The 71,356-nt window shown below is 42.9% G+C and overlaps 2 protein-coding genes and 1 long non-coding RNA gene across 4 annotated transcripts; 2 read left to right on the plus strand and 1 right to left on the minus strand.

The window, feature by feature from the left end:
• Positions 1-461: 461 nt before the first annotated feature.
• LOC128904211 (uncharacterized) lies at positions 462-11,059 on the plus strand. The gene is made up of 4 exons (XR_008464442.1): positions 462-513; positions 3,986-4,069; positions 8,780-8,935; positions 10,579-11,059. It is a non-coding gene; the product is annotated as an uncharacterized LOC128904211 (long non-coding RNA).
• A 7,841-nt stretch (positions 11,060-18,900) lies between these two features.
• On the plus strand, positions 18,901-29,826 carry BIRC2 (baculoviral IAP repeat containing 2). Of its 2 annotated transcripts, XM_054188208.1 has the most exons (9): positions 18,901-19,080; positions 20,877-22,966; positions 23,075-23,174; positions 24,394-24,472; positions 25,050-25,098; positions 26,122-26,364; positions 27,597-27,851; positions 28,007-28,048; positions 28,902-29,826. In XM_054188208.1, exons 2-9 carry the CDS (start codon positions 22,093-22,095, stop codon positions 29,093-29,095), a joined length of 1,836 nt encoding a protein of 611 aa, XP_054044183.1. In that variant the 5' UTR covers positions 18,901-19,080; positions 20,877-22,092; the 3' UTR covers positions 29,096-29,826. The 2 variants fall into 2 exon arrangements, with proteins under 2 accessions (XP_054044183.1, XP_054044184.1); XM_054188209.1 differs by lacking the exon at positions 27,597-27,851.
• A 7,473-nt stretch (positions 29,827-37,299) lies between these two features.
• Positions 37,300-55,423, minus strand: TMEM123 (transmembrane protein 123). The gene is made up of 6 exons (XM_054188221.1): positions 55,287-55,423; positions 50,132-50,191; positions 47,812-47,877; positions 43,032-43,223; positions 41,373-41,526; positions 37,300-39,234 (listed from the first exon to the last, which is right to left on the minus strand). Exons 1-6 carry the CDS (start codon positions 55,360-55,362, stop codon positions 39,210-39,212), a joined length of 573 nt encoding a protein of 190 aa, XP_054044196.1. The 5' UTR covers positions 55,363-55,423; the 3' UTR covers positions 37,300-39,209.
• Between the last annotated feature and the right edge of the window lie 15,933 nt (positions 55,424-71,356).

Consider the following 71,356-nt stretch of genomic DNA (forward strand, 5'->3'; position numbering starts at 1 on the left):
GCTGGGCTGCTGGTATTTACCTTTCCAGTTCCATATGTCATCAGAGTTTTATTCTCAGAGGTTTGTAATCAAGCGCCTTTTCACCTTGCTAACTCAGCCCCACTTCCCTGCTCCTACCCACCTTCATCCCGGATGCCCAGGGGCTGGCGCTGCTGCCTGCCGGGGACTGTCCTGCCAGGGCCGGGAAGCTGGCAGGAGACACGGCGTGCCCTGTGCTGACACAACCCTCTGCACATTCATCCGCCAAGCTGACGAGTCTCTGCCGAAGTACGTGAACTGAGACTTTTTAAAAACACATTTATAACTTGGCCACATCTTCTGGCATCGGAGTGACCTCCCCCTCTTTTGCCAAATTTCAAGCTCTTGCTCAAATGAACGGTTGCCTAATCTTGCCCTGAAAACCACAGAACCATTTTTACAGAAACTGCCCTCCCCTTTCCTCCTCCTAAAAGAAAATGGAGGGTGAAAGAATCAGCCTGAGGCCAAGCCTTGGCAGAAGACATTTCAGCCTGGGTGAGTAACATCTAACAAACTTACCAGCGACCAAGAGCAGGATCTTATAATGAGAACTGTCAGGCGGTGGTAATTACAAGCAGTGCTACCAACTCTATCTGCAATGTGCATCACCCAGAAAAGGGGGGAAGTGCATAAATGGTAAAGATAATTTTACGTAACCTGAAGAATTGGATGCGTGCCTCCGAGTGTCTGTTTCTCATCCGACTTCATCTATCGTTAGCTTCCCTTCGTTGCTTCTTGCTGCTCTTCCTCCTCTGCAGTTCCTGCCATCTGGAACAACGCTCTTGTATTCTTCTATCAACTCTCTAATGTCAATTTTCAGTGAAATACATATCTGGGATCCCTTGTCTCTTGCTCTTACTTTTCTCCTCGTTCTGCTAATATTCATCTCTGAAGTGGTTTACTAAGAATCTTTGGGATTTGTTTAAAAAAAGGATTATTAAAAGGACACAAATCTACAAATACATGTGATCCTGAATGCATTAACATTAACGATACTGACTTTCACTGGACAATTTATGTAAAGCTATTTCCTGACCATGAACCGTTATTTAAATTAGAAGAAGGCAAAAAATCAGTGTGCAAATGCCATGGACATCTTAGATTAACTCCATTTTAAAAAAACATCTTTAGTAAAATCTACTCTGTTCCCAAAATCAGAAATAGTAATAGATGCTTTGTTTCACTCAGTGCCTGTTTTAAAATGATTTTTTAAACTGCTGATGTTACAAAAAATCCCCATGTGAGAAGCAAGGAAGAAGTATTAACTTACAATTTAGCACAGGATTGAACTTCAGATAAAACCAGCTAAAAACCCTTATACTCTATAACCCCCATCTGTGGGCACTGTCTAAATCTTATTTACATAATCTCTAGATATAAGCCTAAAAATAAGCTAACACCACGAGTGGCATACTTAGGAGAGGATGCTGCTCACCAGCCACGCAGGATAAACTATCGACAGATCGACTTGCTCAGCCAGCTCTTGCTTGGATTCACAAGGGGTTAAAATTCTGCCCAGCCAGTTGCAGGAAGGATTCAGCCGTTTCCCAGCTGTAAATCCAGGAGACAGGTTTGTTATCTAATCTGATATCTTGCATAACGCAGGCTGTGGGGCTTCCCTGGATCGATGTTTACCCAATTAGACCATAATCTTCTTGGAAAAAGCCAAACCCAGGCACAATTTTATGGTAGCTCCAGGTACTTCACACACTGAGCCCCCGGGTTTTGCATCTGTAATGCTTTCAGGTTAACTATGGGCGTAACCTGTGAGCACCTAGAGTTACCTAAGCACTTGGCACCTTCTTAATGGTGACGAACAGGTAACACCAGCAGTTTAATCACGGTCATCCTAATGGGCATCTCTCTTACCCAACAGGAAAACTCTATCCTCCCTGGGATGACAACTGTTTCGCCAGCTGCAGATTTAAAAAGGAACATCTGTTTTGAAAATAGTCTATTAGATTTCAATAGCAGGCTCGTTTACATAATTTGCTGTTAAACTAATTTACAGTCTACTAATCAATGCAATTACCTGGGTTTTCTATTAGTGAAGATCTCTTTTCCCACTTACTCGGAGCAAAGGGAGCACTGAGGGGGCGTTCGCTTTCACACAGCTGTTGAATCCTGCTCCAGAGACATTTGCAGACGTCATCGGAAAGGCCACTGAGAATGATCAGAATTGCAGGAAATTCACTTTTTTCCTTATTTATGGGTTTTATGAATCAAAACTCTCTTTATCTTTCTGGTTTCTTCATTCACTGTCTTCTGGAGAAGGTGCATGTGATGGGGCGGTCTGGTAGGTGGTACTGTGGATTAGAGGGATGCGGTGTGGTGGGATGATGTGATCGATGCACGTGGGGTGTGGGGAGCTGTCAGCTGGGTCTCATCCTGTTTCCTTTCCATGTCTGTTTTCTGTTACCCAATTATTGGACGGTGCTTGTGGGAAACCAGCTCAGAAGGAGAATGGTTAATTGTTCATTGGTGCCTCCTGGGGAGGATCCGAGCCCAGAGAGGGTCAGGAGGAGACAAGGGTGACAAGTCGGTCCCCAGAGGCAGGGAAGGGGCAGGGAGACAATGGGTGCTGCTGAGCCAGCCAGGTTTAGCTCTCTAGGCTGTGTTTCCATCCAAGTTCAGCTGGGAAGTAAGACACATTGCTACATCTCTGGAAAGCACTACGGTTCGTAAGTCAGCCTGAGGGCTTGAGCCGGCCACGTGGCAAGAGGGGTAGGAGAGACCCAAATAATATATTGTGTCTGCACTTTTTAAAGTCTTCCTACTCCTAGTATGAAAATCAGAGCACAAACTCTTTGGTTTCCTCGATGTCACCACCACAGCTGGGCAAGCTGGAACAATATCTTCATTGTATTCAAATGCATACGTGCTCCTAGGTTTCTGTATCCCTTTGCCCATTCCTGTGAGGAACCAGGACAGCTGTGGGGTAGGACGAGCTCTCCTTTCATCAGCCTTGTTCCAGGGGAGGCCTGGGAATTGCAAGGTCACAGATGCCGGCTTGTGAAACTGCTGAATGAATCAGGCGGGAGCCGGTTTGTTTACACGGAAAGCTGGTACACAACCTGGGCAAGGCAGATCAGGAGAGGCGAAATACAGATGCTCTGCTCCAGCCAGAACGGAGATCAAGTATACTTTGTAAACAAGGTCAGTAATAGATCTCCCAGATGTCGAGAACCAGATGTAAAAATGACTGATGTGCTTACAAACTGAACATTGCAAATCTGGACTTTAAGGAGCTTCCCACGTGGAATGGAAGCTGCACCCCACATTAGACACCCACCTTCCCTGTATGCAACATTTAGGAGGACTCAGATGATCTCAAAGGGATCTAAAACGCGAACATGTAGAGCAAGAGCCACCTGATACTAAGCTGTTTTGTGGGAAGCTACTTGTAATGAACTAGCAAGAAGTACTGCGGACAAGCATAGATTAAAATTTTGCCTTTTGGGGTTTTTATTGCCTTGCTTTACCGAGGGTCCGTAGCTCAGAGGCTCCCCTTCAGCCCAGCTGTCTTTGCAATTCATTTGTTTCCTGGAAAAAAAGGCTCAAGCTTATTTTAGAAGAGAGAAGGTGGTTGATGTTATCATGATATGGCATATTGCACAGGCTCTAATATGGTCGTTCTGCATCCCTGCTGATTTTTAGTAATTTCTGTGTCCCCATGCGTTCGGATCTCTAGTCCCGTGAGTTGCACAGTGCCCATGAGCAAGTAAGAAGTTGTGCTCTTGTGACTGCAAATCGGTGCCATCAGCTGAAGAAGGTGACCCAGCCCTGGCACCTGGGCCGTCACGCTGGCCCACCTGCCCCAGTAGCCTGCTGCACAGCTCACATGCCCAGGATGTGGAGGACCTGTTGTGAATCCCCTCCTTACTCTGAAAGGCTAAATGAGTGCAACCAACACGTTTGGGTTACAGATAACTTGGAATAATGCCACTATTTGCCAATCTTCCTCTAGATGCTTGGACTATCAAGCAGCCAAGGATTATAGAGTGCTGGGGCTGAAGACACGAGTGCCTCCTCTGGTGCGGGAGAGTGGCAGGTAGGTAGGAGGTGGATTTTCCTCCCCCAAACCAGCTTAACAAGCGAAATAGCAGTCAGGCTCTGTCTGGCTTTCCTTAGACCCATGACTAGTTGTCTTCAGCTGCATTACTTTGTACTTGGATGCTCTGATGTCTTATAAATAGCTGAGAAATCAACCGCCAGACCTGTCCCTGAGCGCTCACTCAACCCTCAGAGGTGTTTGGGGGGGATGAAGGAGAAGCATGCGACAAAGGTTAGCAACAACTAGAATTTGTAGCCTTTGAATCTTTGAAGGGGTTTCTTTTTCTCCTTCATTCAAAGCTGAGAGGACCTGAGACGTCAGCTGCCTCTCAGGTGCTTCTATTTGAAGCAGGGTGTATGTGATAAGCAAGGAGAAAACATGCTGTTAAATGTGGAATTTGCAGAAAGCAGCCTGCCCTGCGCTGGTTCCAGGAGAGCTCTGTTGGCTGCAGAAGTGCAGTCAGGTATCCCAAAGGATACTCACCAGTCGCCCAAGTGTTAACTTTTTATAGGATGCACTTCAGGAATGTTGCCTCTCCTTGCCTTGGTCTCCTACACCAACATGCAGATCTCCTCTTAGATAGAAGCCATCTCTGCCCGCTTTCCACCAGCTCAGTATAGGAGGACACGGAGACCCTTTGCACGGTGCAGGCCATGGCAGTGGTCCTGCTGCGGAGCTGCTGCAAAAGCGGCCCGTGCTTCTGTTTTCTCCCTGGCTTATCTCGGCCGATGGTAAACGGTTCGGTACAGAGACGGCGTGTGCGTTTGTGGAGTAGCACAAAGGGCTCCCTAGGCTGTAGTGTAATCCAAATAACAGATCCATAACAGATAAGCCACAGGAGACAGAGCTGGCCAAAGCTTTAGGCAGAAGTATGCCAGTAAAGTATAGAGAATATAGGTGGGCGGTGAGCGCATTTTTATCTAATTCAACACGCTATCTTATCTGGTGCCAGGGGAAGGCAGTTCTTACATAGCTGCAGCTGCTACATGTCTACATACATCTTCTGTGAACAGCGTTAAAAGCTGTCCAAGTCCAGCCACCCATAAGAGTTACCGTTCAAAGCCCCACAGAACAGTTCAGGTATAAGAAACACTTTGAAACACTACATTAAGGTGTTTTTTTACCCCTCCCCCCCTCCGATTTAGGGAACAACCCGCTCATTTACCTAACGGGGCATTGATTTCAAGGGAGGCACAGAACTGGCAGAAAATACTGCGAAGCGTCTGAGCTATTTCTGAGGCAACCGAACTTCTGCATTACGAATTACAGAATTTGTTTGTTTTTATGTTACAGTTATATTTGTTACAGATATTTGGTTTATATTTACAGTTCTAATATTTTGTGGAGTGACTTTCCGGCGCCACACGCGGCACAACAAAACAGCCTGATTTGGCAACGAGGTGTGCAAAAGGTTCCCGAGATACTTGTCGATAAGAAGACGACCGTGGGTGAGGGTGGGCCCTGCTCGGGGCTCCAGCCCCACGATGGAGCCATCGCCTGCCCGGGGCCTGCCCAGGACACCCGCGCACCCAGTCTCAAAAATGAACTTTTTTTTCCATATTTGTCCACTCGGTGGTGCTAAAACAACACCAGCCCTTTTTTGGCTTTTTCTCACTGCCCGTGTCAGGCAGAGAGTGTCTGTGCTCTTTTGGGATGTTCAAGGCACTGCTTTAAAAAACTACCTCTGCAAATCAAATAGCCAGGAAACCTAAATAGCTCCCTGGGTCACTGCTTCGTACCCTGGTGCTTCCAATGGAATAGACATAAGCAACACAAAAGACTCGTCATGCCTAATTACATATGAAGAGACTAGCAAGCACACAATTTGATCTTTTTTCCTAATGTTGATTATAATTTAATTAATTTGAGATTCTGTGTTGTTTTTAGAGACAAAGTGAATGGGGTAATTTCACTACCAAAACTATTTTTGCTTTCAAAAGGAGCTGACTGAGAAGAGCTAGCACTGCTAGGCAAAATTTGTGGGAAAAATCAATTTTTTTCTGTTAATCAACTGATACGAAAAAGATGGGTGAAAAAAAAAAAGTTTAATCTGTGACACACAACTGTCTTCAGGTTCAATTACTTTTAAACCTGCGTGTATCACTAAAGGAGATGTTCTGCTGGGAAGGGCTGTGTGTATGGGATGCTATGGAAGTACCTCCAATGCCAGACTAACCGGCTGTTAGGAGGTCTCTCCCCTTCTCCAGGCAGAGGAACTGGCCAGGGGGCAGCTCGGAGAAGGGATGCGGGGATGCAGCGATGCTTCTTGGTCAGGACTCAGGCTCCCAGCAGGGAATTCAGCCTGCCCAAAATCTGAATTGACTTGTGTGCTGCCTCTGGGTATTTACAGGCAGGAGTGATGAACCCAAGCCTCAGCATCCAGCGCAGAGCCCATGTGGAGCTGCACAGCGTGAGAAGGATCAGGATTTGAGCAGCCAGAAATGTTTCCTAACCCTAATTCTCAGAGTCAACACTCACAAAATGGCAAGTGGCTCAGTATGTCTGAAGGGGAGGATTCTCTGAAGTTAAAATTGGTGAGAAAAACCTAAATAGCTCTGGTGGGTTGGCCCTGGCTGGATGCCAGGTGCCCACCAAAGCCACTCTGTCACTTCCCTCCTCACCTGGACAGCAGGGAGAAAATATAACAAAAGGCTGGTGGTTCGAGGTAACAACAGGAAAAGATAACTCACCAATTACTACCATGGGCAAAACAGACTCGACTTGGGGAATTAATTACCAATCAAATCAGAGTAGGATAATGAAAAATAAAAAACTTAAATCTTAAAGTACCTTTCCCCCTCCCCTCCCTTCTTCCTGGGCTCAACTTCACTCCCCATTTCTCTATCTCCTCCCCCCGAGCGGCACAGGGGAACGAGGAATGGGGGTTGTGGTCAGTTCATCACACGTTGTCTCTGCTGATCCTTCCTCCTCAAGGGGAGGACTCCTCACACTCTTCCCCTGCTCCAGCGTGGGGTCTCTCCCATGGGAGACAGTCCTCCACGAACTTCTCTAACGTCAGTCCTTCCACGGGCTGCAGTTCTTCACGAACTGCTCCAGTGTGTGTCCTTTCCATGGGTGCAGTCCTTCAGGAACAGACTGCTCTAGCGTAGATCCCCCAAGGAGTCACAAGTCCTGCCAGTAAACCTGCCCCAGCGTGGGCTCATCTCTCCATGGGGCCACAGGTCCTGCCAGGAGCCTGCTCCAGTGTGGGGTCACAGCCTCCTTTGGGCATCCACCTGCTCCGGCGTGGAGTCCACCACAGGCTGCAGGTGGATCTCTGCTCCACTGTGGACCCCATTGGCTGCAGGGGACAGCCTGCCTCACCATGGTCTTCACCACGGGCTGCAGGGGAATCTCTGCTCCAGTGCCTGGAGCACCTCCTCTCCCTCCTTCTTCACTGAACTTGATGTCTGCAGAGTTGTCTCTTTCACATATTCTCACTCCTCTCTCTGGCTGTGGTTGCCCAGCTGTGCAGCAACTTTTTCCCCTTCTTAACTATGTTATCCCAGAGGTGCTACCACCGTCGCTGATGGGCTCGGCCTTGGCCAGCAGCGGATCCATCTTGGAGACAGCTGGCATTGGATCGATCAGACATGGGGGAAGAAGCTTCTAGCAGCTTCTCATAGAAACCATCCCTGTAGCTCTCCTGCTACCAAATCCTTGCCATGCGAACCCAATACAATAGCATGTGATGTGATTACATTTATTATATTAATTCTTGTAATATAAGTCTGTGCAGAGAATTGCAATGGTACCTCTGAACTCCGGTTTTATGAAAAAACTCCAGGTAACCTCAGCACTCACCAGCACACGGGCAGTTAAGTCCTTGCAGACAATGCTGTACTTTGTTCTCCCTCTTCATACCAGTTTTTAGCTTATTAACTTCCTGTGACTAGAAGCAGTGTTGGGAGTTAATGAACTAATTTACCGTTTACAACCTGCTGATGCACATGGACGTTTTAACCATTTAAATTCTCTGTGAAGAGCCCAGCTCATGCTCCAGGAGCGTGGCCATGTGCCAGGGACGTGACCAGGTTGTCCTCTGCACGGAGCACCACGCCTGGTATGTGTGGGTGACGCTGGGTCAGGCAGTGCCTGTGCTCTGCCAGGGCTGGACCTCTTCCAGTTCACAGGCTGCCCAGGAAATACGGATTTACCTGAATCCTGGCTTCTCTTGTGCTGTGAGTCAAAAAGCCCCCATAACTTTCCCTACTCAATCCAGTTCTGTGGGAAAAGCAGATGTTCACCACCGAAACACTCTGGCTCTGCAGCAGTGGTGTGCCTCCCTCCTCTGAGACCTTGGCTCCACAGGCTGGGGAGATCCATCTTCCGTCCGCGAACTCTCACATCCCTTCAGCTTCAAAGACGATTCCCACAAACTCTGAGGGGAATCCTGCCAAATTTCCTGCCCCTCCCGCCCCCTGCGAAAGCTCGTTCCCCAAAAAGCAATCTGAAACCTCGCTGAGGATTCCACTGAAGCCTCTTTGGCAATAAAATCCCACTGTCACGCCCCGGGATAGATCATGCTCTGGAAACACAGCCCTTGGTGGGAACAGCCAGATCATTTTGATTAGCTTGACTACTTGTCTTGGGAAATTTGGCACTTTGTAAGTGTGTCAAAAGTTTCTACGTGTCTGAACCCACCCGTAGACTGCTCAGCCTTCCAAATCCCTGATGTGTGAAACACGCTGTTGTGCTCTTCTGCAGGACCACCCTCCCAGAGAGCAGTTTATCCCTGTGCTCTCTCGCCCTGTCTGGCCGCCTGAACAGCAGGCTCCTACTGCGTTTTACTTGTCGGACGTACAGAATGAGGACGAGATGTCAGAACTGCTGCTAACCCGTGAGATGCAGCTGTCATGACAGGTGGGTACCTGGATTTTCACACTCCGAAGTGACAGTGGGGACAGCGGTGCCCTGAGCCACAGGGAGGAACAGCCCAACCCAAGACAAGGTGAGAAGAGGCTCTTTGGGACCAGTGCCTGTGGCCACCCAGCCTGAGCCTTCTGGGCTGGTGTTTTATGAGCTCAGGCCTGCCAAATTGACATCTACAGATAGTTTTTAGCGTCCTACTAGGCATATGTTATTGTCATAGCTCATTCTGTGTCATTATTGCAGTAAAACAATGACCCTTTCCTGATTATCTTCTAAAAAAACCCACTCCAAAGCAGTGCATTTAAAAAAACAAACAACAAACAAGCTCATGAGTTCTGGTCCCCTGCCCCAGAAGGGAACGTTTCAGTTTCATTTCTCTGCAGTTCTACCAAATCCTGTCCTCAATGAAACAACAGTGAAAAGGGACAGAAACAAAAAGACAAACATATTTGAAGGTCTGCTGTGTTGACCCATAACTTCCTGCTGTAGGACTTCTTGTACCTTCTGCCGCTGCTAGGAACAGCCCCAGCCAGCCCACAGGTCCGGTTTGTGGGAACCGCTGTCGGGTTCCTGCCTTTGATACATAAACCACGCACTGAAAAGCATGTAGATCTGGAGAAACCATCGACTTATTTATCATTTTCCCTCGTCCACCGGTTTTAGTTACATTAGCCTCCTATGATGTTACAGAAACATAAGATTAAAACCAGATTTGTTTTCTGTTATCTGTCCTAATAGCCTCGGAACAGGCTCGCCAGCGACTTAACGCTCACCTCCTTAGCAATTAACAGAGAGAAAAAGGCACTTCAGGGTGGTGCATGCAATCCATTTTAAATGTCTGTTTCAGGATTTAATAAAAAACACATCCTAAAAGCACCTTTTTCTTTTCATTCGACTACGAAGACTAACCAGCTCAGATAAATATCTCTATCCTACAGCTCTTCTACATTTTACTAGATGATTCTCTCTTGCTAATTGCATCACTGTAACCTTTGTCCTTCTCTTGCCTGACATTCAAATTCTGCATCCTTTTTTTTTTGGTGTTTCCTAAGAGTTTTGCTGGTCAGCAGCTCTTTTTGTTTCCAGAGCTGCTGTATCATGCCTGTCTTCTATAGCCTTCTGTAGTGCCTGTCATAGTGTTATATTACAGAAGACAAACACACATGGCTTTGCGGAGGCTTGCCTTTTGTTCTACTATTTATTGAACAGAAGAAATTGGTTTACAATGATCTTTCTAGGAAAATGCCATAGTCTTTCTTGCTGGGGCTGGGCAAATATACTGTAATGTGGGCGGCCTGACAACCTGCAAACGATGTAGCTGACAACTTCTCCGCTGAGGAGTTACTTGTGTAATAGCTAAAGGGACAAAACAACATTTGAAAAACAGGATATTGTATAAATGTGCTCATTTTCTGCATGCAGAAGATTAGCATTGGCTAGAAAGGAACTGACTGGAGGGGGAAAGAGAGCTTTGAAAGGCCAGAAACAAAAGAATAGCACTCACAATGTGTATGTATTTCAGTCTACAAAGCCTTGGCCCGTAGGTCTACATGTCTGGATGCGGGATTGAGCAGCTTCGTATGTACATGCAGCGTTTCACTTCAAAACAAATGAATTTTTGAATTACTCCACAGGAGCCGGCAGAAGGGGAATCACTGCGGTAACACCGAATGTGCTAAGGTCTGAAGTGTGCCGCATCTTTTATAGCGACTGCTGCATATTGAGAAATGCGGCCCCAGAAGCGGTAACCTCGTGAACTGCCCGGGCATGAATACCACTATTGTTTCCAAGTAAGAAAAACAGACCCGCAGAAAACAGAGAAACTCCTACAATCCTGGGCCGATGCCAAACCATTGTATATTCTTTCAGAGGAAGATAACCTGCTTAATTTTGGATATGTTTTCACGGTAGCTTATTTTCTGTTTATAACCAAGTGGCCACATGAAGGAGACGGTGTTCTGGAGACCTACAGCATGTGTTTGACAAAGCTCAGACACAAACCAGGTTCATAGATAGATATCCATTCAAAACTGTATTAGGAAGAGCTTCGAGGTAGGATAAAAGTTAACTTTCTGTAAAATAAACCCAAGGAAGTCACAAGGAAGAGGCAAGAAGGGCAGTATCAAACCCCAAGACATTTGTATTAATTCAGACCCTTGCATTTGTACTTCTCAACGTGCAGGTGGTGCTAGAAATGATGCTGTGTGCTTGAAGTTTCAAAATATTTGATGTTGAGACACACGGACTTCTGTGCCAGGCCTTAGACAGTAGCTTAATCTCCACTATTACCACAGCCCGGAGAGAGCACAGCATCTTGAATCTCAGAAATGCTGGTCTTGTCTTTTTTAAAGATGTGCCTTACTCTCAGAGCAGAATAAAATCCATCTCATGTCTACTTATGAGGTTAATGTTTTCTAAAGTAATGACTTCTTAAAACCTCAGAGGCTGGGACTTTATTTTCCAGATGCTGTACAAGCTTATTTTACCAGGTTATCCCATTTGTTGAAAACACACTCTTACTGCTTTTGTTTGCTAGCAATGGCGTGGTTTATTTTGTTTCTTTATCTCGCATAACAGGACATGTTCTCTTCATGTTCTTTGATCACAGTGATGTTTAGGACAGCCCTTTTCCATCTGAAAATGGTCTCTCTCTGATGAAATTACTCAACACAGTAACAAAAGACCCTTTGCTCTTCCCAGGCTGCTGTATCCTCTGTCTCGGTGGCACTGTGGGGTGACGACCTCAGCATCTACCTCCCGCCCCCCAAACCAGCAGTGTTTGCTGGCGCTCTGAATTTCTGGCCCAAGAACGTTCCTATTTGGATGCAAACTTCTTTTTTTTTCCCAAAAAAAACTTTGTTCCTAAAATATGGAATTGAAAGACCTTTTGGATTATCACAATTAGTAACACTGAACTTCAGATAATAGGCCCAGATTATCGTACTAAAGGTCCAGATGGCTTCCATTGCATAAACAGATTATCTGCTACCTGGGATGTCTGGTACTGGCTGGTACTGGGATAGACGGAGGTCAGTGCAGCCACTGGCTGATGTTAAATTAAGCCCTGTCAGTATGTTCTTTGTTTCCTGAATTTGAGGTGGTCCTTCTGAATGAGCGCACCAGGAATGGAGCAATTTTCCTTCTACTTCATCGGAAAAAAAAAAAAAAAAGGAAGCGAGTTATTCAGCGTGACATGTTGCACGTGTTTTTTAGCCTGATTTTGGCATCTTGTTTATGCAATCATTTTTCGTAGAAGAATGTATCTGTCTGTCCACTCTAACCCATAACTTTTTGAGTGTTTGAATGATTTAACAGCAAATTTGTCAAAATTTGACAGCAAACTCCAGCCACTGGAAACCCAGTCTTCTAACCTTTTCACTAAATAGCTATTTATATTCACTCAATTAGCACTTGTTGTCTCCCCCTCTCCAATTTATGTGTATTCAATGGGTATTGGTATGTGGGTTAACATTCAATTTGTAGCTGCTGGCCAAAAAATCCTAGCTTAACCCCTTATCAAAGGCTCATCACCCTTCTTCCTGTTTGCATTATGTTTTTTCCTTCTAATAGACTCTCATGAAAATATTACATATTTAACTTTCTTTTTTTTCAGTAGCGCACGTTGGATTACTTTTCATTTATTTACTCCCGTAAGTGCTAAAGAGACAAAGCGTTTTCAGTACAGCTATGATTCCTCTTATTTCTCAAAATATCCTTAAGAAACACAGAATTGTGCAGCAGAATACAAAAAGGAGGCTGCAGTTTTACTACCATTTGGCAGCAAGGTTACCCTAAGCAGCCCCCGCTCCTGTCACTGAATCCCGTGTCTCGCTATAAATGTTTGTGCCATCATTGTTCAAGCAGAGCTGATTTATGGCTTCTTCAGTTTGCACACAGGGTTGTTTTGTTTTTTGGTTTTTTTTTTTTGTTTTGCTGTAAACCACAGCTCAATTCACCATTAGCTGCACTGGGAAGTCAGGCACAGAGCTCAGATTTCTGGTTTCGCTTCCAGAATTAGGGCCCTATTTTGTGTGGGACTTAAGCTCCTCTTTGCACGCAGGTTTTTGAAAGTTAGTGAATTCCCACGTGCTTATGTGCCATTTGAAACTGCAACGTAGGTACGGCGGGAAACTTCACCTTCTATCTGTAACCTCTGAATGGATGACCTAATTTCTGAGGTAGTTGGCCTTTTAAACAGAACGTTTCATCATGGTAATGACCCAGTTTCTAGGTAAAGTGCGAGGCAATCACATTCAGCGTGAGTCACAAACCACTTGTATCTTCCTGAACCTAATAGTAGTCTTTGTAGTAAACCTGCAGCGTAATCCTCAGTAATTCAAACCGTGCCGCATCTGATTCGCTTTCAGTGGAAGGAGTATTGGCAGAAAAGATTCCTCAAGAAGGTGAATAGCAACAGCTAGTGCAACTAAAGCAAATTAAATACTTTAGGAAGGATCTAAAATTTGCAGAGAGATGACGGGGAATAAATGAGGGAAATGAGATCTAGAGATATTTTCTTATCTCTACAGCAGGAAGTAACTTGGAGCTGAAATAGAGAACCTACTGTTTAGAAAGACAATTCCTTTGGAAGAACCAGGATTGTGGAGCTCTGAATTTACACCATTTGATGCAGCCAAATAGCAGCCTTTTGATTTCCTCGATATACAGATGCTCCTCTTTCCACCTAAACATGGCTTATTTTAGTCCAGTCCTCTCTGTTTTGACATTCTTCAAGTTCCTATCTCCTGCTGAATGTAATGTTTATTATACCATCAGGAGAACAACATTGTCTTCCTAGAAGCAGAGAATAAAACTGAAAAGTGAGCAGATTCTCAAATCTAAAGAGGGAATTGAATTCAACATTTACTGAGATCTTCCCGCAACTCATTCCAACTCTTTTTATCCTCCAGGTAAATAACAATGAGTTTCTGATTGATTTTAAAGCCTCAACTTATTCACTGTGGCTTTGATATGTTCTTGAGGCTATTTATGGCTTATGGGAGAATTTATCTGTGCACTAAATGTGAGAAAAGAAAACCCACAACTGATTTAGGTAAACTTTAACATTTGTACTTGTGATCCTTTGTGTAGGAGGATGTGGAAAACAAAACTCTGTCTGGGTACAAAGGGAATGGAAACTTTCCAGATTGTGAATGTACTGACCTTCAGTAAGGGAGAAGCAAGATGTACGCTCTGGGTTTTTGGCGCTTTTTTTCTTGAACATTTGAGGTTATTACAATGAGTCATGAGTGCCCTTAATATCTAGATATGATATTTGTCCCTCGTGAGCTTTTTAACCATTTTTTCGCTATATGCCCAAATGCAATTAAAAGTCTAATTTGAAAAAAAAAAAGTTAACGGTTATTGCTGGTGAAACCTAGGTGCCCTGGTGCTGTGTTCAGTCAAAACAACGTGGGCAGTTTGCATCCACCTAGATGACCAAAACATAGTTTGTCTGATGTCATGTTTACAGGATGTCAGAACTAGTCTGCTCTTGGGACTTGGCTTCCTTTGTAAATTAAATAGTGCAACTTTATCTACACTTAATATTTTCTATCTCAAGTTGGCTTTTCCCAAGTTTTCCTTAATAGCTAGTTTTTTCCTCTTTCTCTCATCATTATCCTCCTCTTATGTCCTGAAGGAGTTGATAAGTCACATCTTCCAAAGAAAATTTGGTCAGTAGTTTTTTGTGGAATGCTAATTGCCATCGTAGCTCAGTGTAATAGAAAAAACCTACCTCTTACCTGCTGGAAAGGAGGTTGGTGTTCACGATGAAGCTAACGCTTCCCAAGTTCAAAATAAGTAGATCATGTTCCATGGAGGTACTTGATACATTTGAGAAGCTGAAAAATGTGGGCACTAGCCAGTGATAACTGTTTTTATTTTTTAAAACAGCTTTTGTAGGTGGGTTTAGATTTGTGGGAGAGTGGGTCCAGGCGTCTCCTCCCATCTCTCAGTTCACCCATGCTGAGTTCAGCCATGCTGAGTTGCATGGCTCCCCGACGAAGCCTCGTGAGGCCTTGGAGAAATGCCTTGTTTCTCACTCCTAAAAGCAGCTTGGAATTAAGACAGTTTCTGTTATTTCTGTCTATCAACAACCTGGCAGGCTAGAGATACAGTTGAAGTAATACATTTAATGTTCTGGGGAGTACTTTTTCTTCACCTAACTGAATACTTGTCCCTAAGACAAAAAAGCAACTACAGGTTATGTTCTTGGCTAGGATTAAAGACCAGAGCAGTCTTACTGAAACTGCAGATTATGTTTTATCTTATCCTCAGTAGCACTGACATGAGGTATTTGCTGCTTTGAGCTGGTTGTATCTCCAGAAAACATCTAAGATAAAAACCATGTTAATAATTGTGCATGTCAGGTTGTTAAGGTTGTGGGTGTCTAAGTGGTAAGGTTGAAATCCTAGCGACACATTCTGACAATCACTTACGGTGGTGAGAAACTAGGTAACTATTTTTTCTATAATTTACGGGAGAGAAGAGCAGTAGCAATGGAAAGGCAAGTAACAGTGCCTTTTCTCCCTCGCTCCCCTTCACAGATGTTGAGGGGTGTGTTACAGAGGTGTCACTAAATCCAGATGTTTTAATGCTGCGGAAGATGGTACACTGGAGAAGCCATCAGAGAACAATGACAGCATGGGGAGACTGACATTCATCAGGCCTCTCGGAGAAGAATTCTGGACACACGGTTACACCAGGTACTCCAAGGGCTGTCAGCGCTACTTGATGTTGGCATTGACAATGCGCTCATGCTTCAGGGACACTGCGTTCCACCTCCAGAAATTTGCTGTATCACCTTTGCTCTTTCAGTCAACACTGTCACTAGGTTTATTGTCATAAATACATAAAAGCCATGCTTTTATTAGCACTTTGACCTCTATGATTAGATGTGACTCCTTAAGTAAGTAGTTTCTCTTGGTTGAGGACAGCTTTGTCTGAATGCAGCCTTCTTCCCCCCTCTCCAGGGCCAAGGGACTGCAAAGTAGAGTGCCTTATTTCAGTTCATCAATCCTGCCGTTTTTTAGGTGAAGATTATGATCTTGGAAACTTGCTGCAGTAGGTGAAAGGGCTGGAATAAGGATCAGTCCCACTGTGATGTGCCACAGCCTGAGAATCAAAGCCGAAGCCTGCATTTAGCTTGGGTAGGACTTGAGCACCACTGCTCTCCTCTCTGTCTCTGGAGGGTTACCTTGGTCCCAGGTTGAAGCCAGACTCAGGATGCTGATGATAATTCCTCAGGAATTTCAGTGCTAAGAAGAAACCTTTAGTTATGTTCTTACTTCATGTGTCCTGGGGAATCAATCATTGCAGCTTAGTAGGTGGGGAAGTTCCCTCTTATCACTTTCTCTGAAAAGCAAAGGAATTGCTGGGAACAGAGAGCTGGGGGAGCTGCTACTATACTGGCAGAGACAAAGCAAGCAGAAAGAGCCTGTCAGCTCAGGGCAGCTACACCTCTTTTTCTGCTATTACAAGCATTTTAGCCTGTTTTTTTTTTGTTCCTCCTCCTCCCTTCTTCGTCGTTGCGACATGGGGCTTGCCAAGCAGAAAAGGAGAACCTGAAACTGCTCGCCTTGAGGCCTGGGAGTGGAGGAAAACACAGCTTCTATTGCCAGATTGGAAGGAGCCGAGGGTACAGAGGGGCAAAGGGCAGATACGGCTGGGGGTGGAGTGGCACAAGGGAGGGAGGGACGCAGGGAGTTAAGGAGGAACACTGGATTAATTAGCCTTGGGAGAATGGATGGTAAAAAGTCAAGAATCTGTTAAAATAGATTCAATGTAACTTCATTTGGGGAGTCCTGCTTGAAGTCCCCAGGCTGGGAGCACCTCCAGCTTGCTCTGTGAAAGTAAATCTTCAAGCAGCTGCAATCAAAGCCACACACACACAGAGCTTGGTTCCTTACGTGACATGAAACAGCTATGTCCAATAAAACTCTAAATCCCACACCCCCACCACTCTTCACCCAGGGCAGCGGGGTTGGAACTAGATGATCTTTAAGGTCCCTTGCAACCCGAACCATTCCATGATTCTGTTCTATGATTCAGATACAGTACCTGACTCAATTTTTGAACCTTGTCTTCTCCATGTCAGCAGCTTCCTTAAAATGACACATCAGCGATCTTATAACCATTTTAAACTTTTAAAAGGAGTTTTTGACCTGGTTTTTTTGTGCAACTACTGAAACAGCCAACATTTCTATGTCTATAATTATGCGAAGTTAACTGATGTTACAGTAGTAGCTATACTATACAAGCTGTCACTGCAGCTACATGTTTGAAATTTGACAGATAGTATTGTTATATGTGATAAATGTCATCCCATATGACAGGAAATTTGAAACAGTTTTAGAAAAGATACAAATGACTCTCTTGCAAATTCATCTTACTGGAACTCTCTTACAGAAAATTACCCACTAGTGTCATAATGCTCTGTTTAGTTATGCTTCCTTTATTTTTACTCTTCAGTTCTCAGTTGTGTAAACACCCTACTACCATTCCGTCAGCACAAAAAGGGGCTTTTTTTTTAATCTTGTATCTGCTGTTTCTTTATAGGAAATGCCAGACCATGACTGTGCTGGGAGATTTTGAGCTTTGGTCAGTGTTCTGGTACCTGCTGTGGAAGTTTTTCAGATTTCTACAAGCATCAATACTGTCTTAAACCGCTCCAGTGGAAATTTATATTCTGTCTTCCTCTTGTTCTTCCCCTGTGACTTTCAATGACTGAAGTCTTTCATGGGGCATGTTGTTTCCCCTCTTGCAGCCTGCAGAGCTGCCTATATTAGGAAATGTGGCCAAGCAATCATGTTTTATGCTGGTGTCAAGGAGAAAAGGTAAAACTGTGGGGTTTGCATCATGTTCCCGCCCTTGCTGCCCCCTCAGGACAGCAGAACTGTCAGAGCAGGCTGCGCCTGTAGAAATCATAGTATTGCCTAGGTCGGAAGGGACCTTTAAGATCATCAAGTCCAACCATCAACATAACACTGACAAAAACCATCACTAAAAGGTGGCCCTCAGCACCACATCTACACATCTTTTAAATACCTCCAGGGATGGCGATTCCACCGCTTCCCTGGGCAGCCTGTTCCAATGCTTGATAACCCTTTCAGGGTAAAAATTTTTCCTAATATCCAATCTAAACCTTCCCTGTGCAACTTGAGGCCTTTTCCTCTTGTCCTATCGCCTGTTACTTGGGAGAAGAGACCGACCCCCACCTCTCTACCCCCTCCTTTCAGGTAGTTGTAGAGAGCGAGGTCTCCCCTCAGCCTCCTTTTCCCCAGGCTGAACAACCCCAGCTCCCTCAGACCCTCCTCTTAAGACTTGTCCTCCAGACCCCTCACCAGCCTCGTTGCCCTTCTCTGGACCCGCTCCAGCACCTCAGGGTCTGCAGCCCCTTGCTGCGGGGAGCGCAGCGCCACCGAAAGCCCGGCTGCCATCCCAGCCGCCCGAGGAGGCCGCACCCGCCGTCCTTGCTCCCCCCGGTACTAGTACGAGGTCCCCAGGCGAGGCCGTTCGCCCGGGCCACTGCCAGAGGCGCAGCCCCATCGGGCCCTTCCCCTTCCCGCCGGCGGCGAGCACGGGCCGCCCGCCAGCCTCGCACGGCGCCGGGCCCGCGGGGCTGGAAATCCCCGCCCTGGGCCGCGGCGGGCTGGGCCGGGCGGGCGGGGGAAGCACGATCTCCGGGCGGGTTTCCCCGTCCGGGAGGAAAGTACCTAACGTCCCTGCTGGCGCCAGCGGGGCCGGGGCCGGCCTCCCTCCCTCAAGGAACGAGCGATCGTAACGGAGGAGGCCAGCTGAGGGGCAGCCCAAGGGAACACTCCCCCCGCCGGCGACCGCCACGGGAAGGCGCTCGCTCGGGAGCGTAGGAACACCCCCACAGCCCGGCAGCTCTCCCGGGCCCGGAGGGAGGGAGCGAGGGGAGGCCCCGCCCGCCGTCCGCCCTCCGCCCTCCCCGCCGTCAGGCCCCGTATACGCCCGGCGGCCGCCGGGACTTTCCCGGTGCGCCGGCCGCACTCGGAGTTTCCGGGCAGGGGCGGCTCCGGCCGGGGGCATTGCTCCCCCTTGCCGGGCACCGTATATAGGCCGGGTGTGCGCACCAGGCCCGCCCGCTGCGGGGGGCCCGGCCGGAGACCGTGAGTACCGGGGGAGGAAGGGGGCTGGACCGCGGCCTGGTGGTGCGCTGCCCGGCCGCTGCGTGGGCTGCGGCGGGTATCCGCGCCCGGCTGAGGGGGCGGCGGGCGGGGGGACATCGCGTCAGGGCAGGCCGGCGGCGGGGGAGACCCTCGGCGGGCTGAGGGGCCTGCCTTGCCGCGCCCCGGGCCGTGGTCTCCGGCGCTGGAGGGGGGAGCCCGGCATCCCTGCGGGACGGCCGCTCGGGGAGTGGGGCTTGGGCCCTGTGGGAGGCCCGGGACGGGTCCCAGCAGGCTGGGGCGGTGGGATGGGGGTGGAGGAGCGGCCAGTGAGGCCTTGCCTTGGCGGGGGGACACGGTGGTGGCTGTCCCGGTGCGCGCGACCGAGCACGGACCCCCGGGGGTCTGTCTCCTTGAATGGCGCCCCATCCCTGGAGACATTCAAGGCCAGGGTCGATGAGGCTCTGAGCAACCTGATCTAGTTGAAGATGTCCCTGCTTACTGCAGGGGGGTTGGACTAGATGACCTTTAAGGGTCCTTTCCAACCCAACACATTCTATGATTCTGTTCTATTCTATTTCGGTGTTCAAGGTCTGTAACCTTAGCAAGGGGTGCTTGGAAGGTAAACTTGTGTGGCCTGGCTCATGACACAAGCGCAGAAGAACATTAAATTGAGTCTTGAGGTTGCTGTACTCTAAATATCGCTGCTCTGGACTTACGTAGCTTAGTGTTGCTGCAGGATAATGGAAGAAAAAACCCGTGAGATTCAGAGCAGTTGGGTGACTCTGGAAATAAGGAAATCGAGGCTCCTCAGGGCTGTAGTGGAAGATAATATTAGAAGAGTGTTCGGCAGAAAATTACCACAGGATCTCAGGTTTAAGTGTTCCTAAATGTTTTAGGATTATCAGGGTCTCCGTTTGCTCTGATATTTTTAGCATTTACTCTGGGGTATCTCTAGTATGGAAAGAGGCTTAACTTGTCAGACTAGCATCCTTCACGTATGTTGTTAGTTTAGTCCCACCATCTGTGTTAAAGAAGTGGATTGGTGTAAGGCATTTGTAACTCATGCCCTCAGTGAATAAGAAGCCGTAGTAGTAATAGTGTGACCATATTAAGAACAAATCTACTAAGAGCTGTTGAAATGAGTAGGAAATGCTCTGCTGTTTTCCAGTAGGTGGTTTTTCTAGGGCTGTGTCATCATGACAAGTATATCTGGTTTGAGTCTTTCCTGGAAGAACGTTTTAGGAAACTGATACTGTAAAACAGACTGCTATATATGCATTTATGAATTAATAGAAAATTATATATTTAAAAACTTCTGAACTTTGTCTTTGCTCTTACCTGAATTTTTTTGGTGAGGTTCAGTTTTGCTGAACATATGAACTATGCTTCAAGTATCATTAGATTTACCTAAATAAGAAATTTCAGCTCTCTTAATTTAAGTCAGTGTAATAAAGCTGGACCTTTGTTGTTTGAGAATCTGCATGCTTAAACCAATTTAGGTGGATGCAACTTCTGTAGTACAGTATCTTACCTTTAGTTATACTGCTTGTGATTGAGCAGCCTGATTCATCCATTTGCCAAACACGTTCTGCTTGTGTCAGTAACAGGCAAATTAAGTGTGTTAAATCCACTCCATATGACAGTATGTAAAGTTGATGCCCTGAAAATTTCTAGCTAGTATTACAAAAAAGCTTATGTTGAGATTTTAGTGTTTTAGTTTTTATAGTTTCTGTTTGTATAGATATTACATGCAGCTCATATTGTATATTCTGAAACACTCCTCTCCTTCCTTGCAGGTTTTGTTCCACCCAAAAGAATTAAATGATTGGAACTACAAATACTTACAGTTTCTTCTTGTGAACAGTCAGTATCAATATGGAGGCGTAAGCACCTTAGAAGGGACTTTAGTCTGAACTCTGGGAGGTAGTTCTGTGCAGAAATAAAGAAACTAAGGCTTCAAATTCATTTTTTTTTAATCTGAGGATTCTGTTTGCTTCTGTATGCCATAAACATGGCATACAGAAGAAACTTAATTCAACAGTATAAAGTATTAGAATGTCCCAACACAAGGCAATTCATTTATGTTAAATTTGATAACTCTATACTTGTAACAAAGGCACCAGGTTAAAACTGAAATGCTCTGTTCAGTCTGTGTGGACAATGTTATAGACAGAAAAGCCTAGGGCTATTCCAGGCTTATTAATAAAGACAGTTCATCCTTGTCAGAGACAGTGTATAGGATCTGTTTATCTCATAGCTGAATATTCGATATATGTGAAGTTGAGTATAAACTAACTTCTTTAGTCTTAAAAAGTTATTACAACAATATGCAGAAGTTGAGGGTTTTTTTTGGAAGTCTAGTGGTAGCAAATATACCAGATCAGTTCAGTAGTCAGTTCAGGGGCACTTGTATGCCTTTTGAGCTTGATAAACCATTATTTTCAGCCTTCTAATGAGATTTACAAACTAAAATCTTTACATGTGTATAAGCTGCATATTTATCAGCTGTCTAGGGTGAAATAGTTCTTAAATCACTTAACAGATGTTCTGGTCAAAAATGATGTCATTGTAGTTACCCCCCAGTTTAGTTTCTTTATTGACAAAGGATTTTGATAAACCCATTTGAGGTCTTTCCTCTCTGGATCCCACCTTCACTAGCCTGACAAACTGATGCTGCTCTCCCAGATACACTGCACAAGGAAAGCACATGATGCCTATATGATTCAAGGGAAAGTCCTTTTTTGACATGCTTTCTTCAGTTGTCAAAACGAGGTGGGGCAGCTTTTGCACAGAAAACAGTTGTGTAAACTGAAGTTCAAGAACTTCCCAGATTTTAAAGGCTGTTAATCATGAGGCTAATTCTATTCACGTAAGCATTCAAAGTTGCACATTGAAGTATTTAATTTTCAGGTTTGTACTTTTGTACAGGCAGGGGTTATTCCAAATTGCCTTTAATGCACACAACTACCTCCCAGAGGAAGACTTGTCCCATTCTTCCAAAAATAGTCCATTATGAACATAATGGAAAATAGCCCTTTCTTGGCTAGCATCATGAAGCAGAGTGCTTTGTGTGGTGAACTGAAGTATGACTTATCCTGTGAACTCTACAGAATGTCGACGTTTTCTACTTTCCCCGTTAATGTGCCAGTGTCGGAACGGAGTCTTGCTCGGGCTGGGTTTTATTACACTGGTGTGCAAGATAAAGTTAAGTGTTTCAGTTGTGGCTTAACGTTGGACAACTGGCAACCAGGAGATAATGCTATGGAAAAACACAAACAGCTGTATCCTAGCTGCAGTTTTGTTCAAAACATGCTTTCTGTTAACAACCTTGGACTCTCCTCTCGTTCTGCCTTTTCGCCTCTGGTCACAAACAATCTCTCACCATCTCTACATTCCATAACACTTTCTCCAAGTTTAGAACAAGTTGGATATTTCAGTGGCTCTTTTTCCAGTTTTCCTCAAGACCCAGTAACTACTAGGGCAGTTGAAGACCTTTCATTCTTGAGACCTAAACTTCACAATCCTTCTATGAGTACAGAAGATGCTAGACTACGCACTTTTCACTCATGGCCACTGGCGTTTCTCTCACCCACTGATCTGGCAAAGGCTGGACTTTATTACTTGGGGACAGCAGACAAAGTTGCTTGTTTCACCTGTGGTGGCCAGCTGAGTAACTGGGAACCAAAAGATAATGCTATGTCAGAGCATCGGAGGCACTTTCCTACTTGCCCTTTTGTGGAGAACCTTACCCGAGACCAGCTAAGTTTCAATGTTTCAAATGTGAGCATGCAAACCCATGAAGCACGTGTTAAAACATTCATAAATTGGCCGGCTAGAATTCCAGTTCAGCCTGAACAGCTTGCGGATGCTGGCTTTTACTACGTAGGTAAGAAAAACTGATGTCTCCAGTTTTATTTGCATTGCTATGTCAGCATTTACCTTAAAGTAAATTGTGTGAATGTTTGCTAGATATTTTGCCTTGTTTTTCTTAAAGGCCGCAATGATGATGTCAAGTGTTTTTGCTGTGATGGTGGATTAAGGTGCTGGGAATCTGGAGATGATCCATGGATTGAACATGCAAAGTGGTTTCCAAGGTAACTTGCAAAATGTTTGTCATAATTTGTTCACACCCTTAAATACTTCTAATTTTGGCAGATATGTACTGCACTTAATAATTTTGTTTAACTTCACCGTATGATGTACAAATTCAGTCTTTCATTTGGATGTATTTCATGTACCTCTGTTTACAAGCTCTGAAGTGCTAAGGTGGCCATAATTAAAACATTTCTTCATTAAGCATGATATTTAATGCTTTCCACTTAATAGTTAAATGCTGTGTGCATCCCCAAATCACTGTTACCAAGTGACGCTGCATTGTTCATGAGCATACTTGTCTAAGAGAAGCAGTCAGAAAGCAGACTTGAGTAGAGCAAAAGCTGCAGAGAAATGAAGTAGGAGGAACATCTGACGCCCTCAGTCTAGTTCTGTGTCCATGCCCTTCTTGAACCAGGTTTTCAGCTTGTGCAGTTTAGTTTCTTAGGTGTGGAAAGGCTTGTGAAGAAGGTTTCAGTGGCTGTTTAATATGTCTCTATTGGAAAAATGACAGAAATAACTTTTTAATGACCCCCATAATTAAATGGCAATTGCATACCTAATTGCTATCTGTGCCTATGGAAATCTCCACCTACATTAATGACAGAAATAGCTGCACTTAATTTCAGGAAAGTTAATAATGATTCTTCACATCGTAGATCTCCAACTAGTGTTTAATGGGCAATTTGCTGACTACTGTTATACTGCACGATGGACATAGAGTTAAATGACACCTTTGTTTCCTTCTGCGTTATGCCTGTCAGTAAATGTCCTTAAGAGATATAACTCTACATTAGTGAAGCAGATCTGGCTTTGATAGTGGTGTTAAATTTTGTTAATTTCTTTTGAATGATTTGAGTAGGGGATAAGAATGGTGAGATGTGAGATAGAAACAGTTTATCACTGCACTTTGTGGTGACGCTGACACGGTATCATTTCTCATGACATACCATTTTGATTAGAAGTGGTAGCAGAATGTAAAGCTGCTGCATTTATATACGTAAGCCTACTGACTGCTGAACATCATGGAAAAGCTTTATCAAAGTGTCACCAGACACTAGGCTATATCAAGCTTCCAATTCAGAGAACTCTTTCCCCTCTGAAGGAAGAGAAACATGTACTTAAGTTACGCTGTGTTACTGTAAACTGTTTCATTCATCTGTATTTTTTTCCCTTGGCAAGTAGAAAGTATAATTTAGTACACTTCTGTCAATGTTTCAGGTGTGAGTATCTGCTTCGTGTAAAAGGAGGAGAGTTTGTAAGTCAAATTCAGGCCAGGTTCCCCCATCTTCTTGAACAGGTAAACTTTACTGTTCAGTAACTTTGTTTTTTTTCTTGTTGGAGCGCTATGTTCTTTTGGGGAATTTGGTCCATCCTTCTGCCTTACTTCTGCATATATTTCTACTATGTTTCTAACATGATAAAGGCTCTTCATGAGCACAGAAATGAAACCCATGCTGAACCATGGCTAATGGACTTGGACTAGTAGAGTTTAACCTGTACTTATGGAAAGTGTTATAAGGCAGTGAGCTCCTTTGTGTCAGGAGAGGAAAATTCTCATTATGTAAGTTTCAGTGAATAGTGCAGATCATTAATTGTTATTTCAGGTATCAGTCATGGACAGCCTGAATTACTTCTATCCATAATGCTTCTGGCAAAAGTAAGCCAAACTTCTCTTCATGAAATTGGTCAGTACTAACTTCATATTGATAGTATAGTTGCACAAAGTTGCAGACTTGTGTAACCACATGTAAAGTACCTAACAGGTACCATTCAGGTAAAAAGCTTAGCGTGGATGATGAGGGAAGAATGTGTTAAAGGTATGTAGGGGGAAAAGCAATACTTTGATACTAATGTAGTTCTGTTGTGTTCCACAGCTCTTGTCAACCTCTGATACGCCTGTAGATGAAAACATTGATCCCCCAAGTATGTATATTAGAGCATGTTTTTAAACTTCCTCAGCATTTTGCCAACTTAATGATTAGCTATCCAAAACTAACTTGCTTAAGAATTCTTAGATTTTGTTGGAAACAACAATGTTATAAGGATTTTCTAAGTAATGCTAAAAGTTAGGTAGCTTCAACGTTATATGGACAGACTTAAAGGAGGCATCTTTAAGAGATCTTGTCTTTCATTTTCCTTATTTTCATACTAGCAGCTCTTGGCATCTGCTGTATTTGTGGTTTTTAGTTTCGTGGTTGAGTTAAACAAAACAAGTCAATTTGGCATTTCTTAAATTGACCTATGGTATTGAACTTTGTGGAACAGTTGCTAGAGGGCGTCATGACTATGCAGTTAGCAACTTCATTTTTAGGCATGTAAATGCTCTTGAGTTGAGCAGCAGTGGTCAAGGAGAGGGTAGGACAAGCTGATAAAGTGAAGTCTTTCTGAGCTGGACTGTAGTTATAGTGGAAATAAACCCCTCCCAGAGGGTGAGTGGGTTATGCTATCATAGTCCCTGCTGGTTGAGGACAATGAGTCAGAATCCCACGTGTCTGGTGCTTAGTAAGTTGAATGGAAAATACTGATCAAGAGCTGGAATAGAACAATTGTTTGTACTATAAACTCTGAATTTTGATCTCCTTCCTTCCCTGCCCCACCCCCCCCCGCCTCAACATTTTTCAAGGCCGAAGTTAGAAATGATTAAATATTAAAAAAAGCTGTTAAGACACAATGGAATTCTCTGTGGTTTCTCTGGATTATCCTAGATTTTCGTGAAGGCCTGTCATGGATTGAAGTTTATCATGGATTCAGTCCAATTAAGTAACTGGCTTCCATTTTTAAAACTAACCACTTAAGAAAAAATGTCTATTTAGCCATTGAAACTTTTTAGTGCTAGGTATTCATATATATTTGCATATGCGTAGGTAATGTTGGTGTCTCTGACTTCTGGGTTGTATAGGTATTTTATTCTTTATATTATACATAGTGATTTTCCTCTTTGATTAGTTATTCATTTTGAACCTGGAGAGAGTCATTCAGAAGATGCAATCATGATGAACACGCCTGTTGTTAAAGCTGCCTTGGAGATGGGATTCAGTAGAAGGCTAATAAAGCAAACAGTGCAAAGTAAAATCTTGGCCTCTGGAGAAAACTACAAGACTGTTAATGATCTCGTGTGTGATCTGCTCAATGCTGAAGATGAGAAGAGGGAAGAAGAGAAAGAGAGACAATTCGAAGAAGCTGCATCAGGTAAGCATAAGGCATGAACAAAAGTGAAAGCAGAAGTGGTTTGTATTATGTATGGTTTTTATAGTTGTTTTTATTCACTAAGCGATTTAGTTTAATTGTTATTATGATCAGTTTCTGTAAAAGCATTGTCAGGGTATCTGTATGGAACTAGCAGTCTGGGAACTCTTTCATTCCCTTTCAGGAGGATGGTTCCAAGGGTTCGGCATCACCTGATTCTCTCCACAGGAGCAAAGCCATATTTTTTAAATTTCTGTGGCTTTATATTGCTGTTAATAAAATAAATGGAACCAAAAGACTTTACTTGGCACACTCTACTAATTTTTTTTCCAAGCTTGCCTGTTCTTTAAACTACTTGAATCGGTGAGCCACCATATCCACCTCCTAGAAGAGGCCATAAACTTTAAAATTAGATTCTGTAAGATGGCCAAAGGTCTGCTTTTCTGTGTCTGACTCAGCCATGTGGGTCAGCTATTTAACAGTGTTTATTTGATGTCTTCAACATTTCCTATTGTTTTAATACCATATAGCAAAGCCTAAAAAAATCCTACTATTTTTGAGTCTGTGAAGCAGTAATGAAACTTCTCAATTATAAATTAAATTAAGACTGCTTTTCTACTGGTGTGTTCTATCAAAAAAACATAGATGGATTCAGCCATTAAACCTTAATGGAAGTGATTTTGTTGTTGTTGTTTGGGATAGACTATTTAAAAAAAAAAAAAACAAAAACAAAACAACCAAACAACAACCCACCAAACTTTTGAGACTGTTTGTGCTGTACTTCTGGTTTTCTTGCACATAATTCTGTTGGACACCTCTTAGAAAAGCTTGATTCTATCTACATCTCAGACATGATTTTGACTGCCACTGACTAAAATTAACCCGTTGGTTGTCGGTGAGTTAGCATTGGTGTTATGCAGAGGTGTTGTTTTTTCTTTGCAATTCTGCAGAGAACGTAAGTCTTGCTAGTGTGAAGTTAGACAAGATCCCCTCAGATAGCTTAACCTGGAGATGGGGGCAGGAGTTTTTATTGGTGAAAAGGCTTCAGCTCAGAAGCTGCTTGTATGTGCTTTTCTTCAGTCTGTTCTTTATGTAAACACCACTAAAACTTACTGAGGTCTTTATTAATGATGTGTAGTAAGTGAACATTTCAAGTAGAGTTTAAAGAATGTAGGCAGAAATGGAGCTTGGAGTAGTGTATTCGTAACAAACATCTAATCCCCTTTGCATTCCAGATGATTTGTCCTTAATCCGGAAGAATAGAATGGCTTTATTCCAACGTCTAACATGTGTACTTCCAATCCTTGGGAGTTTATTATCAGCTAAAGTGATAACGGAACTTGAGCATGATGTTATTAAGCAAAAGACTCAGACACCACTGCAAGCAAGGGAACTGATAGATACAGTTTTAGTGAAAGGAAATGAAGCAGCCAGCATATTCAGAAACTGTCTACGAGATTGTGACCCTGTGCTGTACAAAGATTTATTTGGTATGTCTATTTATTTTTTTTTTTCCCCAAAGGATGTAAGTTTATAAAAGTCTAACCAGTGCTGTCGTAACAACCTATAGATAAAAAAATAATCAGATGCTGTTTGAATATAGATTAGTCAAATGATTAGGATTTTTTTTTTTCTGTTATTTTAGTGGAGAAGAACATGAAGTATGTTCCCACAGAAGATGTTTCAGGTACCTTAAACTCTACTTTTTACTTTAAACGTTACTGTGGGAGAAATAGCTAACATTGCCGGGGGGAGGCGGGGGAGAAGAAAATTACTTCGCTTAAGAAAGAGGTTTTATGCTTGCTTTACGTTCTCCCTAATTCTGCTTTGGTAAAGTGGATTTATCAAAAAAAGTTAAGTGCGTGCTCAGACTTGCAAGCAAATCTATCTGCTGTAAACTGTATCCTGTGCCTTACATGCGCTTTTGCGCCATAGGAGGGGGAGCTTTCTGGAGCTTGACAGTTCAGGCACATGCTGGACTTGATCCTGGTACAAGCTCTCATTCAGGCATTTGATAAAGAGTAGACAGTGCATAGTAGGTTAGCATTTCACAGCAGGTATCATTATCTGCTTTTCCAGAGGGGGTTATAGGTGTCTTAAGATCTATCTTGACTAACAGCTGGGTACATAAAAGCTTGTCAGACATGGGACTGCGTTTGCTCTTGTTTAGTCCTGTGGTTTAATGTGTTAATAGGCTTCAGAAAAGTATACAAGCCTGAATTTAGCTCACTTCCACCGATCTGACTGTGCTCCTAATATCCAAGCAAGAAAAGTACAGCGTTTGCTAAAATGTAAACACTGGTTGGTCTCAAGAACTACAGTTGGTCTCCAATCCTTGAGCTGTTTGTTGTCTCACAGAACTGGGAAGTACAGGCTAGTTCCTTGCATGCCGCTTTCTGACCTCTGGGAAATGTACTATTCTCACTGCCATCTATATTTAGTGATACAGATAGGGAAATAAAGGGCGAAATGGATGGAACATAGCTGTGTTCTAATTAGAATGCACGTATATTCAGGCTTCTTAAATATGTTTTTTCCAGGTTTACCTATGGAAGAACAATTAAGAAGGCTACAAGAGGAAAGAACATGTAAAGTTTGCATGGACAAAGAAGTCTCTATTGTTTTTATTCCATGTGGCCACTTAGTGGTATGCAAAGAATGTGCACCGTCCCTTAGAAAATGCCCTATTTGCAGGGGGACAATAAAGGGTACAGTTCGCACATTTCTTTCATAAGGAGGGAACCTTGCACAATGTCTTTGTTCCTGTCATCCTCCAACTCCTGAAGTTTAAGCCAGCAGTGTCTTAAGAGTGGAAAATTGTGGTACAGATGATTAACCAACTATCTAACACAGTTGTGTAATAGCAAACTGTACCATTGTTATGAATCTAGTAGGTCTTCCTTGCTAAAGACTCTTTCTGTTCATAAAACTAGCTCAATACTAAGGTGAGGTTTTTGTAGCTCTCCGTTCCGAGCAAGGAAAGCTGTTTCACTAGTATGCCTCTGTGTCATTTGCAATAAAAAAAACTTTCTGGTTGAGTTCCTAAAATGGAGCCTGGCATAACTCTTCTCATGAGTTGCCTCCATGTGGATGTGAGAAAATACATTAAGATTGCTGTTTATTAATAATTAATATTAATTAACTTCAGCTACTGTTTTGGTTCTGTTTTGGATTTCTTGTGGACTTGAGAAAAGAGGCGAACTGTTGAGCAGGACTCTTTTTTAAGTTTTGGTCGTGTCTAGATACTTGTGTAATGTGTATTAAACATAGTTTATATGAAGACTGAATTAAAATATTTCTAATTCTCAAATGAGTGCTTGTTTACTCTGTTCCTGTTGTTGGATTTTCCCTGTAAACTGCAGTGACTAGAATGCTGTCTTTTTCCTGACAAACGTTTGGCGTTGTTTGTTTGCCCACAAAAGTACAATAAAATTTAATTCTGTGTGTCTTTCATTCACTTTTGAACAGGGAAGTGAGCTGCTCTGATGCTTTGTGATTGCCTCTGGTAAAGTAGGGGGGTCAGATTTTTATCCTTATTTACAAACAAACAAAAAAAACCCCAAAAAACTCCACACAGCATCTGGTACATCGTTCTGTCATAATTTTTAAAAAGGATAGAAATCATGGGCAGGAGCGATCCTCATGACCTTGGAGATGAGGCAGAGGGTAGCTCTACAGCAATATAGCCTTTATGCTAGGGATTAAAATGTAAAAGCTGCTTTCCAGTGTTTGGAACTTTATAGTGATTGTGCAGTTAAATAGTAGGATCTTCCACCCCCCTCTGAAGTCTTGGGTCTTGTTTTGTAAGCTGGTAGTCCAGGGACTTCTGTTTCCTTACTGGTTGACACTTACTTTACCCTTTTCAGTTTTGTGACTTGCATAGTAGGTACCTAGAGAGTTCGTAAGGATTTCGCAAGGATTTCATGGCAAATAGGGGAAGAATGCTGCCAGGATAATGGCACCAGATCCTGCAGTGGTAGTGTCAGTTTGTCTGGCTCTAATGGTTAAGTCAGTTGTCTTCCATCTTATCTTTATGCCCAAGTGCTGATCTCTGAATCTGCACGTCTGTCAGCAAGAAGATGTTTTTAGCAGTGCTTCGGTGTCTTACGCTCTGGAGTGCAAGGTGAAAATACCATTTCTTGAAGTTTTAGGATGCCAGCGCTTGGACGTTGTGTGCATGTAACTGGCTTTCATCACTTCATGTGTGGCTTTAGCTATACACGTGTTAGCTCCTCTAAAAAGAGAGCACCCTGTATGTATAAAAGTAGTAAAGTTTATACGTTAAAAAACTTGTGTGGACTATGTAACTTGTGAATCGTTCTCGTGACTAGCGCTGTGTAATGGTTGCCTGGTGTTTAGAGCAAGGCTTGTATTGAGTGCTGGAAATGTCACCAGCAAATAAATGTCCGTTCATACTTAGGGCTGCTGTATGTTTGGCACCTGTATAATCTTTCCTGTTGTACATCTGAGTTGTAATTTAATAAAAGTTCTTCTCTGGGTGTGTCTGTGAAAGCAACCGCTGGGACTCCTGCTATAATCACCTGCCATCTTGGGAAATCTGTCCACTGAGCTTGGAATTTAGACTGCGCGTGGAGTTACAGTATGTTACGTTTCTAGTATAATTGCAGCATTGAATCACAGTTTTGGCTATCTAAAAAGGGCCAGAACGTGTACTTTTATGTGTTAATTATGTGATTGAGACTGACTTGTTAGCAGGTTCAGGATGCTTCTATCAGTAGTAATCATCACTAAATTCAGTGAGAACAGTTGTGCAAAGGAAGATACAAATACATCCTAGTTACCACCTGTTTGTCTTTGCCCTGTATCTCCAAGCCCTCCTGGGCTGGAGCCCCTTTCAAAATAATACTGGAGATGCTACTTTTGAAGAAGTCTTGCTTTGCTGTCTTGGGGGGTTAGGGGAGGGGTGTAAGAATCTGTAATGGTTTGTCTTTAAACATTTTTAGTGCGAATTCAGGATTGCTGATGTTTGGTTTCATCCATTCTTCCCTAATTCCTGGAACACTGTTTAAAGCTGTGCATAAGCTGGCACCATAATTGTTTCAATGCTTTGGTAAACATTGCTTGCGGTACGTAGGATTCTTTAGTCTAACTGTAGGTTGGCTTGCTGTAATTCTTTTAAATGCAGACTTTTGTCCAACTTTATTGCATGTACGCATCTTCCGTTTAATTTTGATGTTAAAAGTGTGAATGTTTCAAACCTAGCATGTAGTTTTAAACAGCTTCGATTTAACATACTTTTGCTTTTCTGGTTTTAAAATGTTTCTGAAGGCTTTTCTGTCTTGTGTAGCAACTTAAAGTTGTCAAAGATTATGAGAGCTTGTTAAGGAATAAAGCGCATGACTTGAAATTTGATGTTCAGACCCAGAAATTAGTCATATTAGAACCAAACATACTTTCTACAGATTAAGATAAGTCTGCAGGGGGAGCTGGAGAGGGCAGGCTCACCTGAGGAGTGTGGAATTGTTGGTATGTAAGTCCTGTTTCTGAACGGGGAAGAGGACAGGGAAAAACATGGTAGCAGGCAGATTTTTTTAAGCAATGGATCACATGGGCTTAGAGTTTTTCAGACATTGCAGTTACTACGTATAGATCAGATGACAGGATATATAGGGCTTTAAAAACTGAGTGATTCAGGTGTTCGGTGTCATTTGTGGTGCCGGAGGGTGTCTCGGGACCTGCAACATACCTGTCTGCCCTGGTTGGTGAGTGTTTTGAATGTCCTGGGCAACTCCAAACAGCACGGGCTGCCTGCACCCAGGCACCTGAGCCGCTTTCTGAGAAGTGGAAGAACTTGATCTACAAACTACTGGGTAGAAGTCTTTGACCTAGTTTTGGCAGGAAGGCTACTCTAGCTTATGGCTTTCCACTGCTCCCCACTAGAATGATTGTGGTGGCCCTGATCTGTACACGTGAGCAGTTCCACTCTCCTCAGTACCGTTCCAAGAAAGCTGTAATAAAACTAGTTGCCTGTAGCACATTGCAAACAGAACCCTAGCAAAATGTTAAACCACGGAGAAGACTGTCTGCGTAGTGATTTGTTTGGAGAGGATCAAGTGACTTTGGTTAGTTGTGAACCAGCTGACCACGTTTGCGCTTTGTTCTGTGTCCACTTCCTTTTTTTGAAAGCATTTTCCAGAGCTTTGACAGGGTTATAAACAGCACTAAACAACCCCCCTGCCCCCAGCTTCCTGTGCAGCTCTGCTGATGAAGCAGCTCAAGTTCTCAGCCGTCAGCATCCCAGGTCCATTGCTTGTCTTGAGCTGGCGGAGTGCGTTTGCGTGGCTTAGCGGTGGTAGAGGGTGGGAACTTTGGTATCGTTGGAGTTCAGGGCTCAGACCTGCTGTAAGCTGAAAACAGAAGGCAATATTCCCAGCTTCTAGAAACGAGCAGTTTCTTTACTTGAATGAAGCGTACCATATCTGCAAAGGATCTTGCCTGGAGCAGCTGCAGTTTCTGATACTGGTTTGAGATCCTGCAAGATAACAGTGGCTTCCCAAGTAGCAGCTGCATGTTTTGTGAAGCTTCACTGTAATTATTCAGCAGTTTCATGCATGGGTTTTTTTGTGTGTTCTTGTTTTTTAACTGAATGCTTTATCTTCTGTTTGCGTTTGAGCATTGACCAGGAAGCCCAGCGCTCTTCAAATTGAAGACAGCATGCAGTCCTGGTATCCACAGGTGACCAGACTGCCCCGGAGCACTGCTCTTATACGCCAAAATGAACAGCCATATATGAAATATCTAGGAACTCCACTAGCGTGATATAAAAGAAAAGTCTTTATATTGCTTTTTGTGACTGAGGCATTAGTGGTTGTTTAGTAACTCCCATAGTGCTCTCAGAACTTGGTTCTTTGCTACATTCCTCATTAAACATCAGGAGAAGCATGTGGAATTGTAAACAGTGGATTCAGCTGCCTTTAGTTCTGCATTGGGGCAAGTGTAGTGTAGTGAGGCTGGGGCATGCGGTATCATGTTTAATGGTGCAGATGGACTGAGCTTGCAAATTCAGTGTTGCTGTGAGTTATTCCTACAGTGACCCGCCGCAGGTATGTGAATTCAGGCGAGAGGCGTATTCTGGACACAAAAAGGTATTCTCTGTCCTGTTGAACTACTTAACGTGGAATGGTTGTCACTCTTGCTCCGGAGGTTGCTAGTGCAGGGATTAAAACTTCCTGAGATAATACTAAATCACCAGTCCTTTGTTTCTGTTTTTAATTGGGCGTGTGATCGCAACAGTTACCGATGCTCCAGCCCAGCTTCCTCACTGATGGCTGCTGGCATAGGACCCTTCAAGCCTAAGAGCCTGGGATGTTGCACACATCCTGCGCGAGGAAGAGCGGAACTCCAAACAGCAGATCCTGCTGTGCTATTTTCAAAATATTTGAGTTATTTTTTTTCTCTTTGAAGAGATCAAAATATACTGGAACATAGCAGGAAATCGCACAATAAGCAATGTCCTAGCAGTGGCTTTTGTTGGTCAATTTTTTTTTAGGGAAAAGCTGGAGAACTTGCCAGAGCTCTTTAAACTCACATGTTGACTTGGTCGGAACAAAGATCTCCTTCTTTGGGATCTGTATAGTTTGACTTACTGATGCTCTATTCTTTTGTCAGATGGATAGAGAAGTGAACTACTCAGTACTTACGGAGTATAGGATGTTAGGTAGGGTTGTGATTTGCCCAACGGAAGACAGCTTCGATTCTAAGGGAAGAATAAAGTCTTTAGAAAAGATTAAGTCATATACGCAACAATTAAAAGGGGAAAGCGCCCCATTTGTACAGGCACTTGTTGCTTTTGTTTCTGAACCCTGTCAAGGAAACTGAGTTACACAGTTTTTTTTCTAACACTTTAAAAGCACCCATCACCTCAGTGCTGGTCAGGTGCCCCACCTTGGCTTCCAAACTGCAGAAGTCAGAACAAACAATAGACAAGATCTTGAGTATCAAAGTGAGAATATATTTCCTTTTGGGATTCTAAAAGGACATTTAAAAGCCTCCAGAACTTGGAGTCCCTTTTATTCCTTCACTCTTCAGAGTTCCTGACTTGGAGGTTTGGAAGTACAGGGATGAGCTGACACTGAAGGATAAAATTAATCATTGATCCAGTCTTCAAAGTCATGTTTTTATGGCGAGGCAAGCACTAAATTCTGATGCAGGCTAAAGCTCAGACATTGCAGGATCAACACCGGGAACTGACAGTCCCTGCGTCTATGCTGTTTGTGAGAACTGTCAAATGCAGATTCCTAAATTCATTTAACTTTCCTGTTTTTTAAGTCATACACCCATCGGGACTCCTCCAGTGTTGTCCAGAGAATGTGTTTACATTCTGCACAGGTCCATTCTCATTCTATCTGCTTCCATATGACAGCTAAATTCTTAACCTCTTGAGTTATCTAGGCAATTTTTAGTCTCTGATGCCATTCGACTTTGCTTTTGGCAATATTGTCGTTTTGTTCCTTATATTTTTTTTTCGATAAAGCATGTTAAGAATGCGACATATGTCTTCAGGGCAAAACCAGAGTGGCATGAGCATGTAAGAGCTTTAACAGTCTCTGAACAAAAAGGAAAGGTATGAAAGTAGATTTACAAAGGGATGATGTTTAAGTTACTGCATATTAGCACAGTAACATGATCTTGCTTTAATAGTGTTTTTTAAATAAAAAAAAACCAAATATAGCACTGCAGCATTTCTGGACTGCTTTGAAGCTGTTGATGTAGGGCCCCATCAAAACAATGATGCTGGAAGGGCAACGACTTGGTACTAGGACCCAGGCTAAAGGAGACCTGCATAAAAAGGGAAGCCGTGCGGGAGGAAGGCAGACCGGTGCAGCGCTGGGATGTGGGCTCAGGTTGCTCCACGTCTGCCCTACAGCAGCGTCCCAGTTCGGGGACACCAAGTGCGGTTGTCTCCTCTTGCTCTGGGGCGGGGGGCGGGGGTTTGAATCCAAACCACAAGAAGTGGTATCAGTGAGGGTGCAATAATTCATCAAAGACGGGGGGAAGAGTGTTGTGGATAACATTAAAAGCAGTTACAGCTTACTCTCTGATAGCCTTCATATACCGGACGTGACCGGGGAAGTCCTGGTTCCCTGAAGTTCCAGTTGCTTTCATTGTGTCAGTGTTTTACACCCTGGCTCCCTGCAGAAGATCCCAGCATAATTATATTGCGCTTAGTAGTAAATGAAAGATTAAGCCTTCTCAAGCCTGTAGTATTAAATGAAATAAATTTTAAGCGCAAAAACCACACGAATTTTAAGGATTAAAAATGAGTATGGGGGTTGCGTGAATGCCGGCGATGGGCTTAAAACGTGCCGGTGTAGCTGCAGCTCTGCGCTGTGCCACCAGAGGGGTTCCTCGCCAAGACACAGCTACGAGCTGTGCCCGGCCACCAGCGCTGGGGAGAGAACAGAGGCGCAGCCCTCGGGAAAGGATGAAACGCAAACAGTAGGGTCATCCTCACGCTACTAATAAACAACTCAGTTAAGGACCCGCTGAAAGACTGACTGTAGCATAAGTATACCTAGCGAAAGGGAAGAGCTAGTTATGCTAAAAAATTATTGCATAAAATGAATATAAACAGATCATAAACTTGTTAGGGTTGGAAGGGACCTTAAAGAGCATCTAGTTCCAACCCCCTGCCGTGGGCAGGGACACCTCCCACTAGATCAGGTTGCTCAGAGCCCCATCCAGCCTGGCCTTAAAAACATCCAGGGATGGGGCTTCCACCACCTCTCTGGGCAACCTGTTCCAGTGTCTCACCACCCTCACGGTGAAGAACTTCTTCCTAACATCCAGTCTGAATCATCCCATGTCTAGTTTTAATCCATTCTCTCTAGTCCCACCATTACCCGACATCCTAAAAAGTCCCTCACCAGCTTTCTTGTAGGCCCCCTTAAGATACTGGTAGGCCACTATGATTGAATTTAGAATAACTAATCACAACAGAAGTGAGTGGGAAGAGACTTCCATGAGGAGGGAATTATATTTAGGCAATATTCTTTACCAAGGGTGGTCAACAGGCTCCCTAGAGAGGTGGTTGATACCCCAAGGCTGTTGGTGGTTAAGGGGCATTTGGACAATGTCCTTAATAACATGCTTTGACCTGGTCAGCCCTGAGTTGGTCAGGCAGTAGATGATCATTGTAGGTCCCTTCCAAGCTATTCTATATTCTACTCCCCGGCTGCCTGGGATAGCGCTAGACTTCAGTCTATGAAACAAAAGACCTTTTTCTGTTTTTTGCTCATACTTCAGCTTCATACCTCCTGTTAGTCTAAAATCTGGTAAACTCCTGTGGCAAACCCTTGCAAATGCTCTTCCCGTACAAAGTGCCAATCTTTACTTTGCACAATCAAAATTTTTAAATGCTAAATTACTATTTCCGTTATTTAATACGGCCGACCCCTCTCCATGCGTAGAGCGTAGCTGCCTTCAGCTCCGCTGCTTGTTCCAAGTGTTGCAGGATGACCTCCAGGACTGAGGCCTAAATACACACTTAGTGCTGATACGATACACTGAAAAACTGTCCTGTTCATCCCACTTCGTACGTGTGTAACTTAAAGCTGGGGTTTCCCTTACTGTTGGTAAGCAAATGTAAAGTTAAAGGTAAGATTTACCAATTGCACCTCACTTTCTCCAGTATCTGAACACCTGAAAGGAGGGCAGGCTGCATATTGGCACTGACCCATCTGAAATCTTAAGCACGTAATTTTGCTTTATGGTGGCAATGAGATTACAAAATACATTACAAATGATTGAGCTGGGCAAAAATGCACTAGGTCTGGTATTCCAGCACGGCAAAGTATACTTAGTGAACACTTCTTATCCAATGGTTATGACCGTGGAAAGGATTGAGGGAATTAAGAAACCACCTAGTAAAATAAAAATCCAACTAGTAACTCCAAAGATTTCCAAAAATCCAAATAGTAACTCCAAAGATTTCATTTTATTCATTCATCTGTACAACAGAGGTGTTACAATCCCAGTAACTGAGTTGCGCTTAATTGTCTTAATTTCTACAAAGTAAGGAACTGCAGTTCTATGGAAGAGCTGTTTCCAAACTCTTCAAGTCAAAACCAAAAGTTTTCCACCAAACAATGCAATTAAGAAAAATCAGAAAAGTTACTTCAAATCACTCTTCCCCCGTACCTCAATCTCAGTGAAAACCAAAACAGCCCCACTACCCACATTTCAGGTGTGCGGCCGGTGCTACTAAGATTACTCATTAGCCATGGCTTGCTGCAGCCTGCTGTGCCTCAGACACAACTCCATGGGATTACTACTCCATGTGAGAAAGGGAAGAGACATCCATACGGCCACTTTAATGTTGCTCAACAAAAAAATTTAACCTGTGCCAGAGCTGCCCCCTGACAGGCCTGTATGCAGTTCCTCTTGTGACCCCCCTCAGCTGTCACCACCTCCCCCCGTACCCTGCGTGAGGGACTAGTGCCAGCAGTAACCAGAGTGGTCAAGTCCCACCACACCAACCTTCTTCACCAGGGAGAGGTCTACAAGTGGAGCCTGAGCGGGGCTGAACAAGGAGATGCAGGCCTGCGTTTCTTCATCCTTGCTCTCATTTTCCTTACACCCATGTCAACATGGAGCCCACCCGCTGAAGACAGCAGGGTTACCTCAGAGGACCTGCAGAAGTGATACGCAAGCAGCACCAGCCATCTCGCACAGCACACACGGTGTATTTGGGACTTCATCTAAAGGCCTTCTGAGAGGTGCCCCGTTGCCTTCAGTGGGCTTTTGACCCAGTACATGCGTGCAGCAGTAACAAGTTCTGAAAATCGTCGTAAAAATGCAGATGATATTCTTCTAAAATGCTGTCTTACGTATTTTCCACTTCTCTGTGTAAGTTTCAATGCTTATCAAATGCTGCTAAAACACCGCATACAACTTCATAACAATAAAACCCAAGAGTGAAGCGATTGCTACATTCAACTTAAAAGCCAATTTTTAGAAGCAATTTTCATATTTTATCAAGTTTATGATGGCACAATTACTTTTTTCCATTTTTATTTTACCTTCAATTGCACATGCTTCATTAGGACATGCTAGAAAAAAGAAGCTACAGATCGCAGAGTCTGTTTTCTTATAAGGACCCATTTAGAGAAAAAGGTTGTGGATGGGTATCTCCAGCCTGTCCGTGCTTCCCGCGGCGGGTCTCATTGTACAGCCTGTTAAGGGAAGTCTCTGCAGGTCACTGGTGAGCTAATGACTGAAGTTTAAAGTACTCATTATCACCTTCTACGCAGTTAGCAAGCCATGTCCCTTTATAGCCTAATAAAAAAAACCAAACTGAATTGTTCAAAATCCAAGATTTCTAAACTAAAGTTCACATCAAACTTCAAAATAAATACAATTTAATACAAAATATTAGGAAAAAAAACCACTTCACTTGCAAAAACCTATGCTTGGTCTCAAAGCTATCCTATTTAACCTACTGTATCCATTATGGAACACACTGGATTTATGCAATATGTAAGAAATAATTGAACTTAGCATTCCAATGATGCGATTCACTGTGCCAGTAATTAGGTATTTCAGAGACTTGTGTGTGTACCCTAAAATGACTCAGTATGTGTGTTTCTTTAAATTTGGTTACAAATACTGGAAAAAGAAAAGAATGTCTGCAAAGTGCCGACTTCTTCTTCTTACGAAAGCCAATGAAAAAAAATCAGGATGTTTATAGAGCTTCTCAACATTTTGCAGGATCACACCCACAACAGGTTTAGAGACTGTGATCATCTTGATGAAAGGAACTCTTTCAGAAGTAAGTTACAAAAGCTGCGATAGGATAGGTTTCCAACACTGTCTTCCCTGAAGTCTCCTTAAATGATGGCATCGTGTTCATCGCTGTAATAGAAACACAGTAATTAACGTTGTGCGGTACAACAAACAGTCAACATGAAGAACAGCCATCCAGCTACTGCTCAGAAGGTAATTTTGTGAACAGAGGCCATCTTGTTGCGAAGGGAAGTGACAGTCCTCTCTGAACCAAGCCTGAAGTTAACACAATCTACTGGTGGAGTCAACACTCCTCCAGCCTCACTAGCCTTATTAACGTTTTGGCTTTCACATTTAATTCAAGTACGTATTTTTCAGGTCAGCTGGTGCTCAGCCATTTTTATCCATTCTATCTTACCTATATCCAGTAGCAACAGCTAATCAAAGCCAGTTCACAAGCTCAGTGACAGGTTTCCTTTGTTTTAAAGATACTGTTGATCTGAATTCTACAATATTCGTTCAAATGCTACCGTGGGTAAACATGCACAGCAGGAACTGGTTGAATTCCACCACTAGCAAACAGGAGTAAAGATGGGGAGAAAACACGAGGCCTGAACACTAGCATCCCAACAAGTCTAATGACATCACCTCACTTAAGCTTCTCAACTGACATGGAAAATACTGAATGGGAAAAAGAAAAGCAACCTAGTTTTAAGAATTCCCAGTTCTTAAACTAAATGTGGGACAGGGAGGGAAGTCTGCAAGCCTCGAAGAAAACTGAGTAGAGCTGAGGATAAACGGCAAATGAGGTGGTACAATTTTCACTGAACTATTCACTACAAAAGGGGTGATATAGAAGATGAAGTCAAAAGTCACAGATGTCTGACTGGTTCAGTGCTCTCAGAAAGGAGAGGAAAAAAGCAGCTCCACAAAGAATCATACCCAAGACAAGACTGGACCTACTACCTCCTGCTCCGCAATCTGATATCACAGAGCAGAGAGACCAGCTGCCTGGAAGCAGTTGGTGGCAGAGAATCTGTTTAAATCAGTGTTTTTCAACTTGTAGTCTACAGGCTGAAGCCCACAGACAACTTCTACAGCGTCTTGAAAAGACAACTAAGAAAAGCAAGCTTATTCTCAATAGGCTTGTATTCGCTGTACAGCACCTACACTCCACAGGGGAAATACCAGCAGCCTGCAGCACAAAGAATGCTGAAAGTCACTGGTGTACACTGAGTAAACAAGTGACTTTCGGTGGGATCGATCCAGCCTATACCCTTCAATATCCACAGCACGGACTTCTGTATCTAAGGCTCTTAGCTGCCCTCACAGTAAGTGAATACAAAAACGTGTGGATAGGCTGATTTATCAGACAGATTTACCCTACTTTTGGGTAATACGACTGATATGAAATGACTACTTTAGGTGCAGATGCCTGTATTTGGTTAAATGAATTCTACTAATTTCAAGGACTTGTGAAAAAGCAAGTTCAGTGCATACAATTTTATGGACGGGCTTCTGGAGTTGAGACAAGATAACACAGAAAACTAAATATTAGAGATCGACAAGTTGGCCTGCCTATATTGCAAGGTGAGGAAAAAAATCTGAGCTGACAAGAAGCTTTTAAAAATGTGAATAATGGCCATATTGCCTTTGAATGTTTTCTGTGACAATAAATAAATGAATCACTTCAACTGTGGTGGCTTAAGAATGTGGAATATTAGATGTCTGGCTTTAAAACTGCCTGCTCAAACTAGGCATGAAGGTACATAAAAGGTGACACAAAAGAAAGATGGTAACAGAGTTCCTACAAGACACCATATAGGTAATAGAAAATAAAGCTACTACAAAAAAATTAATGGCAAGGGGGAGGTAAACACCAAAGAGTCAATAGACAAACAGAGCCTAGGAGAAAGTGTCAAAAAGAAGCAGCAGTCTTGCAAATTGCAGCAATCATTTCAAGGAAATGTTTTCAAGGAAACATTAGCTATTCATAGAACAGCTAAAGGAGAAGGATCCTTTAAAAAACCCAATATTATTTTATATAATAGATAGAGAAAAAACCCACACAGAATATAGGCATAATAATAATGAGGAACAGTTGAAGTTGTGAAAGACAAAATATCACAGTTAAATCTCTTAAATAATATTAATATAATGTACATTAAGCAAATGTATGTATGAGAGTTCATTCTCCTTGTTTTGTTTGTCCTTGTTCCCCTCAAGAAAGAATTAAATTGACAAGGGAAGTTTCCTTGGGAACTTACATGGTTCTGTACTGAATGCCTCTTCTGGAGTGATAGGTTTTGCATCCGATGTAGAGAATAACTAGGACTCCAAGTGTCAGCACAATGCCACCTACGAAACTGCCCACATCAAATCTGGAGGTTTTGGCTACGACAGCCTCAGATTTTGATGTGGCTGACAAGAAGAAAACAAAAGGCACTTTTTACAGAGCTTGAAAAACTGCGTTTTGAGGAGTCCTCTATATCCTTCCCTCCCCATTGACATATCATCTAATGACCCAATTGCACAAATTCAACATTGATCAACTCGCAAGATACCAGCCGAGCACAGTGAAACACAGAGCTCCATTTCTAAGTGCCAGATTCTGGTGATGCAGGAGCAGCTGACCCAACTGCTTGCTGTCTCTGCAAGACTAACTGCCCCTTCTCCCCTCCACCTCCCTCTCTTTCCCCTGCCTTTTTTCCCCGCTGCTCTCCTCTCCTTTCACACAAGCAGCTCCTGCCCTTCTTAGACCAGTTCTAGTGTTTTTTGTACCCTCCATAAGCCAATTTAACTCACTAAGCTGTCCTGAAATTAACCCAAGCACAGAAGGAAGTTGCTTTATATCAGATGAGCATACTGAGTCAGCCTGCAGAGGGGTCCAACAACCACCAAGTCAGTCAGCATAGTTACGTGGTGGGAGTAAAATACTTTTGGTGGTGATGAGCCATTGGATTGCTTTATTTTGTCTCATGGAATTGCACCCTCCATCTTGGAATGGAGAGTACCTCTCATGGAATCGTACTTGATCTCCAAGTGAGATCAGCTCTGCAGCCCAACACAAATACTGACATAGATAACGTGACCTCAGACAAGCCACAGCAGCTCCCATGTGAAAACTGGCTTTATCTGCTACATCCTCCCACCAGAATACCCAGCCTGGGCCCATCTGTATTTGTGCTTGCCACAGGGAGTGTTACATGGCCAACTAAAAGTTCTGCTGATGACAGCTTCACCTACCCTGTAATGCTTCACCGACACGTGAGCAACCCCGACCTGTTTAGAAGCATAAGCATGAAGTGGTGTGAACTAGCAGTGAACTGCAAGGAAATACTGAATTCTACACTTACTGTTTTTGTATTAAAGGGTACCATCAAACTGTATTCGACAACTTTTACATAAAGCGCGACTCATTCACAGTCATGCTTTATCCACCATTAGGGATAAAATTCATTACGTTGCTACAAATGTAGCTAACAGAACTCAGTCCTCCTCCCAAGCCAATAGACACATTTTGAGCCACAGGTCAAGCTGGGAAAAAGGAAGTATTAGCGATGAGTTCAAGAAGCTGTAGAAAGGAGAGCTGAACAAATACACAAGTTGTATTCAAAAGCCAGGCTTTCTCCTAACATTGCTAATCTCCTTGCTGGTGGCTGCTGGTTCAGACCACTCACTTTTTTTTTTCCCCCTAAATACATCAGGTCTCTCAGGTTAAGTGAAGCCTTATTTAAGGAAGCAGAGTGCTCAGAGCAACATTATTGTAGCCAACTTAATAATAAAACCCCACCTAACTCACATTTTTCAGCATGAAAATACCTTCTTTCTTTGTTATATTACTGAAAACCTAACAATTCTACAATTGTACAACACATGCCAACATGCATACAAGCCTTTGTGAGCTTCTTGAAATGTCAACTCACCTGTTACAGAAGTGAAAGAAATCTTGGAAGTGGTCACTGCTGTAGTATTGAGTTGTGATGATGTGACTGATGAAGCTGTGGTGGATCTCGTAGTGTGGCTGGTTGTGGTGGGCTGAGTCGTTGACGTGACAGACAAAGTGGTGTTGGTGGGCTGACTGGTACTGGTCAGATGAGTAGTACTTGTGGACGAACCTGAGAAATTTTCATTTGTGATATCACACGCCAAAAATACATGAAAATGTAATAAACTGTGTACTCATGGAACAAGACAGCATTTATCATGCCCAAATAGAACAGCAGGGTAACAATGAAAATGCTACTGCATGGATATCCAGGTTTGCACAGACTCCTCCCTTACGCCTTTCCTTTGGAAAGACCTAGCTTCCGATTTCTGGGGCTCAAGGTCAGGGATGGTTTAAAGGAAAGGCTGTAAAGAAAATCTGGATAACATCTGATAACTTTCAGAAGGGTCAATTTTTTTTGGATCACACTATCCAATTCCATAGAATCAAGTATAACTTACAGTATTTTAAAATGTGATAAAGTTCTGGATCAATGATAACTTTCCATTTGAAGCACCCAACTTTTCAGATAATTAATCTTTTCTGATAAGAATGGATTTTGCATGAAAATGTTCCCCCCCCCAATTTTAGTCATAATTTAATTTGTTTTTGAATGAAACACTGGCTTTACTAAGTCTGCATGTATATTAAACTTACCAGAGAGAATTCTATACGTATGTTAAACTTGAGGTTCAAAAGGTTTTCCACACGTGATAAATGTTCAACTGAAGTAAACCTGCTGGCTTCTATCATTCATTTAGTAGCAAGCTGTCTTGCCAGGGTTAAAACAAAGAATGGAATGCTGTCTCACAAGTTTAATTGACACCTAATGTCTTTAACTTTTACCCTGCTTTTACTTAGCACTTCCCCTTTCTTCCTCAGAAAGCAGTAACAAACTATTCAGAATAAAAATACCATGAAGCAAAACTGAAGAATAATAGACATTGATATTTATAGCAAAATCCTTAGACCCTTAGTAGAATGCAGGCAGCTAGAATGATCTTAAGAATAATTATTTATTTTTCTAAGGAGGAACTAACAAGAAACATGAGCCTGTTATGCAACTAACATTTCTCTAAGCAGACAATATGAGGCAAATAGCTTCTGTATTATTAATGCTACTGTACTATTTCCATATACCTCACACAAGCTGGGTTCCTTTTAAACACCACAAAAGCTTTTCATTATGGACATTCAAATGTCTAATTAAACCCATGTTTTCCTGAAATTGTCTAAAACTAGAACGACTGAAGATTAGGTAGTTTCATCTCAATTCCCCAGTAAACTTGATATTCAACTTCTACTTTTTTATACAGCATCTAAAAATGCTTCTATAGAATAATCTTCCTATAAGTGTAGTAGCTACGAGTAGCTACACACAGAACAGTGTCTTTGCTAAGACTTAAGTATCACTGCTTCCAGTACAGATGTGAACATCAAAAACTTAAAAAAACCCAAAGACTATGACAATGTAAGCATTTAGAAAGCAACTGGCCTACACAACACTTTTCTGAGACATTTAACATTAAAACTACTGAAACAGCCCAATACAGTCCTCATAGTAGATGTTATTTATTTTCCTGTTCTTTAATGTTATAATTATTGTGCCATATAAATGTATTGTGCCATAACCCTAGGAAACACTTTGAAATGAGCATTCATTGTGATGGAACAGTTGGAGTACTGTATTTATGTACTTACCTTGTTACAATTAGGAAATTCAGTTCCTCTATGAAGCATGTGTAAAATACATCAGATAAAATTCAGGGCACATTTTAATACTGACAGGTAAACTCCCCAAAGGCACAATGATCTATAAACATCAAATGGTTCCTCATTGTAGGAAATAAGCATGGAAATGTCTATATGGAAATCATGTACAGTTATATGACATGAAACCACACCTGGTAACTGCATTCCTAATATAAAAGATACCCAAAGGAAAGAAAGACAAATCTGAACGCACGTGTCAACCAGTCAGTTTTCTGGGCTGTGGTGGTTTTTTGGTTTGTTTTTAGCCATCATTTCTGAGAGTCAAACTGGCTTGTGTTTATGAGCAATATAATGGCTAATGGTTCCATGCGTAACATTATTAAACAAAGTTACACAAAGATGGTACTTATTCCATGGACGTTAAATTGCCCTACAGAAAACTTGAGTCAGAACAAAAAAATATCTGAGCAGCTATCATGAGGAATTTCGGCAAATTTGCACATTACTTTTTTTCCCTCTCTTTCCTACTAGCGATGCTTTTTTCTTACTTTATCAAGATTACAGCACTTGGCAATGTAACATTTATATTAAGAGTAAAATCTGGTTAATCTCCTACAGACTTATCTTTCACAATGTATTTAGCATCAGTCATTTCAAAACATCAGTAGGAGGCTATCTGAGGCAGCTGGAGAATTTGGGAAGCTGACATGAACTGGGCACCAATCTGTTCTTCTGTGTCTTTGAAAAATCTTACTCATACTATTTTACCAACAGAGTTAAGATGAAAGAACATTTGCTAGCAACATCTGTCCTTTTATCTTTTATTTCCCTAATTACTTTTCCCCCAAAAGACCAGCTGGGCTTCATTGAACATCCCACTAAACAAACCCAGACTGCCTGAGTTAATTTTTACTATTTAAAAAAGATGTATGCCAGCAATAAAGTTCAGGCTTATGATGCTTTATTTTTAAGAGAGACAAGTATTTTACTTTGTATGCTACCTGTGTTAAAACATTAAATAGCTATGCTATATCCATCAATCAAACTATATATATAGCATAAAGATAATAATTCTTAGCAGCATGCAATATTCCCTTAGTGTTCTAATTCAACACAACAAACAAACACAACAACTCAAATTCCATAAGCACTGTGCTAACATAAAAAAAAAAAAGATTATTGAATGCTCTTCCTAAAATAAATAAGTAGCTTCCTTTGCATGGAAAATAATTGCACGAAACACTTGCTTCTGTGATGAAAAGCATCAAAAAAAAAAAAAGGCAGAAACTTTAAGCAAAATTAAGTACCGATATCCAGTAGTCTTTATTCTGAAGAAGTTGAGACAGATACTCAAAAGGGATAAACATTGTCTTAAAATCTATGAAGTTTCTAACCAAAAAAAAGAAAGAAAAAAAAAAAAGAGAAGGATTTGAATCATAAACCACGTCAAGCAAGGCACAGCTGCCTGTTAGGTTTGCACTGTGCCTAACAGTAAAGGGCTCAGGCCTCTTTTTACTGTTATTATCCAGACACAGTAAAGCTCAGACCTCTGCAAGAAACCCATAGTCAGGGCTGGAGCAGAGGGCGGAAATGCTGGAGCGAAGGGTGGGTGAAACACCTGTGGTTAACAATGGCTTTACACATGGGGAAGGCCCTAAGGCAACAAGGGGATTACAAAAATCGCTCCGCTTTCCAAGTTAGACGTGCTTAAACTGGTACACTGCAGGCAATGGAATGAGAAACTGCACCACTTCCTTGCTATCAAAAGGTCTTTGCAGAGATTTATTTTTTTTTCCTGGCAAGTAATTTACTATTAAAAGAATAACAAGCAACTTCTGAGTGTGGTAGCTCAGAGGTTACCTGGAGACTACAGAGACACAAAGTGAGAGCTGTGCTGGAAATGGAATGACATAGTTGGGATCTTATGATCAGCGTGAAACTCCACAAATACACAAACTATCTCAGGGTAGGCACAATGTCCTGTTTTTACACGGATCTTAGCACAAGGGGGACGCGGTTCATGCATGTAACTAGCTTTTCTTCTCTTACATACAACCTTTTTTATCTGTGCATTACAGACTGAACAATTGCATGACATTAATTCTTATCCAGTCTTTACTGATGTGAAGTTCTTCCAGAAAATAATTTTTTAAAATTTCCTTTTTTAATAATCTCACATTGACATAGCCAACAGCTGGAACACTGAAAATCCAAGTGGATGACATGTTTGTCCCAGGTTAAATACCTGCTTTCAAACTCTATTAGCTGATCTAATACACCTATTTCTTCTTTCTACAAAGGTGTGTTTTGTAAACACGTTACATATGTTGGAGCATCACGGCTGCAAAACTGCTGCCTTGGGAAATCATTCTTACCTACATTCTTTTGACAAGTTGTGAAGGAAAGACAACAGTGCTAGAACAACGCAAAGGTACCCATGACAGACTGTCCCAGATCTGCCACTCATGTCTCGCTTGAACTCCACTGTTTTATGCTATGAGCTCTGTAAGGACTTTTTTCTATGGTATAAGGTGCCATGAGTCTTACCTAAAAGGAAACGGAGTCTTACTCTTGAAACTCAAGCCACCAGGACTTCATTATACCCTGAACCTATTTACTGTGAAATAACATTAAACGGACTGTTTGCACAACAACCTATTCATCTTTACTCCATGAAAATTGAAGAAGTTTGCTCAGAGACAAAGAACGAACATTAAAAAGACCAAGTTCTTTCAATTCTTCCTTGAAGTTTTATTTTGATTCCTGGTTTTCAATGGCACTGCAAATGTCATTGCTTCTACTGACGAAGGACGCTACCTAAACTTGAAAGACAGCACAGCTTCATTTCAGAGTTGTTTTACACATTGCTTCTCAGCCCTAAAATGATAATGCCTCTCTCAAAAACCTGCTTTTGATGGATATTTCTTTAGATTTTGGTATGATCTGGGGTAGGTCTGGAGATAGCTTCTAGGTCCTTAGTAATGGACAAATGAACAGATACGTACCTACTGCAGATGTTGCTGTAGATTGCGTGGATGATAGAACAGGAAGAGCAGATGAACTGCTATTGCCTTCAAGGAAAAAAGGAAACAAGAAGAGAAATATTATTCATTCTCATTTTACCATACTATAATTCAAGTACCCACAACACAATGCTCTCCTCAAGGTATCTATGTTTGCAGGCTACAAGTGGGAATACAGCAGAGAGTATTCCATCCCAAAGCTGATGGTTTTATCCCTCTGCAAAATGCTTCCAGAGCTCAGTGCAGCAAGAACATAGTGCCCAAATGGTCTGCATCTGAATTCTTTACATCTTCTCTTTTTGCTCTCTTTGACTTCTATGTCGTGCTCTATTCTGCTTGCTGTTATCAGCCATACTGTCACTGACTTTCTTGGCCTACTTAAGCACTGTGGTTTGTCTTTTTTTCCAGTTTTTATTCCTCTATTTCTGTTCCATTTCCTGACCCTCAATATTTTCTTTCATTTTGCTGCATCTCTGTTACAAACTGGGATCATGCTAGGAACATACTGTAGTCGTGTCAAGTACAGACAGAGTGATACCCTATGAAACATCTTTCTGTGGGCTTACGCTCTGTCTACACAAAAAGGTATCCTAAGAACACACCTGTTTCCAGAGACTTAAAATATAAACCATGTTTCAGTCTTAATGGTTTGTCCTTCCCGCCTTCTTTTAACTTCTACTTTTCCAGTTCTCCTTTTTTACCCCTTCCTACTCATGTTATTTCTAGGTTTTCAGGCGCCCTCCCACTCTCACTTCTGTCCTCATTGTCGTATCCCTCTTCAAAGTTTCTACAGGTTAACTGTCTCTTCCTCCTGGCAAAGATCTACTGGGCTGTTCGATAACTCCCATTCCTGGAAGCTTCACTGCCCATACTTCCCTCCCTTCATTCTGCACCGTTGTCTACGCCCATTCCGTGATTATTCTTTTCCCTGAAGTAATTGATCTTTTACAGCATCCTCCCGCATTGCTAGTGCTATGTGCCTCGCAGCAGCCCAGCGGCTTCTCAGCATGGCTGGAAAACCAAGTGCATAACCTCAGAGATGACAAGAATAGCAACACAGCTACCAGAACCAAGAAGCAGGCCTATTTCCTTTGAACAGATTTGCTGTTCTTACAACTTGAAAAGTCTAGTTTAAAACAGTTTTGTCAACCCCCTTTGCAATCACATGCATGTTATGAGCAAGCTCAGGTTTAAGAACAAATGCAACAGATTTACACCTTCATGCCACCTACCAAAAAGGAGGAAAAAAAATATTACAGAGGGAATGACTTTGGCTTTTCTTTGGTATAATCATAGCCAATTAGCCCCACCATTGAGTACTGCACACATAACCCTTACGCTGACATACCTGGGATATTAAGCTGATTTAATTGCCTTTGAGAAACAGTCTAGGATTGTACAACTACAAACACATTCTTTCTTGGATATGTTGACTTTTATACCAGCATAAGCCATGGATATGCCTGGGGCTAAACCTTTCCCACACTGGCCCAATACTGTAACCAGAACGCAGCTTTGGGTTTCCCCCAAGTTCTGAGTGCTTACTTTTGCAACCCTGGGAACACATCTGGATGTGGACTGCATGCTCATACAGGTGAAAAAAAGCCACATACACTGCCTGGAATTTGGGTGTGAGTCAGTGATGCAATTAACACAAGATAGAGTGAGTCAATAAGCAGAGTATTGGCTATACATCCCACTTGTTGTCCAACAGCAAATGAGATGAGTGAAGTAGTACAGGGCAAAAATGGCTCAAGGAATATGCCTTTCACATGGCACATGCTTAAAGGGGTACAGCTTAACACAGTCAAAATGAAATTACACTGTGAAATAAACATGTACTTTAGCAATGAGCTCAAGCACAGTGGACCCAGAATCCATTCTGACGTTAAAAAACAAATGAAAAAGTGCCTTGCCTTTTTCTCAAGAGCACTGAAGTCCAGCCTTGCAGACTTCTTGAGCTGGTGGTTCTCTTTGTAACGGTAAAATGATGTTGGCAGGTATTTCTATTCTATACATAAAATTTTCCCATGTTATTTCTCCTCTCTCTTTTGCTCTGGGGTACCTAAGGATATGAGGATTGAGTTGCATTCTGCTGTTCATCAGTTCCTCTTAAATATCTTTAGTTGTTCTGGAATAGATGTGACAATGAGAGTACCTCCCTCCTGCCCTACAGTGCTTCACAATTCAACAAAATAAAATAAAGGGCAAACTGTTACAGGACAGCCTAAGGCATACAGTAATACATATTGCTTTTCTTGATGCTACTGAGGAACAGCAACAGAAATGCCAAGAGTACTACCTTGCAATTTATCATCTGGAATCGCAGCAAAGGGTGTAGCACTGCTGGAGTTGGTTGTCTCTTCATTTCGTACATAAAAAACAAGAACAATAAGACAGTTTTAAGTGCCTTATTACTAAGAAGCAAACAAAAAAAAACCCAAACAAAGTTAGTATAGCATCTGTCACTTGCTTTGGGCAGATAAATGACTGAACTACCATGGATAGGAGTTAGGTATAATGACGATACGAAAGCATGGTACCACAACAGCCTGCTTTTAGCACATTAAAAACGATAACATTTGCACTACCCAACCATCAAATGAACTGGAACTCCATCCCATCCTCGGTTTTATCTTCCCCATCATCACCATCCCAAGTTCTCTTTTTCCTTAAGATGAAAGGAGACCAAAAGAAATAAGAGGCAGAAAATCAGGCACCTTCCTTCAGTAATAACATATGATCTGCATCACCTACAGCAGAAGGAAAGGAGCTTCTCACATGGATCTTTTCCTATAAAGTCTGCAAGGCCTTTGCAGGCAGATGAGCACGTGCTGTGCCCCTACAGGGACAGCACGGTAAGACAGTAAGATCCACTAAGAAGTTGCATTGCTTAGTTTGGGACTAAGAGCATGTCCCACTAATGCATCCACTGAGTATTTGGCAGGTGGGGAGCAGGAAAGAGAAGGATCACACCTCTGGTGAAATATCATCATACCTTAATGACTAATTGAGGCCTGACTAGTCTGTGCTCAGGCCTGGTCTACAAATAAGTAGTAAAATGTAAAGACAAACCACACAGAAGGAAAAGTCTGGCATGAACATGCGTGCAAGAGGATCAGTTGTGAATTCTGCCTTTGCCAAGCAGAGTTTAGTTTTTGATCACTTATAACAATATTCTGCTAAAGGCAAGAAAATAGCCTGCACTAAGTACCACAGAAACAGGGCACTTTCTTAGTAGTTACAAAACCTTAGTGAAGATCTCAGAATGGTAAAGTCTGCAAATACAAATGACAAACCACCCATTGTATCTTAACCCTGCAGTATCGAGATTGATATTGCAAGATATGTTAGACTGTTTAATTAGGGAGCTTAGGGAAAACAAACAAACAAAAGAGGATGGGACACAGTTAAAATAAGCTTCCCCAGGAAGGACCCAATCCTGCAGAAAGTCATTTACAACAGAGCTAGTCCCGCCGCGTTTAACAATGATCTGATTGAACAGAAAATTGACATTATCCTCCTCCCCAACAGCACACAATGTTTTTTGCTGCCTCAACCAGCAGAACGGGCTCCCTGTAGGATTAGATGAAAGAGGGGGACAGGAACCAGAGGTAGATGGACAAACAGGACTATATTAGTCCTAGTTCAAATCAGCTTGGACTACGCACCTTGAAAGATGTCAAGGACCTTACCCAACTTAAAAGATACAACCTTTTTTTTTTTCCTTCCTCAAAAGAACCTCCAAACATTGGCAAGTTTCTTAATTTGCATCACAAGCAGCTGCTCCAGAATACAAATACATCTTAATATGGGGTACTGCATGAGCATATGCCCCATTGGAACACATGGCAGCGAACAGGACAGGTGAGAAAAAGAAAATCTTAAAATGACACTATTTACAAACAGTTTTCTGTCCTCAGACTGTGATGTTGGATTTGAAGCTGTGTGTATCACTGCAGGGACAGCAGGAGACTTCAGCCAGGGAGGCAGGAAGGCTGTCCTGGGTGAAGGCAAAGTGAAAAGCAGCACACCCTTTTACGCAGCGATGGCTCTGACAACTGGGGACTCTCATTCGAGACCAGAGACTGCACAGGGCAATTGGCCCAAAGCCAAACAGTGAGGGTGTCTGGCCTTCTCCAGGAAGCAGAAGCGCAAGGGTCAGAAGTCTGCACTGACCCAGGTGTACACGTGCAGGCATGAGCATGGGAAGGAAAGGGGGAAAAGAAAAAAAAAACAACAAAAAACCCAAAACAAACAAAAAAAAAACAGGAAAAAAAAGAAGGATCTCCATGGTCCCATGGTCATTTTTCATGACAAAACAGAACCAAACCAAGGAAACACACAACTTAAAACAACGCACCGAAGCACTACACACTGCAAAAGGACAGGGAAAGGGTATCAACATTTTTGTCAGACAACTCTGTTTTCCTCTGTTTAAGGTCAGGCACAGATGCAGCTGAAAACACAACTGCCTGTGGCTGGCCAGGGTGTATCTGAAGGCAAGCGTGCTTCCTGTGAAGCGCCACGGCACAGCTTGGTACGCTCTTGTGGTTTTGGTGCTCTAGTGCGTAAGAAGTCATGAGTTGGAGGCTAAGCAAGCTTTCAAAACAGCAAAATCAGGCCAGTTCTTCCAGCTTTATAGCTGGGATTTGGCTTCCAGGAGTGGTATTCAGGCACAGGAGCTGAAGATCCGTGCTTGTGCCGAACACATAGACAGACACAGGGTAAGTGACAGGGATAGCTCCAACATTTGCTGAAAATGAACAGGACAAGATTTTAAATGGACTTGATTTTGCCAGATCCTGCAAAAATCACCACAGTGGATAACACCCATGAACATTTAACAATAGGAATCTGCAGTCTCCAGCTCAAGCTTATACCAAATTACTATTCTCTGTAGATGAAGGCTGGTAGAAGAACCATACACTGATGAGTGGCACTCCTCATTCAGTTCCCTGCATGTGACAAAGGTCCTACTCCTGCATTCACAGGTGCCCACTCCTGCATTCATATTTAACACAAACACATTTCTAAGGACTCACAGGCTTTATGTCTAGTCTAACTAAACCTCATGCTGCAGAAAGATGTTGGTATATAAACTCACATTTTCACTAAGCACAATTTTACACATTCATTTTGGGGACATTTCAACAGTCAGATATAAAATTCTGCCTGGGCATCTTCTCTTTTCAAGTTTAATGCATAGCGGGTAAGTAGGAGAGTGTTATATCCAAGCCATTCCACTTTTGTTAGTTTAAAAAACAAGAAGTACAGAGGCACTGACTATGCACAGTCCATCAGAAAGATCTCTGACTTGCACAGTAACCTCTCAGCAATCCAAATGAGTAACAGCCAAGGGGCTGCAATGGTTAAAGCAGAGATGTTTGAGCAGCAACATGAGTATAAGCATCCCCTAGATAGGATCACCATCGGGACACTCATTCATCTCAGCTGAAACGGATGAAACTCAAATTCTGCATATTAAAACAAAACCAACTCCCTGACCCCAGATCTTGTAATGTCTGCCAGGCAATTTTTGGCAACCTCTAAATTCAGATCCCTGCTATCTGGAAACTTTATATTTTTTTTGCCTTTGACTCAACAAGGGCTTTTCGTATCTATTTTTGAAGTGGCGTTCTTGACCTACCAAGAAGGTAGGTCATCCTGAGACAGAGGCCAGGCAGGATTTCAGCAACTTTTTGGACAGGTCCTCATGCCTTAATATTGTGAAAGTACCTCACAGTCTTGCAAAGGAAAGCATAAACATCATTGCACAGATGCTTAAGGAAACAACATGGACCCAAGTAACTGATTCTGATCAATTTGAGACTGAAAAACTACACCACCTTTTGATGTCGCCCAAGAACCTATGAGAAGTAAGGAGGTACACTAAAAAGAAAACGCCATGCCTGTCTTCAAGTCTGGAGGCTGCTGCTGATGATGATTTTTTGTACTGCAAGTAGTTTTGTATACAGGTAAGCTCTTGGCAGACGTTGCTAGCTATCTTTTCTGAACAGACCAGGAAGGGTAAGGGGGGGCAGCTTCCTGCCAGGGAGCGTGGATTCTCCTTACTCGCTCAGATTATCAGGAAGCCAGCCGGATTTTACATAATAGTGGGAAGGATTTTTCCTAAACCATAACATTTTGGTGATATTTCTTCCACTGACTTGACTGACACATAAACTTTCCAGCAAAGAACAGCATTATCTTGAAATAATATGCCCAAAAATAACTGGAGTGAGGACAAATCTACTGCCACTTTCACTTTTTGCAAATCATAGTATTTGGTGGGTTTCACACTTTCTCCTGTAGCATTCGCTAGTGAATCACAAACTTTTGCTGAAACCAACACAAATCTCAGCAGTAGTTTCTGGTAGTTTCTGAGTAAGTCGACAGAAAAAAAAAGATACTTCAATAGACATGCTAGATTGAGCCTTAAAAGGGCACAACTTCTCTCAACACATTATAAATGGGGTCTGGACAACAAATTCCCATAGAGAGGAAGGACGACATTTGACTGTCAAAAGTTCGATGAGCTCACCCCTGCCCCAGGAGACAGCATGGCTGTACACTGAGTTAAACCAGAATATGGTTTAACTCAGGAAACAGCATCGTAAAAAGGCAGAACTGGCCAATCTTGTATCAAATGAAACGACAGCCTGTCGCTGTAAAATGGAGGCCACAGGATCTCAGCAAAGCAGTAAATAGGTTACCAGTAAACTTCTTCAAAAAAGGCTTGCTGTTTTTGGAAGGGCAATTATAAAGCTGTTTATGTTACTCGTTTTACTTTTTTTGGTATCAGTTTATATTACAGCTTCACCAGATTAAACATCAGCACATTAACACTGCTGGACTGAGTGATATTCCTCCATATTATTTATGGCAGGTTAATTTTGCTACCTGTCTTTCGGTTTCTTCACTTTGGGAAATGGCAGGGCACTGTACATTTCAGTCTCCTGAAAAGGCAACTCCGGCACCTCAGACTTTTGTACCTCTCGCTGTATTTGGGCACACTTCGACGACGACCCCCCAGATCTGCCCTTCTACCGCCGGAGCCAAAGCACCGGGGAACAGGGGGCTGTGTATTCACCAGAACCGGCATTAAAGAGGGACTTTACTGCAAGGGCCGGACAGGAACGCGACAGGGCACTGCCATCAGGGCCGCGGTGACCCCAAGGCTGCGAAGAGCCGCTCTCCACAGCTGCCGCCTCACGGAGCCGGGCAAGGAACCCGCCTCCGTCCAGCACAGCCCCGGCCGGGGCTCCCCGGCTCCTCCACGACCCACCCCGCCGGACCCCAACAACGGCCGGGTCTCTGCTCTGCGCCCCGGGACACCCGCAGGCTCTGGGGAGCGGGACGTCTCCTCACGCCTCAGGGAGGCCGTGCCGGCGGAGAGGAGCAGCAGCGCCGAGACCGCTCCGCCCGGCCGTCCCCCCGCCGCCGCCGCTACTCACGGGAGCCGGGGACGAGGAGGAGCAGCATCAGCGCTGCCGCCCACAGCGCGCAGCGAGGGCCGGTGAGGAGCCGCATGGCCGCCGAGAGAGCCACCGTGCTCGCAGCTGCCGCCGCCGCACGTCGGGCGCTGCCTGACGGGGCGGGGCGGGGCCCTGCGCCAGGGGCGGCCGCCGCTCGTCCCGCCTGCGGCCGCCACCCCCCGCCCCGCCCGGGGCTGCCGCCTCCGCGGGGGCTGTCCGCCGGCGTCCCCTCCCTCTCCCCCGCCAGGGTCCCCTCCCGGGCCCCTCCCCTCTCCCTTGCCGGGGTCCCTTCCCTCCCGCCGGCGACGCCGCCGTCCCGCTGGGGTCCCCTGCCTCCGTCTTTCCCTCCCGCCGGGGTCCCTTCCTTCCCTCTCCCCTGCTGGGGTCCCATCCGCCGGGGTCCCCTCTCTTCCTGCCCGCAGGGTCCCCGTCGGACCCCCCGTCTCCCTCCCCTCTGCCCCACCGAGGTTCCCCTCCCTCCCTCCCTCCCTGTCCTCCGCCGGGGTCCCCCCTCTCCGTCCCGCCGGGGTCCTCTTCCTCCTTCTTTCCTGCCGGGGTCCCCTCCGCTGGGGTCCCCTCTCTCCTTCCCCCCAGGGTCCCCCCGTCGCCCCCCGGGGTCCCCTCCTTCCCACTGGGGTCCCCTTTCTCCCTCCCGCCGGGGTCCCCTCTGTTCCTCCCCTCAGTGTCCCTCCCCGGGTCCCTCCCCTCTCTCCCGCCGAGGTCCCCTCCCTCCGGCTCTCCCTCCTGCCGGGGTCCCCGCCATTCCTCTCCCCCGTCGGGGTCCCGTCTGCCGGGGTCTCCCCCCGCCCCCCCCCACCTTCCCCCGCCGGTTTCACGTCGGGCCGGGCGACAAAGTGTTGTGGTATCGGTAAGGAGGGACCGGAACGCGGGGAGAGGTGACAGGCGAGTGGGGCTCCGGGGGGCCTGCGAACACCCGCGGGACGGGGGTCGGGCACCGGGGGTGCCGCCGGCAAGCGGCCGTCACCGGTGTTCCTGTGGGCCGGTCCCTTTCCTGAAAGCCATTTTATTATCTCCCACCGGAGCCTCAGCAGTGAGGATTGATCTGCATCATAACCAGTTATCGATGTTCTCCATTTGCAGCTGTTACGGTTCGAGAAAGCCACAATTTATTGTTGTTTAGACAATTATTCTATCGCCCGATGACCCCTCCCTGCCCGGGAAGGGGAATTGGGAAAAACCAAAGAAATCCAAGGGTTGAAATCTAAACAGATTTAATAGAATAAGACTAAATAATTAACATTAATAACTCTAAAGAACCAATATTGATCCCAATACCAATATAAAATACACAAGGATTACACTCAGCCAATTCTGTCGGCAGCAAGCCGTGCACTCCCCGCAGTGGACAGCAGATGTTGGACACTGCGAGCGCTGTGGCTTTGGGAGAAAGGGAAGGGCTCAGGGGTCCGGCACCAGGGAAAGGAGTTCTCAGGATCACAGCCATCATGGAAGAGAAGAAACTCCTCAGCAAACTTTCTGATTTGTTTTGAATGTTATGTTCATGGTATGATATAATCCTGTTGGTCAGCCTGGGTCAAGTGCCCGAGTCTCACTCCTCCTTGTCCCCGCACCTGGCGAGCTCGAAACCACTGAGACCTTGAAACCCACATACCATACCTGGCTATAAAGTAAATATTTTCACAAATTCAGACACTAGAGTCTTCTAAAAGTCCCATTTTCCGAAGCATTAGAAGAGAAATCAGTCCTGTGTCACTCAAACCAGGACAGCGGCTCGCTGTGCACATCTTTGTGAGATGATACTGGAACTGCTGACTCCACAGTGGGTTGAAATGGTGCCGGCTGTCACACGCAGTCTCTGCTTGTATTTCGTGTCAGCTCACCAGAGTTAATGCTGTAGAGGCGTTCTGAAATTTCCCTGTGTACTTAGAAAATTGTTAGCCAACTACAAAGGTGATAGGGAAAAGTAAAAGGTAACAACTGTGTTCAATTCTTTCAAATTTTTCGTGTGTACTTCTAACACAAAGTTGATGTTAGAGATTTATTTTTCAAAGGGAATTTATTAATATGTTCGTAAGCGTGAAAACAACTTGAAAATTATTTATCAAAGGAAGCAAAACTATGTGCTGCTACAAATTGGCTTCTAATAAGTTAGAGAAAAATACTTTCAATGTGGATAATTGTAGGATCATCATCAAAGCCACAGCAGAATATTTAACATGTATTACCACATTTACGTTCGCTGCAGCACAGTGATGTTTCCGTGTCAAGGGATGCATCTGAGCTGGAGAGGGAAAGTGACTGGCCTGTGAGCGCAGGGGCACCTGGGTACAGAGGGATACCCGCTTCCCTTCCCTAATGACAGGATTGTCCTTTCACACGCATTTGCTCTGTAAGTCTCAGCAAGCAAGTGGTAAACTGAAGTGAGGAATAAAGATTTTATTTTATTTTTTTTTATTCCAGCCTAATTAGGCCCCGTAGTTTGCATTCGGTGAAGATAGGTATATGCGTTCTGCTTCTAGCATTTTCTCTCGCCTTTGTTCTGCATTGCTTCCTGTGCAGTTCTCATCACTAAGGTACCCGAAGACCAATGTGCATCTTTTTCCTGTGATTTTTCTGAGCTCATCAAAAAACCCAACAACCTCAAAGCTTTTCTTTATGATAGTAGTAGGAGTAATATCTGCAGCTAGCCTAACTCCAGTAAAGTTTAGAAATACTGGTAATCCATACGTTACTAAGTATAAGGCCTCTGTTTGGTTACAGAGGCAAAGGTTATAGTGAGAAAGAATATTTTTTATTAAACTAACATATATTAAGATGACAAAGATATTAATTATGTAGGTCCTTAAGCTCTTGCACAACTCCAGTGAGCATCAGGCTTAGAACAGACTGGAAGCAATTTATTTTGGAACAGCCTAATTAATGTTGCTCAACTTGTGTATCTGCAGGAAAAGAGTAGTTAAGACAGATGGAACAAAGAGAAGTCACAGGCTTGTGGGAGATGGGAACGTAACTCCTGTAGAAGTGATGAGTTAGCAGGAACTGAGACGTGTTGCAAAATGGCACAGGCTCGTTACTGCATAAAGGCAGAGGTGTTGGAAAGTCTTGCTTGATTGCTTTGGCGTGATCTTGTCTCGTTTGGTATCTGTTGTTCTATGGGAGGCGAACTTCTGACAACGTACCTGGAGGTGGCTGGGAGCGGTTTGTGTGCTGAAAAGGAAACATTCTGGGAAAATTTAGTGGAAGTTATCATCTCCTTTTGGCACAGGGTGTAATTAATGATTTCCCGTATAGATTCCCACATAAAAATAGGATTGGTGAGGGTTTTTTTTTTTTCCCCCCTGAATTTTGTACACAATATTCAGTGTCAGGGAGCAGCACGAATGGGGCTGCCCCATGGCGCGGATGAGCTGGGTGCTGAGGGGGACCACAGGAGCTCACCAACCAGGGCACAGTCCCACAGGACCTGAGCAGGGCGGAATGGTGATACTGGCAGGGTCCACCAGCAGTCTTGGACAAGTCAAAGTGATGAGCCTGACCTAGGGGGCCCAGCTGGGAGGGAACAGCAGGAGATGGCTCAGAAACAAGGCTATGGCATAGGTCCAGTGTTAATCCAGGGGACATGATATAAGGCTACCACCTTGGTCAGTCTGGGGTCCCTCCAGGAAAACCATCACAGCTGTGATGCGGCTCAGGCCAGAGTTGAGAGAGAGCTCCTGGATGAATGAGCAGAGGAAATGTGGGTGGAGGTCTCAGGTGAGGTTGGTCAGGGCTTCGGTTAAGGCTTACTAGCGCAGTCGTGGTCCTGACTTTCAGGCAGTTCATTCTGACCTCTTAGAGGAAAGTCCTTGATTGGTGAAAGTTGTTCTTATGTTGGTGAGGTATATGTATAACTGCTAGGACATTCACAAAAGTATTACAGATGAAAGTCCCACAACAGAATCATCAAAATCCATGGATCCAAAATATAAGATCCATTTTGTCCATGAGATGTTAAAATGGTTTTGTGGAGATGGTGCAGGTGAAACCAAACAACAGCTCCAGGGCAGGGTTAACTCACAAGGATGATCAACAAAAACCAGAAACCCCCAGCTGGTACAAGAAAAACTCTTTTTGTTCACATCTGAAGCCCGATTCTCAGGAAAAACCTACGAAGGCAATCCTGGGAAACAGAAGTACCAGTTCCACTCAGTATCCAAAACTGTGGACTCAGTATTTGTTTTTTGACCACTAGAGTTTTCTGTACATCTCATCAACTATTAACCCATTGTTGTTCCATGGAAGTTCACTTCTATAGGCTGTCATCTCTCCTAGTTGGCATACTTTATCAGCTGTCTTCCTCTCTTAAGGTGTTTGAGGAATATTAATTTAGGTTACACCCAGAACAGTCATTCCCAGCCTGTACTTAGCTTGATGTCTGCTGTGTACGGATCCAACTTGTAAATGAGTTTTTATTCCCCACCCCAAAATGTCTTATTCCAAACATAATAAATGACACCTCACTTTATAAACATGCCATTTTTATATTCTTAGGCATCAGAGTTAGAGCAACACTGCTAGCCAACAGCAAAGTATTTCTAATCAGGAAAAGATAGGAATATGCAACATGTTTTGCCAAAATACTTGCAAGGGTGGCATTAATTCATGCTTCTTGGCAATGCAAAGTTAACACTTGAACTCAGCAGCAGGAGAGATAAGAACCAAGTTTGACCAAATTGGCAATCTACTTCATCGGGGCTGTTAGCAAATCTGCATGTGTTTTGGTTTCTTCATGCATACTTTGTAAAGAGTAAGGAGTTAAGCCCTAAATTATATTGGCACTACCAGGATTACACATATTTTATTAAGCAGCAGTGCCTACATGAAGCATCAGCACCCTGTGAATGAATACTGGCATTGCCTTGAGCTCAGTGTTGGCCCAGAAGTGAACAACCATAATGAAAATCGACCATAATTCAAGTATTTCAGAAAGATCTGTATACATGGTTGTTTGAAAAGCCTTTAACTCTGTGAACTTTATGTTTCTGGACAGCTTTACATTTTCAAATCCATACACCAGATTTTTTTATCACTGTATTGTGCTCGGTGTAAGTGTGAACCCCCTGATGGCTTTTCTGTTCTGCAAACTCTATGATGTGAATTCTTCTATAGCAAATTCTGTACGAAAACTGCAGTGTTGTATTTCTGTGGATGCTGTGCTTGGCATGCACCCTTTCAACCAGGGACCTGGCAAAGCATGGAGCCTGCTATGGAGGGTGCCCGGGAGTCTGGAGTTATGTATGGTCAGGAGTGTGGAAAGCTGCTGAGTCCTTACCCTCTTTTTGCTGTTGTCTTTTACTCTGGTGAGTAAGAAACCGACTGCGACAACTAGCTGCTTCTCATATAGCGTAGTGGTTATCAGAAGGAAAAAACGTCCAGTCATAATTGGCCTGATTTGAATGGGTAATTGAAATGATAAAAGTAGAGTGCTTTCCCCAGCAGTTTCCACACACAGATCAAAACGCTTTCTGAAAATTAAGTGTCGTGGACTTTTTGACTGTTCATTTTCCGGTGAAAGTGCAGAGCTACTTTGGTGATGAGTGGGCATTTAAGATGCTCAGCAAGATAGCTGACTTCTTGCTGCTGTGCGACGACAGAAAGAGGAGGTTGTTGGCTGAGTGCAGACACCTTACAGAGGTGGCACCACAAATGTTCGTAATGGTCTAAACAAGGAAGTAGTAAAAAACCAACAACAACCAACAAACCAAACAACAAGAAAACCTAATTGGAACTTCAGGTGAATTTCAGTGATCCAGAAGCGAGTAGTTGATTTTGGGGCCTGGCCAGTTTGATGGGATGAAGAAAAAACTATTCTGACAAAATCCATTACAGGACCTTCACGGCACACCCTTGGTGCAGCTGTCTGTCGGTTTCACAGTGTCCTGGACAGGGAAATTTACATATTTGGCCTGAAAAATGTTGTTTCCTTCGGCATTTGGCGGGTACCACTTGGGCATGTGATTCTGTGTCTGTCCTCATCCTGATTAAGGCTAATGAAGGCTAATTAACCCCATCTGTCTTCTGCGACCTGATTCAGAGTTGGGTATAGATGTACGTCTAAGCAGACAGAAAGAGAGGGTGCCCATAGCAATAGGCGTGAACACAGCTGCAGTCTGCGATATTCAGTCACATCTTGATTTTCAGAAGGAATTCTCAGTACAGGAGAAAACTCTCCCTGTTACAGAACATTCTCTGAGATAAGCCTGGAAATACTTTTTTTTAAAGATGAAAATGCGTATTTTCATGCAAATATCGTTGCATCAGAGGGATGAATTTGCCACTTACTCAAACATGTCAGCCGGGGTACTTGGCACTAGTGGTTGCTTGACATAATGTTCTGCACTGCACGGCATTCCTTAGTATTAAAATCTTGAAGTCTGGTCTTTATGAAATCTTGTGTTTATGAATTTTTGCATTCCTGAGAAAACTATTTAGCTCAGAGAAAATTTTGCTACATTTTATCTTTTAGACAAGAAAAATATCCTGAAAGAAATCAGTTGGTTAGAGAAGCTGACAACTGGTATAACAGACTGTTCTAGGGCTCTGAGCCTCAGATTTCTGTTCCTGTTTCGGGAGCACAGTTAGCAGGTGGCCATTTGACCTGCAGCTGAAAAAAATGAGAAGGAAAGTGAGAGCCTGGGGCGTGTCGTTGGCTTTACTCCATAATTTTCTAATAAAAATTAGTTGGTAAATAGTTGATTTAATTACAACACTCTATAGACAAGAAAAAGCTGGATTTCTCATGTTAGTTCCAGAATATACAACGTTACAAAATGCTTGAGCACATCACAGTTTCCACATTTCCTTCTAAACCCTACAGAGCTAAACAGTTTTAAATACTGTAAAAGAAAGACAGGGACAATCTGAACTGGGAAATGAAATCAGAATGCAACTAGTCGTACTTTCATTTCTAAAAATGTCCCTGATCATTCTGTAATACAGCCTAAGGTGGCCATGGCTTTGCTCTGAAACCATCACAGGTGTTATGACGTCGCTCAAGAATAGCTACAGCTACAGTAGTGATTTGCATTGTAAAACTTTTGGATTGTTTTCTGCACAATTCCAAGTTGCTGTTTTGGGGGAAATGCATGCATAAGAGACACCTGCCAACCAGGTGTACATGCCAGGAAAAGTTTATTGTATATAGGACAGGTTGCCTTTCATTCAGAAATAGTTTATTAATTGAAGAATACCATTCAGTGAACCTGAGATAAATACAAATTTGTGTCACGCTCCATGAGCAGTTTCAGGTAAATAAAGACTGAGGTTGTCGTGTTATCTTATGGAAGGAAGGGATGTGACTTCTAGTTTGGATGTCGAGACTCTGCTTCCCATCTTGTTGACTATTTATGAGTGAGATCTTTCTTAGAAAATGAGATCTCATGGTTAAAGGCCTGTCTTTAATCAATGTAGGACTTGGATCGAACCTCTGGGCCACAGTTTCCCACATAAAGTTTCCAACCACTTACATGTATCTACTTTGCCATTCTGCAAGTGTAGACCTTTTTTATGTTAAGATTGTCAGAAGGTTTTTTAAACTGAAAAACATGTATTTTTTTAACTTGAAAATGGTGAAAAAATGAAGCTTTGAGTCAAATTGTAACTTTTTTATTTCATTTCAGCTTTGCAAAAAACCCAGGTTATTTGAATCTTAGCCATAGGGGTAATGATTTTGTTGTTTCTAGAAACGTTCAGCTTAAAGTTCAATGATGCAAGATACTAAGAACCATAGCTCTAGTCTAATAAAGTATTTAATCTTGAAATATTTGCATGATCTTTTTGAAGTTTTGTAGGGATGATGTACGTGCTTAAAATTAAGCGCCTGCTTAGCTCTTTGTTGTTGTTAAAAATGAGGATTTCTAAAGCAAAAGTTGAAGCGGTCTGTGTGGATTTCTTACCACGGTGTTGTCATGACAGGCACATAATAGGTTTAATTAAGCCTTCTGCCATTCATTTCTTGGTCCTTTCTTTCTTAAAGTGAATAAATAGCATAGAGTAATGAACTGTATGCTTTAAAAATAGCCTTATGGGAGTCAAATGTATTCAGGAGTGATATCCGTGGAAAAGCTTGGGGAAAAAAAATACACACCTTGTCTCCTGGAACTCTCCTTCCACAGAAAGCATGCAGCATGTCTTCAGAAATGGTCTCCTGACCCTATCTGCAGTGACTCGTCTCTAATAGCCTAAGACCAGCTAAGAGCTCTGGTAGACTTGCTCTGTGTATTTCTGTCCCTTTAGTTTTGCTTCTGAAGCTGTCTGAGAATTGCAGTTTCTATTTTTCCTTGCTATTTTCTTTCTATTTCTTCTGTTTCTTTCTATTTCTTTCTATTTCTATTTTCTTTCTATTTCTTTTCCTTTCTATTGCTACACCAACATTTAAAGACCAACTGCCTCGCCCCTGTATTAGATAACTTAAAGAGCAGAGGAAACCCAGCTCTTTCTTATCTACAAAAGCAAATGCTTTCTTTCCTCATTCATCTTCTCGCTGCTGCCTTGAATCAGTATCTTGTCATTTCCAAATGGGATTCCATGCCTATACTAGGACCTTAAACATATATTCTCTTCTAGTGCTTCAGTTGTTGAAATGGAGTTCCAAGCAAATCCTCTGACGAGGAGGCTAATGCTACAGACTTGTTTACAGAAATTACATGGTATACAGAGAAAGAGGGAGACACCTGTAGCAGACAGATTATTTGTTGGAGAGTACATGTCTTTTCCATGTAATACATTTAGAAACATATGAGTGCCTAACATATCTCATCTTTTTAGGAGACCTTCTATTTGAAAAGAATAACAAATTCTCATATCATTTTTTTGGTACATCTAATAAATTGTTCGCAGCTCTATTTAATAAGCTTGCTTTACAGTCCTTTTCCTTTCTTTATCTCTGTTAATGAAAAGCAGTCAAGGCAAGTGAAATCAGTCACTGATGTAAAAAACCCAACCCCAACCCATTCTAAAAGCAAGAAATACTGTTTGTGACGTATCAGCTGAAAAATCTGTAAATGATGTCTGTTGTATAGCTCCATGCTTTCACTATGAATGGTCTTGAAATGCTTTCACCCACTTTAGCAGATACTGTTTCCAGATCATAATTAGGATTGGTATCTTTTAAGCAAAAGTAACTATTGTTGCTATGAAAATGCATGCAAACTAGGTCAGTGCTGCAATATGCAGGAAGGTAAGTCTTCATTTTGTAAATGTTTTAGGTTCCAGAGGATTCTGCTTCTGTTTCTGTTCAAATCTTAATACTGAGATGAAATATTTATACTGGAGTTAGTTCAATCAGGCAGTCATTTTGTTTGGCAGATTGGGTCACCTTTTGGGGAATTAACAGTTTGTGAGCTGCAAACTTGTGTGAGGTTTTGATACACTGCTCACTGTGGCACACATGGGCCAATGCTGTAACGATGTTGTAATGTAGCCAGAAAGCACATTCTCATAAATCAGTGAGGCTAAAATAGTAGTATCGGACTTTGATCCTGGACTGAAAAAATGTGTTGCAGGACTCAAGAAGGCAGAACCTGATATTACAGAAACTGTTTTCCATCAGTAACTCTTGGTACTATGAGAAAGCTTTTCCAAATATCTGGAACTTCTTACTGAGGTTACCTGTACATCCATCTCCTCTTAGTTTGATTTTTTTCATTTAAGTCATTTGCTGGCACAAATTCCTGTGAATCTTCTGGGGTTAAACCACGACAGTCCTTTTTGGTGCCCCACGTGGGACTCGAAGGGTTTGAGATGATGACAGATTTTATTGGAATGTGCTCGATTGAATTTATAGCTGTTATTGCTGTTTAGCAATTCACAGGCTCCTGTGTTTGCCGTGGGGCTTGCTTCCCTTACTGCATACTAGAGTCTAGTGCTCATTAGTGGTTGTTTTTCGCTTTCGCTGCTTGCTGTACTGCTTATCATCTTACTCTGCTGGGCCTGGGAACGTTTTGGTAACAGCAGAGGTGATATGCCTGGGCTGGCAGGTGGCCAGGGCACTGCTGCCATTTCTGTGCTGCTGTTCTGGACAGGCTGGATCCAGTAGAAGGGACTGTGACCGGTGGATGAGTCCACGTGGGAGCAGGACACCCTGAAGCGTGTGTGGCCGTGGGGTTGTCCGTGCCACTGAAGGGACACTGAAGGGTGTACTTCTGGTGGGACTGTGGCCCAAGGATAAGTCCCTGCTGAAGAAGGTACAGCTCCAAGTGTCTGTGGCAGTGCATGAGTGCACATCAGCTTGTGAATGCGCACTCAAGTTGGGAAAGATTTAGGGTTCTCTAATTTATATCATATGATACCTGAAATTAAATTTGAAGTAATTACAAAAGAAATGGTATTTTTTCTCTGTTTTATAGACAGCCAAGAAGTAAAGCACCTTGTAGGGAATAACATTACATTCACTGTTTGTACCTCTCTGATAGCACAAATTACCAGAAGTAGAAATACTTAGATTAAGCATAGGCATTTTGAAAATGAGCTATAATAAAAGGTTTACAAGTTTCAGTGTTTGAATTATAATGGATGCAAAGACGATGTTTCTGCTTCATCTCTTTAAATTACTGCTTGAAATGGGAATGCATTTAGGCACTTAAGGTTTGATTTATAAAACTGCTATTGACTTTTATGCCGGTTCTTTGCGTAGTCTGCTTGGTAAAAGAAAACTTTGATCTCAAGAGTGCACAATATGACAAATAGGATTGAAAGTGTGAAAGAACTGTGGTATTCTCAGAATCAATAAATAGGTTGTACTGCAATATATTTTGAGAAAAATAGTGGCAATATTTTACAAGTGAAGTGCAGAAGCTAGGGCTGCCTGGAGGAATGTCAGACTGGCAAAGACACTCTAGACACAGGATCCTCTTTGAAACAGTGTGTTTGGTCTGATCTGGCACTTCCAGGATATTCACACTGAACTCCTTGCTAGGTGATTTTTTTGGTTGTTAAATAACCTATGGCCAAGGTACTACCTAGGATGGCTTCTTGGCTGTCATCTGGATTGTTAGTGGTTGTTACCCAGGAGAACTTTGATTAAGACATCTAAGGTCTGCAGCATTTGTCACTGAAATACAAGCAGAAATCTGATTACCACTTATGTAAGTGTTCCCAAATTCTATCATGTAGTTAATTTGGGAGAGAGGGGAGAATATTGTTTTATACTGCTACCTCTCCTGTAATAACAAAGAGACCAAACAAACAGAACTGAGGGCCAGTCATTTGAGATACTGTATAAACATGATGAAAACATGGTTAATAGCAGAAAGATTTACAACACAAATTAAAGCTAAGAGATAACAGGGCAATAAAAATCTCAGGAAGACAGCATGCAAAGGTTAGGATTAGTTCTCTATGTGATAGGCATGCTGTATCCCTAAGCACGGTACAGTGTTTTTGTCAAAAACTCAACGCTAAGCCAAAAAATGATAGGCAATGTAAGGGGGGGGTGGAATTTGTGTGGGCTTTTCTAATGCTTAAAAGTTGAATGAGAGAACATGGAAAAATGATTGAACTGACCTAGCAAGCAGCAAAGATCTGCTTAGTCAGCAGAGGTTTCTAAATAGGTGGCCCCATTCCTTAGATTACATACGCAGACTATGCGCAAGCATCCCACATTCAAAGTGTTTCTATACTGTAGACATTGTACTGTGGGAGCAAATAGCTCAGTGGAAAGTTCTGACCTATATTTATCCGTCATCTTAGGCATGATTTGCAATCGGTGTGAAGTCTGAGCTGCTTGAACTAGCCTGGTAGTGACATGATACCAACATTCTGCTTTGTAGCCATAGCAAACATGAGTAAGAGAAGTGATTTCTTCCTTCATCATTCTGGCTTCTTATAAAAACGGGTATCTTCCTTATAATCATAAGATATTATACTCACTGCTAAATGAAAAATGGATCCTTTTACATCAGGACTGGATAAGCATAGAATGGTTTGGGTTGGAAGGGACCTTCAAGATCATCTTGTACCATGCCCCCTGCCATGGGCAGGGACACCTCCTACTAGACCAGGTTGCTCAAAGCCCCGTCCAACCTGGCCTTGAACACTAGCAGGGATGGGGCAGCCACAGCTTCTCTGGGCAGCCTGTTCCAGTGTCTCACCACACTCACAGTAAAGAATTTCTTCCTAATACCTAATCTAAATCTACCCTCTTCTAGTTTGAAGTCATTGCCCCTTGTCCTATGACTACATGCCCTTGTAAAAAGTCCCTCTCCAGCTTTCTTGTAGGCCCCCTTCAGACACTGGAAGGCCGCTATATGGTCTCCCCGGAGCCTTCTGTTCTCCAGGATGAACAACCCCAACCCTCTCAGCCTGCCTTCATAGGAGAGGGAGTAACTATTTGGAGTTATTCCAGGCTCCATTTTATTGGAGCTCTTGATCATAAATCTAAGTTACTCTTTCCATACTGACAGTATGAAGATTCCTGATCTTCCTCTCTACCCTGTCACTTCTCATCCCTACTAGATACCAACAGTTTCTATTTCCATTTTTTGACAATTAGTAGTTCTGTGGAGAAGGTTCTGGGGAGACTGCAGGGTTGCTGCTATCACTTCAAAAGGGAAAGATGGAAATGTTACCATTTTACCGTGTTCTTATGTTACCATGCACTGATAGATCCCAGCTTGACCCAGTTGGGAATTAGGTTCCTGTTTACTCTATAAATGCTGAATGTTGCAAATTTTGTTAAGAATGGGAGATTACACTTGGAGTAGTCTAGGAGTATAAGGTCAGCCAAACAGACAAAGAGGAGAGCAGGGCCTCAGCAAAAGAAGTCAGTGTGACAAACACTTAAGAACACCTAAGCCCAGTCTTTTTTAGGTAGAAGAAAGAGATTTTAGTGATGATCTGAAGATGACTGTGCAGAGTATGTTCAACCCAAGAATCCACTTAAAGTTCTGCGACTGGAAGGGTGGAATTCGTTTCAACTATTTCCAGACATCAGTAAGCAGTGAATATATCTGCATCTAAGCTCAAGTCAAAGAGAGTTGTCTTCCTAGCCAATGTAGAGAAATGGACATTTTTAGGTTATTGTTTTCTGATTTTTGCTGGACCTCTACATTAGGATGAGATTAACTGCTCCTGAAAGTAACAAATAGAGAAAGAATGCATCCTTGATTGCATTCTTTAAATGTAAGCTTTATTTATTCTAGTTTATTATTTTTGTGTTAAAGCCTAAGTCTAGTGATTTCAAGTTTTTGTGTCATTTGGCTGATTGCCTTCAAGGGAAGACGGGACAGTCCTGATTCAGGCTCTTCCTGATCCCACATCCAATGACAAATTACAAGAACATTGTGTTTGATCTTTTGCAAAGCTCATTTTCATAAAGAATATTTTTTTTTTTATTGGGGAACCATTGATTTCAAAGTAATGGTTGAATTCTGAGTGAATTATTTGTGAGTAGTAGTATGTAATCAGGACTGCCACCACAACACTGTCCTGTAACTGAAAAGAAAATATATTTAGCATTAAAGATTCCAATTTATCTTCAGAATTTTTGCACAAACGAAGTTTTAATGGAATGGGCCAATGCTCTTGGCAATGCACTGTATTCTGTTATTATGCTTGAACTGGATAGATTGGTGTTGAATGCAATGGGTAGTTAGTAGGAAGTGTGGTAATAATTTTGGCTATATCATCATTGAGAGTTTTTCTGTATTAGTATTCTTTTCTTTCTTTTTGTCTCCCCTTCCCCCTTTTTTTTCTATAGTAATTACATCTGTAACAATAGTAATTTTTTGATTAAACTGCTAAGTTGACAGTTCCTGGCTTTGCAGGCCAGGTGTTTCCTTTTGCCTATAGCAAGATTTGCAACGTTAGCAAAACTGGGTAAATTTAGCTTGATCCTTCCTTTGGTGTTCATCAGGATAGTGAGACACCATTTGGCACGACGCCCTTGTGTTTAGTAGCTATTAGGCCACATGAGTATGTTTTAACCTTCCAGACTTCATTTATGAATTTGGGTCTCCACCATCAGTAAATATCCTATGTTAGGGAATTCCACAACTCAGTTACGTGCTGTGTAAAAAAAGTACACCCTTCTTTGTTTAAAATCTCCCATAACATTTAATTGGGAGTACTTTACTTTTTGAGTTATGAGAAATAACGAATATCTCACTACACTCAGTATATCAGCTCTGTCAGATCCCTTCGTGTGGCCAAGCTGAAGACCTCTACTCTTTTCTGCTTTTCTGATGTGGATGGGCTTCCATATTTTCCTATATCCCTGAGCAGCCTCCTGCTTTTCTCTATGCTTGTTTTATTCGCTGTGAACTTTATTTTTAGGGATGATAGAAAACAGTAACAATTTCCACCCCCAAATAATTTTCCTCGGTCTTTTCAAACAAACAGTGATTATCTGTAGTTCTCTGGCTTGTGGTGGTTCCTGCTGTAACAATAATTGAAACAGATAATATTTTCTCTAGTTCCTTGCTAACATTTTTACTCTTCTAGATAAATCCAAAATAATTCCATTGACGTCAGTGGAACTGCTTCAGATTGACATTGCTGAAACTGAAAACATAATTACGATACCATTAAGAACATCCTGTTTGAGACAGGCTTTGTTAAAGATATAATTTTATAAAAACAGGGAAAAAAAGCATCTTCAAATTGGATGAAATTTCCAGTTAACGCTAGCAAGAAAAGTCAAGAGGACAGTACTGTAAGAGGCCATACTTCATACTTTTGCAGCTAACCAGCTGTTTCCCATCATATATTTGTGAGCTTTTTACCTGTGGCAGGTTTAATATATATTGCTAAGGCTGGAATTGCTGCTGATGTCATTAAATTTATTCTCCAGAGACGTTATTCCCCTGTTAATACCAGGTATCACCATCCCTCATCCAGAGTGTGTAGCAATTAAGCCCCGTTACAGAATTAAAATCTGAAACAACGTGAGCCTTTGTGCAAAGCCAAGTTCGTGCACAGAGCTGGGGTGGGAGCTCAGCTGCCTGATGGCAGGGCTGTCCCTGGATCTGAATGCATTGCAGGCAACAGGGTGCCAAGGGCAGAACCCTTGTTTCTCTTAGGAACGGCAGCCAGTAAAGGCAAATACATATTTTTATTACACATCTGAGAAGGAAAAAGGGTCCTGGATGGAACTGTATATAAATGAGAAAGAAATCAGAGAAATATTCAGAGAGCAGAGAGATAGACAGTTATTAAATAGCCAAATGAAGATAGGGTTGGCAAAATAAGCTTATAAAAGAAGTGTAAGAGAGAGCACTTGGGCAGACTGCAAAGCTTGGAAAAGCGGGTTGGACTTAAGGATATATCCTGTAGAAAGGAAAAAAAAAGTCAAACATAAGGACGGCTATACTGGATCTAAAAAATAGCTCAGTGTTTGGTCCCTCATAAGGACCACCTAGACAAGAATATAATAAGAGGACAAACATGCAGTAGTAATTCCCAAGAAAAATATATTAGCTTTTAGTAATTTGTAGGTCAGGAAGTCCATGAAGCAGTTACTCATGAGGTATCATTTAATGGATTTTTTTCCTCCATGAATTTGTCCAGAGAGTATTTGAACCATATAAACTATAAGTACTCAGATTATAGAATAAAAGGAATTTCCTCAAGAATGACGGCCCTTTTGGAAGTGAAGGGTTACAAATATTACAGCACCAGGAGTGGATTCTCATGTGATGAAACCAGACAAGCTGCGCTCAATATCACTGTTAACACTCTGTGCAGAAATACCTCACTGCAAAACAAAGCTCTGGGAGCATGTACTGTTCATGGCATGATCTCTATTTTTTATTTCTTTGCTCTCAGACATGGAGATACCGAAAATGAAGAGTTACAGGCTGCTATAAAAACTTTAGAGCTGGATTTACAGTCCGTTCATGGGTTGGAAGACCATTTTCCTGTAGCTGGGAACTCAAAACAAATGTATATTTCTTACCTTGAGATGTTTTAGCTAGCACTCTGTCCATTCTTGCAATGTCAAAACGGTCATTTCACTTCATTCCTGATGCAATGTCTTTATAGTTTTTTACTATTGTTTTTCTTTTTGGTAGGCTGTTTGTGGGGGAATGAAT

Source organism: Rissa tridactyla, chromosome 1 (genome assembly GCF_028500815.1).
Source record: "Rissa tridactyla isolate bRisTri1 chromosome 1, bRisTri1.patW.cur.20221130, whole genome shotgun sequence".
In the NCBI taxonomy this organism is placed as follows: domain Eukaryota; kingdom Metazoa; phylum Chordata; class Aves; order Charadriiformes; family Laridae; genus Rissa; species Rissa tridactyla.

Bases quoted from the DNA above. Each gene is read 5' to 3' on its own strand.
- BIRC2 (XM_054188208.1), top strand. From the start codon at position 22,093: ATGAACATAATGGAAAATAGCCCTTTCTTGGCTAGCATCATGAAGCAG. The intron at 24,473-25,049 runs GTAAACTTTACT...TGTGTTCCACAG, and splicing joins TCCCCCATCTTCTTGAACAG to CTCTTGTCAACCTCTGATAC. The intron at 26,365-27,596 runs GTAAGCATAAGG...TTTGCATTCCAG, and splicing joins ATTCGAAGAAGCTGCATCAG to ATGATTTGTCCTTAATCCGG.
- TMEM123 (XM_054188221.1), bottom strand. From the start codon at position 55,362: ATGCGGCTCCTCACCGGCCCTCGCTGCGCGCTGTGGGCGGCAGCGCTG. The intron at 47,878-50,131 runs GTAGTACTCTTG...TTTTCCTTGAAG, and splicing joins TCCAGATGATAAATTGCAAG to GCAATAGCAGTTCATCTGCT. The intron at 41,527-43,031 runs GTGAGTTGACAT...TCTTCTTGTCAG, and splicing joins TTCTTTCACTTCTGTAACAG to CCACATCAAAATCTGAGGCT.